The sequence below is a fragment of the Nuphar pumila genome, chromosome 1, assembly GCF_984573655.1.
Source record: "Nuphar pumila chromosome 1, dmNupPumi1.hap1.1, whole genome shotgun sequence".
Taxonomy (NCBI): Eukaryota; Viridiplantae; Streptophyta; class Magnoliopsida; order Nymphaeales; family Nymphaeaceae; genus Nuphar; species Nuphar pumila.
This window is the reverse complement of record NC_143249.1, coordinates 1,375,559-1,447,647: the sequence shown is the minus strand read 5'-3', so window position 1 is coordinate 1,447,647 and position 72,089 is coordinate 1,375,559. Positions and strand designations below refer to the sequence as shown.

The 72,089-nt window shown below is 38.7% G+C and overlaps 3 protein-coding genes across 11 annotated transcripts; 1 reads left to right on the top strand and 2 right to left on the bottom strand.

Annotated features, from left to right (window-relative positions):
• The first annotated feature begins 2,484 nt into the window (after window positions 1-2,484).
• On the top strand, window positions 2,485-17,524 carry LOC149847643 (serine/threonine-protein kinase STY13-like). Its single transcript, XM_089980962.1, has 6 exons — window positions 2,485-2,900; window positions 3,006-3,138; window positions 8,165-8,360; window positions 16,378-16,502; window positions 16,582-16,740; window positions 16,825-17,524. The coding sequence occupies exons 1-6, from the start codon at window positions 2,653-2,655 to the stop codon at window positions 17,131-17,133; spliced, it is 1,170 nt and encodes a 389-aa protein (XP_089837088.1). The 5' UTR covers window positions 2,485-2,652; the 3' UTR covers window positions 17,134-17,524.
• Window positions 17,525-30,141: 12,617 nt separating this feature from the next.
• LOC149847642 (arabinosyltransferase RRA3-like) lies at window positions 30,142-53,557 on the bottom strand. Of its 4 annotated transcripts, none has more exons than XR_016434563.1 (3): window positions 36,988-37,478; window positions 35,199-36,398; window positions 30,142-30,395 (listed from the first exon to the last, which is right to left on the bottom strand). XR_016434563.1 is itself a non-coding variant. In XM_090018621.1 (3 exons), the coding sequence occupies exons 2-3, from the start codon at window positions 53,345-53,347 to the stop codon at window positions 35,280-35,282; spliced, it is 1,131 nt and encodes a 376-aa protein (XP_089874747.1). In that variant the 5' UTR covers window positions 53,348-53,422; window positions 53,508-53,557; the 3' UTR covers window positions 35,070-35,279. The 4 variants fall into 4 exon arrangements, 2 of the variants coding, with proteins under 2 accessions (XP_089874747.1, XP_089873765.1); XR_016434643.1 differs by lacking the exon at window positions 30,142-30,395 and adding an exon at window positions 33,741-34,252; XM_090018621.1 differs by lacking the exons at window positions 30,142-30,395; window positions 36,988-37,478 and adding exons at window positions 53,336-53,422; window positions 53,508-53,557 and having other exon boundaries at window positions 35,070-36,398.
• LOC149847641 (HVA22-like protein k) lies at window positions 43,334-68,825 on the bottom strand. 6 transcript variants are annotated; one of them, XM_090020357.1, is made up of 10 exons: window positions 68,740-68,825; window positions 67,501-67,700; window positions 66,948-67,006; window positions 66,019-66,116; window positions 57,100-57,151; window positions 56,696-56,759; window positions 53,932-54,027; window positions 53,508-53,580; window positions 53,336-53,422; window positions 43,334-43,688 (listed from the first exon to the last, which is right to left on the bottom strand). In XM_090020357.1, the coding sequence occupies exons 2-9, from the start codon at window positions 67,531-67,533 to the stop codon at window positions 53,337-53,339; spliced, it is 561 nt and encodes a 186-aa protein (XP_089876483.1). In that variant the 5' UTR covers window positions 67,534-67,700; window positions 68,740-68,825; the 3' UTR covers window positions 43,334-43,688; window position 53,336. The 6 variants fall into 6 exon arrangements, 5 of the variants coding, with proteins under 5 accessions (XP_089876483.1, XP_089875822.1, XP_089876430.1 ...); XR_016425817.1 differs by having other exon boundaries at window positions 43,641-43,688; window positions 53,919-54,027; XM_090019696.1 differs by lacking the exon at window positions 43,334-43,688 and having other exon boundaries at window positions 53,121-53,422.
• Window positions 68,826-72,089: the final 3,264 nt, after the last annotated feature.

The window sequence follows — 72,089 nt, the reverse complement described above, 5'->3', positions numbered from 1 at the left end:
TAATATTTTTGCATCCAAACAACTTGATTGAAAATGTAATTCTTATTAAATAGATCATGTTGAACATTGGAGTTAAACCGAGCAAAAAAACCTAAAAATTATGAACGTTTACTAGATATAGCATTATGAGGAATAGTTGGCTTTTTCTCTCTCGTTCGTTTCTTTGTATATTTATAGCAAAAAAAAAATTCACTTTTACCTTGTTAAACTTAAATCACAAAAACCAATTTATTACATTTGAAAAAGTGCTTTTTTCAAAATAACCAATATACTCTACCTTGAAAGGTAGTTGAGATTTTTTTTTTCGTCTTCTTGAATCGTGCTTTAGTTATTTCAAGTTGAACACTGCTAACAATAATATAGCTAGTTCAAAGTTATATAAACCTATACACCTATGTGTGTGTTTACGCAGCGGCACTGCATGATAGCTATCCATCTTGGCGTTTCTCGTGATGGGTGTAGGGTCCATATCGAGAAATGTTGAGATGGATGGTCAGCATCAGTGGATCTGTTGCTGCTGCATAAAAAATTATATATACACACACACGAAAACCCGTATCATCGAATGGATTTTCGTCGAATGAGGCTCTGCCACACAGTTGCATGCCCAAAAAAAATCCCAAAAGGGTTTTTAGGTTCTCGACCTCCGGTAGAAACAAAAAAAAAACTTTAAAAAAATTTGCGTCTGAAGACTTAACTGTTATATATATATATATATATATATATATATCAGCGACAAACCAACAATCTCAACAGCCAAGCTTTAGAAGTGCATAAAGAATCTTGTTCTGCTTTGAGAAATTAGGTGAAAAAAAGAAAAAAAAAGGAGTTGAAGACTCACAAAAGGGAAGTATAGGTTCTTAGAACTCTTTCTGGACCCGCCGCTTACATCATCCTTTGATTCCCAACTTCACAAAGAGCAATGATATCCAACATCTTCAAACTTCATATTCCAAATGAAAATGACAATCACACCAAACATTGGACACATTAATTCCATTTTTTCTACTTCCTTGCTATTATTAATTTTGACAACCACTGAAATCAACAAACTAGATTCTAGAGCCTTTTTCTTCTTTTTTTCATTTCACTCTACATTTAGCACGGCCAGGATGTAGTTGACAACTCCACTATCATCACCCATTTTCAACTCCACTTCCATCATCCTTCTCTCTCACCTCTTCTCCAACCCTGACTTCCATACAACACTCTTATCATTTTCCAAACAAGAGAAAGGTGTCTACCAACCCAACCATTTTTTCCATCCGAGTTTAGGACCAACCCCAATACTTAGGGTGCTTTATGATGATGGGTTTGAAATTTGAGCCACATTGTAAGAATTTTATGGTAAGGACATGACGTTTACAGGTGGCCTTGAACGGTGCATTAGAGAGGAAAGAATCGTAACCATACGTTCTTCTAAAGAGATTGAGGATGAACGGTGGGCGAGAAGTCCCAGTGGCCCCCACAAATTGATTGGATGATTTGACATGTGAGTCACAACCACTCTGTCCGTTCTCTCTTCCCCCCTTTTTTTTTCTTCACGAGTCGACCGCACCGACAAGGCAACCCAAAGCTCGAAAGAAAAGGTCCGACCCTCAAGTCTCGCTCACTGAACCAAAAAGCCTCACCCATTTTTTCATCTACAACCCCAATCTCTCTCCCACAATTACCCAACACGCCATTCACCCTTGCAAGCCCAAGTGGGCTCCAGCTTCCAGGCGATGAAGTCGTAGTTCAGGACACAGTTCGACCATAGACCACTAGATCGGATAACGCTTAGCAGCAGGCTGTAATTATCTTTCTTTTGGTCGATCGAGCCGAGACGAGTTAGTCTCCAAGTTAACTTGTATGGACTCTTCTGTGCTCAATCATTCGTGCTTTGTGTTGATTTAATCGACTCTCACTTTTTCTTACAACCATTTGAGTGCTCTCAGTGGCCTGTTCGGGTTTTATTCTTTTTTTAATTTAGATGTCTCGCCAGGGGTTGAAAGGTGTCACGTTGATCGTGATCTTGCTTTTGTGCCTGCAGTTCATTGTTACTTCCTTGCCTAAATGGCAAGAGACTCGCACTCCGAGTATCAAACTACTCGCAACGTCTTTCAACTTGAAAAGACATAAACCGATCCACTCAACCAGGTGTAAGAAGCCTTTGTGAGTGCTTGTTTGGGTTTTCTTGAGCTAAGGAAATGCAATAAACTTGATCCAGTAGGTGCCTGGCTAGGCTTATATCAGTCAAAACAACCAAGTCTACGGAAGATGGGTTGAGCAAACTCAGGTTACTAATCTATAAAGACCGGGCCAACCATGGTTGAACTCACTCGGACCGAGCAGCGAAGGCCAGGTTTTAGTGGAGTAGTGGGTGCAAGGTCAGAGTAGTAATTTTGGTAGGTAGTCTCTCTCTCTCTCTCTTCTCTCTCTCTCTCTATATATATATATATATATAGAGAGAGAGAGAGAGAGAGAGAGAGAGAGAGAGAGAGAGAGAGAGAGTCAACCAATTGCGCGTCCCTGTTTCAAAAAAAAAAAGACTCCGTGCGGACTGTAGAGCACGCGCCGTCTCTCTCTCTGAAGCAGAAGAAGATGATGGGCAGAGTGTTGTTGTTGTTGGGCGTCTCTCTGCTTTACGGATGACGTGTGGTTGGGAGAGGGATGATGATGATGATGCACAGAGACGAGAGCCACCGGAGGGCCGCCGTAAAGGAGCCCGTCAACCTCTCTAGGGTCAACCCCGAGAGCAGCGGCGAGAGGGATGGCATCGCCGACGACGCGTCGGAGCACGGTCCGCAGCTCGCCTGGGACGACTGCAGGATCGACGACCAGTGGCTCATCGATCCCACCCTCCTCTACCTCGGCCCCAAGATCGGCGAGGGCGGCCACGCCAAGGTCTACGAGGGCCTGTGAGTCCCCTCTTCCTTCCCACTTTTATTATTGATTCTCGCATCTCTTTTTTCTGCTTCCCCCTTTCGTCTCCCTTTCTCTTATCTGTGGTTGTTTTCTTTTAGGTATAAGACGGCGAGCGTGGCTGTGAAGATCATACAGCCCGGTGGGGCGGCGGCCGAATCGGCCAGGCGGAGGGAGCGGTTTCTGAGAGAGGTTGCGATGCTTTCACGGGTTCAGCATGACAACTTGGTCACGGTATAAATCTGTTTGCTCTTTCATTTATTTCGCTGTACGAATTGCTCCGTTTGTTGCAGGAGGAGCATCGGTTTCGCTTTGTGGAAATCGGAATTGGAATCTCTGGTTGGTTTCTTGGTTTAATTGTAACACTTGAAGCTTTGATTATACACGGTTCTAGCTTAGAAGCTGCATACGTGTTCAAGAAAAAGTACGGGTTGTGATGCTTGTGTTTGTCAATTAAAGCTTGTTGCTACTTCCTTTTTTTCATATATACGAAACTAGAGCGGTTTTCTGTAGCGTTGTTGCTTTAATTATAGGGAACGGAACTCTAGTTGTACAGAATTTTAGTTTAGAGATTGCTTGCTTTCAACAATGATTATGGGTTTTGATGGCTGTGTTTGTCAATCAAAGATATCTGCTGGTCTGTTCATATATATGAAATGGACGCAGTTTCTTCCCTTTCGTATATGTCCTGCGTGATTGGAATTCCTGAGTCTTGGTGGTCTTGCTAAATTATGTAAAAGACTGACCTGCTTGTGCTTATTGGGAGGAAGAAAATGGTCACCAGGTTTGGCTATTCTAGTATAAAAATTGGTCGGATTTTTTGTATGTTTTAATTATTTTGTGTACAGAACAAATCCAAATTCTTGATGGTCCTGACTGTATCACAGGCTATATATTATAATCTTTTGACGGTGTTTTTGCAATCTTCCTGTTGATAATAGTTTTTATCAATCTTGTCTGTATCGTACCATATACGCATCAGTATCTCGATACGGGTGTGTATCGCATGCATCGTATGATACGATGTTGTGTCGTATGTATGATACGGTGCCTGCGAACTTAAAAATGGGCATAACCGTGCTTTTATTTTTTTGGGTTTTAAGGAGCTTTTGAATGGCCGAAACCCTCATTCGTATAGAACATACTGGAGAGCTTCTCACGTACCCTAGGAGCTGGCAGACCGTTTTAGAGGCCATTCTTTGCATCGGGGAGAGGGATTTCGTGATTTTTTTAAGAGTTCATCATTTTTTCACCCAAAAAAGTGGGTTAAGGTAAAAAAAAGTGCATTTTCACAATTTTTTCACTAAAGAAAAGGGGTCAAAAGCTACTCTCTAAAAAATTTAGTCTTAGGGCACTCAAGTAATGAGGCTCCGCACTCCTCCAACAAAGATGACATCACATGATCCGGCATGGCAATGGGACACTCAAGTAATGTATGGAAAGCGATTGAAAATCGAGTGCAGCTATTGCCATAATATTTGTGTTTATGTAATATGAAAGTACGAGTCTTGAGGCATGTTTTTAATTGCAAGATATTTAATATTTTGCATTGTTCTTGTGAGATAGTTGATGTTTGATGATGTCTTATGCAGCTCATAGAGACATAAATGCTTCATATGTGATTTTGTGGTTGTATTTTATGCATTTCATCATTGTTTTCTTTATTATGATTTTTTAGTTTTTTTCTATTTTTCTGATTTTTTAGATTTTTTTCAAAATTTATGATTTTTTTATAATACAATATGAACATATCTTATTTTGGGCCTGACCGATATGGGTTACGATATGATACTTACAACCTTGGTTTTTATTCATTCAAATGCATTTTTCAATCTTTCCCTTGTTTTCCCCTATGTTTTCATTCTTAATGCTATCCGGAATTCAGTTGAGCTCATGAAGGAAAAAACTGCCATCATATTCTGACACGATTAAGGTCTCTTTCAGGGCACCGGCTTCCACAGATTGGATTTTATGGTTCATGCATTCATGGTTCATGCATCACCTTTTGATAGGTCGAGTGTATGCAGTTCAGTGCATCTGGTATCTCATGCCAAGTCCATGTTCAAGTATGCTTTCAACATCCTTTCTGAATACCCAACCAACTAAGGCATCATCACATATTGGAAAGGGGTGTGCTAGATGAAGCCATGATTCCTAATTCATACTGTTAGTTTGCTGGAGGAGTTTCTTTCTTTTTTTTAAGGAGTAGACTGCTGGAAGAATTAGCTTTGCTAACTTAGGTTTGGATATTTTTTGAAAGAGAAAATTGGGATAGAAATACTGATTCTTCCTTGGCGGCAGTGAAGCCAAGAAGAGACAAAGACCCATGATACTGGGCAGGATGGATCTCCAGATCTGTGTGAATGCAGATAAATATTCGTAAACAACTTACTATCACACATGAATAAAGAATAACTGTGTTGTTTTTACTAACAGATGGGATATAGAGTACCACTTGTTACAATATACCCACTGTCAGGTAGAGCAACAAAAGAATGGCATGGAAAGGATATTACTCTCTATTGAGTACTATTGTACAACATGGAAATTCCATGTCAATATGTTCAGCAATATGGCAAAACTTTGCCAAGGGATGCTGGGTGATCACAATCCTAGGACATTAAACTCCACGCTGTATCACATGAATACGGCTGTGGATACATGGATATGACTATGTTTTGTGAAGTTTCTGATATGACTACGATATAAAATAATATAGGACAGGAGTCAAAATGGAATAGCCGTGTGACTTAGACTCCAGGTATATAGGGATTGCCTGGCTTGTTACAAATGCCCTTGCAAGGGTGCATGTCAGAAAGAAACCTTGGCAAAGTGGTGGAACTCTGTCCAGTCTGATCACTTTTCTAGCATTGCATGTGGTGCCAAAAGTCAGGGCTTAAAAAATGTAGATGTGCAGCGGGAAGAGAAAATGCTATTGTGTCAATAATTGTTATGTGATTGTGGTGTTTGACCAGTGGTTGAGCTATAGTTTCATCTCTTTGTATAAAATAATATAGGACAGGAGTCAAAATGGAATAGCCGTGTGACTCCAGGTATATAGGGATCGCCTGGCCCGTTAGAAATGCGCTTGCAAGGGTGCATGTCAGAAAGAAACCTTGGCAAAGTGGTGGAACTCTGTCCAGTATGATCACTTTTCTAGCATTTCATGTGGTGCCAGAAGTCGGGGCTTAAAAAATGTAGATGTGCAGCGGGAAGAGAAAATGCTATTGTGTCAATAATTGTTATGTGATTGTGGTGGTAGACCAGTGGTTGAGCTGTAGTTTCAATTCTTTGTTTTTTCTGTGCATCATTTAACAAGCTTTTGCATCTTACATTTCCAGCATACCAGAGAATGGAGAAAAAGGTGAAATCCAATTATGGTTCCAAAAGAGGCTCAGTCATCTAGGAAAATGTCAAAGCATAGCCTAAGCTTCAAGCAAGTAATGGAAGAGAAAGGCAAATATGTGGATGTCTATAGGCCACTATAATAGGCTGAATATATATATATATATATATATATATATATATATATATATATATATATATATATATATATATATATATATATATATATATATGACAAGGTTGCACCATTGTCCTATATGATGAAGATCAAGGTGAGAATGTCTAAAACAATCTCTTGCTTCAAGTGACCAAAATCAAGGTAAAAAAGACTTCAAAATCAGCAAGTAACATTAGAATGTAAGATTATATTGGGAGCATCATCACTCATTGCCCTTGCTATAGGCTCGTACACACGTTTACACAGACACATTGCCCCTATCGCTAACCAAACTCTGCATTCCAATCTTTTGACTGTAGCTAAACCAGCCCAAGCCCAGGAACTCTACTGTGATGTCCTTGTCTTTGGAGGAGGTATGTTGTGACAAAAATAGATCAATCTTGAAGTTCTGGATTAAGAGAATAGTTTTGGTTCCTTCTCTTGCCAATTTAGCAGGGGATAAACTTAAAATCAGAACTTGTGGTTTTATGGGACATAGTAGTTTTAATGCCCTCAAATTCTGGACAAAGAGAAACGATGAGTATGATGACCTAAAACAAGTATCAGGATCGTTCTACCATCTAGGCCACTGCGCTCTAGAACCAGACCAAGAGGGGTAATTTGAATATCTGACCTGTTTATTCAGATATTGAGATCTTGGATATGTATTCTTGCTGTAATGACCTAAGTTCCTTTTGGTGACTGGTGTTTTCTCCCTGTTAGTGTGATGATAGATTCCTCTTGAGTTCTCCTAAAGATAACATTTTCCACTTTAGGTTTTTTCATTAAGTTCTATCTAGCATGAACCAGTTTTAACATTCTGGGAGATCCAACATATTTTTGATGGGTATGAGATGACTGGCCTGCCTTGGTTAAATCAACAATTTAATGCTTGCTAGAAAGTAAGTTGCTCTCCTAAACCTTAGATTTGATGCTATGAGAGAGAATTTGAGATAAAAAAATATTGGTTGCCATTTGTTCACACTTCACAGCTAAGTGAACACATGAGCAAAGAAAACTAAGCTTCCTTATGTATAATAACAAACTGCATGGATGGCGACAGTAAGTTTTAAAATGTTGATACCAAAAAATTGTGACTAGAACACATGATTATCTTTTAAATGCTGGCTAAAATGATAATTTTCCTGATTTTTTTTCTTTTTGCATGTTAACCATTATTGATGTGTGAAAGGCAGAGAAAAAATATTTTAAGTATGATAGTTTGCCATGCCAATGTATTGTTATGATACCTTTGCTCTACGTGGTGCAAAATATTAACCTAAGCTTTACTATTCTGGATAATGTGCAATTATTACCACAACCTTAGCATATGTTCTTTCTTCTTTTACCCCATATTCAGCAGGGCTCCAGATTGTTCACATTACCGTGCTTTCCTGTGGTATTGCACTCCATATATTTTTGTGCATTTCTGCAATTTACGGTTGTCAATGAAGTGTATCCATGGTTTTAATCTTTGTGAAAAAAGATGTGTTATAATTGAACCCTTGAAATATTTATTAAGAATAAAGCTTCAATGGAGACAGAATTTTCTTTTGTAAGTCACTTATCAATAGAAATATATCTTGAACATGGAACTTTTTTTGGTTTTCTTGTAAACATTGATATGGTTGTTTGATGCTATAGTACTCTCTTGCTATCAGTTATTTTTTATTGAGTGAGTTTCCTAAAGAAGGCAAGTTAACAAAAGGTCAGATGTTGAATTTGGACTACTGATTTTGTTCACTGTCTTTGAAACAGTTTATCGGTGCTTGTTTTGAGACAAACATGGTGATCGTGACAGAGCTTTTACTTGGTGGTTCACTTCGAAAATACTTGAGATCCTTGCGTCCAGGGTACTTAGATTTACGTCTTTCAATCAGCTTTGCATTGGACATTGCTCGTGCAATGGAATGCTTGCACGCAAATGGGATCATCCACCGTGACCTGAAGCCTGGTACTAGATGTTAAGTGAATTTGCATGTGTTTCTGTGTTAGTCTTCCAATCCTTCTTATATTTGAAGATTTTTAACATGATATGCATCTGTGTGAGGTATTTGAACACGTGTGTGTGTGTGTGTGTGTGTGTGAAGATATCGTGGGTGAGTAGATGTTTGCACTGTCTGCAGCTGATGAACTTTGAGACGGAGAAGTCATCCTGTCATTGAGTCTAACCTATAGATTGTGGATGTGTAGTGCCTTTTTACACTCTCTGTAGTTGAAGCAGTTTGAGACAAAGAAGTGATCCTGTCACTGCTAGTTTAACATACAGGCATCCATAGGAAAATTCCTGTGTAGTTAAAAGCATGTCTAGACAACCTACATCTGGGTGCTAGCTGAGCACTTCTGAGAGGTGCTTTAAAAGAAAGTATTAACTTGTTTAGTTATGATGTTGGGAAAAAATTGAGTCATGATTTAGTAAGTTCTTGTGCACTTGTTTTTTATAATTGTAAAATAAAAATTAATTTAACTGTTGGGTTTCTAGGCTTGACACCTAATACTTTTGTCTAATGTTGCATAGTTTTTTTTTTGGGATTTGATACTCATTGCAAATGTAAAAAACAAACAATAGCCATGATAGTGACAGAAGTCAAGAGAATCCTTACTGTGAGACGAGCCATTTCTCATCATGATAGGTGTCAAGTGGAAGTGCAGTGATGTATGCAGCTGGAATCCTTGAAGAGTTTGTCAGCCTATGATGAGTTTGTAACATGATCTGATGACACAGTCTTTTCTTGCATGTTCTAGCTCCTACATGTATCCACTGGGAGATGTAAGATGGATGGGTGTCAGAAAAAACTGGGTATTTCGGTGGGATTGTGGGGAGCCAGCATGGAGGAACTGATAGTTATGCTATTTGTTCTTTGCTGTAGGTTCAGAGGTTAGGGTATCTCATGGGAGTACTATATGATGTTTAAATGAAGTTTGTGCTTTAGAAACTTTGTGATGATCATTTGCATCCCCATCAGTGGCGAGTACGTTCAACCTAAGAGAACACCCTTTGCCTCATGTTCTAACCTTTCCACAATAATGGATCAGGAAATAGTTAAAACTTTGTTTTGCACTTGTAATTAATTATGTGGGTTTATTTGGTGAACTAGGAGTTTCAAGTTCAAAATGAAGAAATTAAGACTTGAAATATATGAAAATCGAAAGTGTACTCATAAGAAGGTAACTACTCACTGTCTTACAAAATACATGTATGATGTTTGAGGAGATCCATCAGAGGGAAATATCTGTAATTGTTGGGAATTATGCTTGTAATGAAATGGTGGTCTTCAACAAATGCACGAATAACTCGCAAACAAGTGTCTATTGGAGACACTACAAGCATGACCCTTGAAAGGGTATAAAAGGAAGAACACTTGAAAAATAAATAATACTTTATTCATGAAGAAAATGCTTAAGAAGCATAGTAATTTACATTGAAGGGGTTCACCCCTATATACACAAAAAAGTGGAAGAGAGAGGAGAGCTCATTTTGAGCTCTCCAAAAGAGGCGTTGGACTGTAGTCCAACGTCTCTTATCATAGCTGTTGGACTACAGTCCAACAACATTTATTATAGCTGTTGGACTACAGTCCAACAACTATTTGCACAGTCAAGTTCCAACAGGAACTTGACTGGATCAAATATCTAGTTTCTATTTAACTAGATGCTAAAAAAGAAAATAAAGAAAAATAGAAAAAGAAAATAATAAAAGAAGATATAATAATATTAAATAATATATATATATATATATATATTACAGTTTACATTTTAACACTCCCCCTCAAACTTACGGTACAATGAGCGAAAGTTTGTCTAAGAGGAAGTGAAATCTGGGAGCAGCGAGATGCTTGGTGAAGAAGTCTGCTAATTGATATTCTGATGTAACATATGGCAGATCAATGGTTTCATGTAAGTATTCCTCTCTGACATAGTGACAGTCCATCTCAATGTGTTTAGTGCGCTCATGGAATGTCTGGTTGCTTGCAATGTAGATCGCACTTTTGTTGTCACAACACATCTTTGAAGCTTGCGTTGCTTTAGCTCTCATATCCGCTAGCAATCGTCTGAGCCAAACAACCTTCATAGTGGTGGTTGTTATGGCTCTGTATTCAGCTTCGGTGGAGGAAAGAGAAACTTTTTGTTGCTTTTTGCACTTCCACGAAATTAAGGCTTCACCTAGGAACACACAAAAACTAGTAGTTGAATGTCTATTATTGGGATCGCCTCCCCAGTCAGCATCAATATATGCAATTAAATTTAATGAAGATAAAGCAGACAAGAAAAGTCCTCGTGAAAGAAAGGATTTTAAGTATCTAATAATACGCAAAATTGCTCCCATATGCATGGAGGTGGGAGCATGCTGAAACTGACTGACTGTATGAACCGCATGAGTTATATCTGGCCTAGTAATGGAAAGATAAAAAAGAGCTCCAACAAGCTGTCTATAAGGAGTAGGATCATCAAGAAGTTCTCCATCATCAATTTTCATTTTAACATTGACAACTTCTGGAGTGTCTACTTTCTTATCATCTGTAATTTCAGACCTGGAAACGATATCAAGAGCAAATTTAGATTGAGATATCAAATACCCTCGAGGGGAATAAGCAACTTCAATGCCTAAAAAATATCTTAATAAACCTAAGTCAGTCATTTCAAAGTGAGTTTTAAGAAGAGATTTGATATTTGCAACTCCCTGTTTGTCGCCTCCGGTGATGATCATATCGTCCACATAGAGAAGAAGAATAATGATGCCTGCATCAGATTTCTTAACAAACAAAGCAGTGTCAGTTAAACAAGGTTGAAAACCAATATCAAGCATAACATGACTAAATCGGTCATACCAGGCTTTTGGAGCCTGTTTAAGACCATAAAGAGCTTTTTCTAGACGAAGAGCTTTACCCTTAGGGATACTAATACCAGGTGGGGCTTCCATGTATACTTTTTCAACGAGATTCTCATTCATGAAAGCATTTTTGACATCTAATTGAAAGATAGGTCATGTTCTAATGGAGGCCAAGGCTATTAAAGTTCTAACAGTGGTCATACGTGCCACAGGAGCAAATGTTTCTTCATAATCGATGCCATACTCTTGGGCATATCCTTTTGCTACTAAACGGGCCTTATATCTTTCCAGGGTCCCATCACTTTTGGTTTTGACTTTGTATACCCATCTACAGCCTATAGGTTTCTTATCTGGAAGGATATCTTGGATCGTCCAAGTATTGGCCTTTTCTAGTGCATCCAATTCTATTTTCATGGCTTCTATCCATTCTATATGATTTTTGGCTTGAGAATAGGATGATGGTTCAACATATGATTGTATTAATGTAATGGCGGCCCTATACGTGGGTGAAAAAGATTCATAAGACACAATTTTTTCTGGAGGTCTGGAGATTTTAGACATTCTTCTAGGTGAGACTTTAGAGTATTTTTGTAATGCACATGGAAGATTTTGCTCTCTACGTCTTGAATATTGTAGACTAACATCCCTATGGATTTGCTCTTCATTATCATCATTTTCAACAACAATAGGACTTTGATCATTGTCAAGGTCACATCCAACATCACATTCATTGGATTTTGAAGTTGGATCAATTAAAAACGAGTATTCAGTGGCATCCTTGGATTTTCAAATTCAAAGAAGCTTTCTTTTTCCAAAAAAGATACATTTCTTGACACATATAATTTGTTATTTTGAAAATCGAAACACCTGTAGCCTTTTTTATTATCAGCATATCCTAAAAAGGCACATGTGATTGCACGAGGAGAGAGTTTGTCATTTTTGTTGGTGAAAACAAAACATTTGCATCCAAAGACTCTTAATCTAGAATAATCTGGAGCTAAATTAACAAGCTTTTCTATTGGAGTTGTATTCTTTAATGAGGAAGATGGCATCCTATTAATGAGGTAGGTGGCGGTTAGGACCGCTTCAGCCCAAAAACTTTTTGGAACTTGATTTGCAATTAGCAATATCCTAGTAGTTTCCATAATGTGCCGATGTTTGCGTTCGGCTAGGCCATTCTGCTGTGGAGTGTGTGGACATGATCTTTGATGTGTAATACCATGTAAATTGAGATAGTCTTTAAATTCGTTGGACATAAACTCTCCCCCTGAATCAGTGCGAAAAACAAAAATATCATTTTGAAATTTATTTTTAACCATTTTATGAAATATTTGGAAGTTAGCAAAGATATCACATTTATGTTTAAGAAAATAAATCCAAGTATGTCTAGAAAAGTCATCAACAAAAATGATATAATATGTATAACCACCTTTGGAAATAACTGGTGCGGGGCCCCAAACATCCGAATATATTAACTCAAGTGGTCGTGAGGAAACAAAAGTTCTACTAAGAAATGGTAACCTTTTCATTTTGCCAAGAATGCAGTCTTTACAAGAAAAATTTTCAGAATTACAAAATTTTTTCAAACTTGGAAAATATTGAATTTTAGACATATGAGGATGGCCAAGTCTTTTGTGCCATAAATCCAATTTTAATTTCTGAATATTATAAGAAAATGCATTCTTGGGTAATTCCAAAAAGTCCATATAATAGAGTCCTCCTTCTCTATGGCCTTTCCCAATCAGCTTCCCTGACTGGCGATCCTGTACCCAACAAGCATGAGAAGAGAAGGATATATTACATCCATAATCAGATATTTGCGAGACAGATAAGAGATTCAAATTAAGTTTAGGGATATATTTAACTTCTGGGATAAATTTTTTTTTGGATTTTTGAAGATTTTCAAAACATCCTATTCCTTTTACTTCAAGAGATGTGCCATCGGTTGTAAAAACCTTTGACACACTTGAGTTATTTTTAAGACATTCGGATAGATTATTAACATTTGGGGTCATGTGAAAAGAAGCATCAGAATCTAAAAGCCAAGGAAAGTTACCTGGACTGGAGAAAGATGCAACTGCCGCTCCAGTTGAGGCTTCGGTTGAGGAGGATACCCCTTTGAGAAGAGGTTGAAGGATTTCCATCAGTTGAGCCATAGACACAGGTGCATCTTGATCTTTTGACTCGGATTCAACAGATGCAACTCTTTTTTCTTCTCTTCTTTTTAACTTTGGACATTGAGGCCTATAGTGCCCCGGTTCATGACAATGATGACAAATAACTTTTCTTTTATTAAAGTCGCCGTTTTGCCTTCCAAAATGAGGCGGCTTGTAAGTACGAGTATGATTCTTCGGTCTAGATACAGCTAAAACTGAGTCATCATCAACTTTTGGAGTACTTTTTCTAAGTCTATTTTCTTCCATAGTGAGCTCTTCTATAGTATCAACAATAGAAAGAATTTTTCCACGATGTAATAGGGCCGATTTGGTGGATTCAAACTCCGGCCTTAGACCATTCACAAATTGATAGAAATGTTTCATATCGAGTTGCTTTTGGCGAAGCTCGATATCTTCGACACAATGCCATTTGGGCTCAAGAAGAGTCAACTCTTCCCAAAGTTCGGACAACTCATTATAATATTCTCGAATAGTTTTATCTTTTTGAGTCATTGTTCGAACTTTGTCTTGTAAATTACATACATGTGCAATATCTTTAAGGGAATACATGTTTTTGAGGTATTCCCAAGCCTTATCGGCATGCTCAAACTTAGCTAGACTAGAGCATTTTTTAATGTCTATGCTATTGATGAGCCATGACATAATTTTTGCATGCCCTATCCTCCACTCTTTCCATTTCTTTTCATAAGTGGCTAACGCCTTACTCTTCTTTTCTTCCGTTAGAGGAACCTCTTTATCACCCTCTTTCTTGGTAAGAGATAGTTTAGGTTCCAAATCGGAACCATCCATTATACCCCATAAACCTTTTCCCCAAATGTAGTGCTTCATAATCGAAGCCCACATTACATAGTTAGTATCATTTAGCTTCATAGGAATGATGGTGATCTTATTATTGTCATCCATCTTTTACAAGGGTAAGAGAGGAATAAATAGGAGGAGAGAGATAGAGAAAAAAAAATACAAAGAAAAGAAAAAGAGTAGACAAGGGAATAAGAGAGGATACAAAACCAAAATTTTTTGTAGCACAAGTTCGCCTTTCTTCAAACAAATCTTCTTGAGCCAAGAACAAGGTGATGAAACACTTTTTGTAAATGTGGCACGGAAATCGAGGCGAAAGCACTTCAAGATCTAAGGATTTCGTAGCTTTGATACCATGTAATGAAATGGTGGCCTTCAACAAATGCACGAATAACTCACAAACAAGTGTCTATTGGAGACACTACAAGCATGACCCTTGAAAGAGTATAAAAGGAAGAACACTTGAAAAATAAATAATACTTTATTCATGAACAAAATGCTTAAGAAGCATAGTAATTTACATTGAAGGGGTTCACCCCTATATATACAAAAAAGTGGAAGAGAGAGGTTGAGCTCTCCAAAAGAGACGTTGGACTGTAGTCCGTCTCTTATTATAGCTGTTGGACTACAGTCCAACAGCTATTTGCACAGTCAAGTTCCAGATCAAATATCTAGTTTCTATTGAACTAGATGCTAAAAAAGAAAATAAAGAAAAATAGAAAAAGAAAATAATAAAAGAAAATATAATAATATAAAATTATATATATATATATATATTACAGTTTACATTTTAACAATGCTGCTTTTAAATGGGAGGTGACTGGTTCAAATCCCATTCTCTCTTGTGGAACCAGAAAATGTAGCACAGCTTCCCCATGATTTATTCTAGTTGCTCTCGATCTCTAAATAGAAGTATCCAAAAAGGTCCAAAATATAAACCTATCATGAATATTCTGCATTAACCACTTCAGAAAGCATCATGGGATGGTTATAAAAGTTAGGGCCTATGGAAAGCACTTAGCTGAGACAGGGGAAAGATCAAAGAACTGTTTCTCCAGACATCTCAGTCAAATAATAAACTGAATACCTTACACGCGGAAAGCAATGACTAACTGATAACACTATATTCCATTATGTAAGCTTTGTCAAAATGAAATTTGTCTAATGAGAAGGTTAGGGGCCTCACTTCTACACAAAAGGAAAAGCTTGATCAGGCATTTGTATGGTAGGCCTACAGTATGCTGGTGTATAATTTTGAAAGCTTTCCTCCAAGTTTTTTCCAATGAGACCATGACTCCAGCTCCAGCCTTTGACCTGGACAAAGTCACCACGTTTCATGGGACCTTGAAACCAAGGTAAAAGCTGGTAGCAGTTTTTTTTATTGCATTTCAGGTAAAATGAGTGCATCTTTATGGTTTGTGGGAGGGTGTGTTAGGGCGTGGATGATACTGACAAAAATTAAAGTTTGAATTGTCAAGGATGAGGCTGAGATTAAAAAATAAGAGAATTTGGATGAGGGAGAGAGGTCTACAATTGGGATAAGAGACTAATCAAGCTTTCATAAAATGGGCTATGTTGATGTGGGATTGATCAAAGACATACAGGGAAAGAGAGACGAAATGGTAGTGCAAGAGAATGCTTGTAGTGTCACATGATGTGGAGAAAGGACCATGTGGTGAAAGGGCAGTATAATTGGTCTATTGCATGGCTAATGTCAGGGTTCTATGTTGGGGGTAGTAGTAGACCTTGGTGGTGATCATTTGTCCACCTGGTAGAATGATGTCACTGAGGTGGGAAACATGGGCATCTTGCCTTTGAAACATTATCCTACATATTGCTATAAATCAGATATGATGCCACGGTTTGAGTCTGACCTAAAAGATTCTGTTGCATAAACCAAATATAGCAGGTGTTTGTGTTTGTCTCAAAGATCTCAAGTCATGTTGTTGGGGACCTGGGGTTGTAGTTCCCACTGTCACTTTGTTTAGTGTTCCAGATGTGAAGGATTTAAAAACCTTTGTAAGTTTCTGCTTGACAACTGGTATATTTACGTTCATTGGCTGCTTTATGTTCCTTTCCTTGTCTGTTGTGATTGTAGGACTGTTCTTGTTTCACCTTGTTTTTTTTCCACCTCCAACCTGACATCTGATTCCTGATTGCTTCAGATAATCTACTTCTGACCCAGGATCAGAAAAAGGTCAAGCTGGCTGACTTTGGATTGGCGAGAGAAGAGACACTGACTGAAATGATGACTGCTGAAACTGGTACATACCGATGGATGGCTCCTGAGGTACCTCTTGTTGTCTTGTTGGAGCATTTTGCTCTTTCATCATACACTATGCTTATTTGCCTTAGGTTTGACTTTGCAGCTGTACAGCACTGTCACACTTCGTCGAGGGGATAAGAAGCATTATGATCATAAGGTTGATGTATATAGTTTCTCTATAGTTTTGTGGGAATTGCTAACCAACCTCTCACCCTTTGAGGGCATGTCCAACCTTCAGGCTGCATATGCTGCAGCATTCAAGGTGCTATTCTCCCCAGTTCCTAGTCATTGTTTTGTTTGTTTGTTTGGCATCATTATTGATTTTCAACTCTTGATTCTTCTGTAGAAAGTCAGGCCCGATGTCGAAAACCTCCCAAAAGAACTTGTTGCCATCTTGGAGTGCTGTTGGGCAGAGGATCCAAACAGTCGCCCAGAGTTTCATCAGATCATTCAGATGCTATGTAACTTCTGCTCATCTCTCTCTCCTTTGGAGACCACGACTCCAATGCCTCCACCCGTCATGGAGCTTGGGCAGAGCAGTTATGTGCCTACAGACTCTCCTGGTACGCGCCATCTGATGGACAAATCACAAGAGAACAAGAGCATTCAGAGGCCCTCTCGGTTTTTTGGGTGCTTTAATGAGTGCTTTTCGTAGCTGGCAGGGGACTATGAAGGTTCCAATTTTTTTTGTTACAGCCAAATTTTGCCTGGATCAACTTTCAAAGGTATATGGTTTGAGTCGTTGAGGCAGATACTGGCTGTGGTTGCTACTGAACAAGATCCAGAGAAAGCTTTGGGCAGTCTTCAGTGAATATATCTGAATTACACTACATTGTACAGAGGGGAAAGTGAGACTGGAGATGATTCTTTTGTAAGTTGAGAAGAAGCTTGATCGAGGGATACAAGTCCAGTTGTCATGGTTGAAGCTTTAACCTGTCATGCTTTAGCCTCTCTGATTTTACTTTTCTACAGTTGTAATGACCAGACTTTGTCACCCATAAAAGAAAAGAGGGAAAGAAATCAGGTGAATTCACTAAAAGCAAAAATGTCATCTTATTGCTTGATACTCTCCCAAGCCTAGTCTCAGAGGCAACAATGTGCTGCCGAGGTTCGGCTGAGAATCAAAAGCTAGTCCTTTTGATTTTGGTTGTGCTTACTGATGTGCAGCTTGGCCATATGATAGACAAAGTTTCTTGAGCATGCGACAGGTAATGGTCTTGACTCTTGATAATGAGCTGGGATTTAACTTTAAGCTCCCTATTTTCATTGATATAACATTAGTTGCACTATTTACAAATAACATCTGACATATTCGGGTGCCGATGTGGAGGTTTGTCCTTCCTGGATATGATATCCGTATCCTATTCACAAAAGCAATAGTACTTCGCCTAGATGTCATCTGCGGGACTGATAATTTTGGAAGTGCGTGTTTCCCCTCTAAAGGCGATGAAATAACTTGTCCACAATTGTAGGGTAGAAACAGGATCTTTTAGTTTTCTGATCTTCAATCACCCTTCCTAATTCACAAAAGGGCATCATCCAAAGGAGGCCATAGGCCCATCTATCTTCCTTTCTAGTTGATTTGTGCCATGGATTGAAGCACTGTTGTTGCGTCTTGTGGGTTCTTTTGCCATTGTTTAAAATGTTGAGAATGTGATTGTAAAACTTCTTTCTGGCTCTTATTATATATATCATGACTCATCTTCATGTGATGTGGTGGGCCCAGCTATACACATGCTTCCAACTACTCAGGGTCAACTGGCCCGAGGATGGGGTCCATCCAAGCGACATGTGCATATGACTTTAAAAATAACAAGTGTTACGTAAGCCTGCCTGGTGGAAGTGGATTTAAATCAGTGCATATTTCATGTATCTTAAGCAGCAGTGGGTCGATAGCAAAGCGATACCAAAGTCTTTGGCATATGAGTGTCCAAGCCAACGAGAGTTAAGTGCGTCACCTTTTTGTGATGAGTGTATGAGCAATTGAAGGTCGTAAAACTAGTTATGCTTTAGAATAATCACGGATATTGGACTGAGCATCGAGTTTTTGAGATACATCAAACGAGAGGTATATTGTATTTTAAGACCTGGAAGCCTGCAAAACGTAGAGTTCGCCCTATAGAGAACCTTATGATAAAATAAAGAATGTCTTTTAACCCTCAATTGAAACTAGTATGACGTAGTGAAACTCTTTAGCCAAGAGAAATTATTGTCGTTCAACATATTGTGGTGTGTTGTGTTCCAATCAAACTGCCACGAATTGACTCTTAAGAGACGATATAGAGAACTTGAAACATTCGTACAAATGATATCAATAGATACCAAAATAGCAAAGAAACTGCGAACCAATACGATTGGTGTTTTGATAGCGATTTTTGATGATGTTTAAAACTAACAAGAAGACTTTGATAACAACTTGGGGCAGCTTTGAGACTAGTTTGATAAGCTCTAATACTAGTTATGGTATGCTTTAATACTAGTTATGATATACTTTGACACCAGTTGACACGACCTTATTTTTTGCACTTTCTATCTCACGCAAAGATGGAGTTTGATGAGTTGTTTAGATCATGCAATACACAACTTGCCTTAGAGGCAAGAAGTTACGTAAGCCTGACGAAAGCGGATTTGAGGTAGTGCATATCACATGCATGCTAAGCATGCAAAATTATCTTAAGCAACAGTGTCGAATAGGTCAGTAGTGGGGTGATACCAAAGTCTTTGTCGTATGAGCATCTAAGCCAACGTGGGACGGGTGTGTCATCTTTCTATGACGATTACATGAGCAATCGAGGGTTATAGATTCAACTACACATCCAAATAAGTATCATGAACATTGAAGTGAGTATCAAATTTCTAAGACACACCAAATGAGAAACATATTGTATTTTGAGACCTGCGGGCCCTGCAGAGCATAGAGCGTGCTTCACAGGGAACCCTCCGCTATGATGTAGAAGGTCTTTCGACCCTCATGCGAAGACAATTGCTAGTATGACGTAGTGAAACTCCCTAGCCAAGAGAAATCATCATCGCTCGACATGCACTCGTTGATCTCCTCGCATGGGTGCGAGGTTGGGTGATAAGAGCGAGCCTCGTGCATGCCTTAGATGCCCATGAAAAATTTTCATACTCGTGAGCACACCCCATGCACTCCAATGTGGTACTCACGAGATATAAAGATTGTGACGTTGATGCATCAATGCAAGTCAAGAGAAAGATCCCCTATATAGGTGTTATGGGCGTTGACCCCCCAGTAGGAGAAAACCCTAATACCATTTGAAAACTCGATGCCTTTGTCCTCAATGGTGTTCTTGAACGCAAACTTTGTATTTCACTGAAATGATCATACTATGGTCTTCACCATGTATGGATGTGTCAACGAGATTTCAATCTTGGCTCAAAGTTTTTCAATGTGCATGGAGATACGCAGTTTTTGAAGTTTAGGCGAGCCCGCATAGTCACCGATATGACACTTGCAGATGAAGTATCTTCGTTTTGACTTCATGAACGTGTTTTCCACATATGGTTATACAAGAGAATACTCGATCGTGACACATGAAATCCGCCTAAAAGGCCTATGTTTGCATACGTGAAGTTAAGATAGGTCGCAGGTCGCATAGCACCTCTGAAACATGTCACATGGTCGCGGGTGGCTGGAGAGACCTCTCGTGGCATGGAGCATGGAGTTGAGCCAATGCACGTGACATGTAATGCGCACACTAATGCTTGCTTGTAGAGTTGCTTAAGAGCAATGTTGTGTTGCCTCATATCGTCATCGCATGTCATAGGTAAGGCATGAGCTTTCCACTTAACAACACGCGTGTCACCATAAGCTCCACCACAATGCACACACATGCACCACTTTTGACCGGTGATGAATAAAGTTTGGCATAATATGCTACCCAGTTGTGCCTAACCTGTTGCTTCATAGCTTATTAAGGACAACAAAACACTCCTTGAAATGGAAACCAATGTCACCATCTTTGGTTGCATATCTCAAAGCTAGTGATATACATAGCTTGATTAACCGATTTCACTAGGAGTTTGGTTCTATTTTTTACTTTTCCAATGGCTATAATCTTCCAAAGTTTAATCAAAATCGAAAAAACAACGTGGAGGATATGCTCTCATGGAAGAAATGCTCGTAGGATTTTTCGCCCAAATGAATGTACAAAATGTCTATAATCAGTTCTAAATGTAAATGAATGTCTTGTAATTTCTTTAGAAATGTGCAGAAGGTTCTAGAGAAGTCCTGTAGGGCACACTTTGTGCAACTATTGGAGCTCCCAAGTTCCTAGGCAAGAAAGAATGAAAATGCATTGTTGCTTAGAAGGCCATAATTGCTTAATGGCTTGTGCTAGCTTTGCAAACATCAGTGTTCCCAAAATAGTCAAACTATTTAGAAATTCTCAAGATTGAATATCAACTAGTTTAAATGGCAGGAAAATAAAAAGTCACAGTTGATCAAATTAGTTCAATGAGCCTTCTCCTGGAGTAACAAAATCCTTTAAGGGTGCAATTGATTGCCCTAGAGATCCCTGGATCATCTCGTGACTCGATCTGGCATGGGGCTCACATCAGATCTGATCCTCAGGCAAACAAGTGATCTCAGATTCAAGGATCTGATATCCTTGAAACCTTGGTTTTCTGGTCCTGTTGTATTGCAGATCTAGTGATAGAGATCCAAGGGTCTTAGGTCCCTAGGATCGGTGACTACGTCGAGTATAGATCAAAGGCAATCAAATGCACCCTACCCTAATGGTATCTAAATAAAATAGCCAGGATGATAACACAAGTCTTTTGTTAAGAAGATCTTTTTTGAATCCAACTCTTCAAAAGCTTCTTTTAATATAGCTATATAAGATTAAAGTGTTGAGAAAAATTGTGTGGGCGTACATATGTTCAATCATATGTTATTGGTTGTCTAAGGTTAAGGCCCGTATTATGTGATCTCATATGGTTGGGTCATGTGATATCTCATATGGCATGATCTTATTATGTGAAGAGACCTCTTATGCCTTTATCTGTCAATTTCTAATTTTATGATGGGCTAAATTGAAAATAGACCCTAAGGTGGTTACAATTAAGTTATGGTCCCCAAACCATATATATTGGTTATTCTTTGAGGCTCCTCATCAACATAAAGGGAAAACTATCTCTCTCTCATTAGGTTTAGAGAAGAGCAAGACTACGTATAGAGGTTCTGAAAGATCATACCTATCACAAATCTACGAGAGCACCAATGGATTCAGGTACGCTTTCGCATCAAGATTTGGTTTCTGTTCTTTTCAATGATTTAGCGCGAACAAGATTAACGATTTATTTAGTTTTTTGATGGATTCAAAATCCAACAATTGGTATCAGAGCAACTTGTTCATGTTGAATCGTTGAAAAATTCAATTTTATTGAATGTATATTGTCTTTTTTTCATTGGTGGTGACGAACATTTATGATCAGTGTCAGGGCGCGGGCGAAAGAGGACCAATCGGCCCTTCTCACGTTGTTCGGATGTACCTGAATGCAGGGATGGTCGATCGACTCTCTCTCTCTCTCTTTAGGATACCAGATCATTGTCGACCGAAATAGGGGTTTGCCCCTATTTGATTTTGTCAGACAAGAAGGGCAGGCAAATCCTTCCCCTTTCGGTTAGCCAAACCCCTTTAGTGGACCAGACGGGAAGGGTTGACCTTTCTGTAGATAGGACGGGAGGGTCATTCGACCCTCCCCCCATTTTTCCTTTGCTTGCCAGACAACAGGAGGCATCGTCACCCGCTTGATTCATCGGGCGACAGACGATCACGACTATCCGGCGATGGAGGGTATTTGCTGGTCCAATCACCGGACGATGGGCAACAGTTCTCGCCTACTCAAAATGCCGGACGTGTGCTTGCATGCTTAGATTGTTGGACGACGGCAGGGCGAACACCCATTCAAACATGAGTTTATCGGCATCCGGGGTCAATTTTTACCATCGTCGGACACACTTGGCTCACCGACATTAAAGGGGCTGGTTTCGAACATAACTGAAGGCACTCGATTCACCATCCAAGGCCATATTCTAGTGTCATCGAGTTGTTTTTGGGCCCTCCACCGACGTTTTTCTTTGGGTTTGGTCGTTCATCGGCATCCGGGCCAGATTCCACCATTATCGGCATCTTTCGAGGGCCGACGGCAGTTGCGGTCGGGTTTAGCCCTCCGTCGACAAGTATCAACATCCAAATCGATCGTACGTTGACAGGATTTAGCGTCGGGCTCGACCTTCAAAAGCTTCAGTCAACCGGTGACCCAAGGTCGATTTGTGAGTCAGCCGATGTTTCATCCAAGGTCGATTCAGCCATTTGATGAGAGATGTCTCAGTTTACACCCGCTCACTCAGGTTGCATAGGTTGGTTCAACCACTATGCACAGGACCGGTTTAGTCCTGTGTTTCTCTAGGTACTAGCCTCACCAGTGACCTGAGCTAGGTTTTGCACCCAGTCGGAGGTCGAACTCGCTTGAGTCACATTCAGGGGTGGGGGCCTGCTGACCCAGTTCAGTCCCATTCGATTGTGGGGTTGAACCATGTCAGGAGGTGCTCTGTGCAGGTCGGGCCTGGTTAGACCTGACCCAATAGCACGGGCTCACACTCGGTTGTAGTATTGTTGGGTTTGACCCAAGCCAGGTCAGACCAATTCTGACCCGCAGATGGGTCCAACCCGATTCGATGGGCTAAACCCGTGCACAAGCCTTAATAAAGGAAAAAAATTTATGAGGACTTTATTATTCAGGGTTATTTGGTGTGCTTTATGTGTCTCTTTAGAGGGCCATCTTCTATTATTTTTTCAGCCCTATACAGATTATAATTGTGTTTTCTTTTTGTTCATATGCATGTATTGACGTATTTGAACATTGGTATTCTTTTCAGAATATGGGTCCAATATTCTAATCAAGTTAATTGAAATAATATGTTACCAAAGTAACATCTCTTGTGTAGATTGACTTGTTTAGAATATTGTGATTATTATATGTTTGAGGTTCATGCAAATAGTGATCCACCCAAAGGAATATTACTATTTGTCTAAACTCAAATATATATATTTTGGTAATAAATATGGGACAATTGTACGGTTTTTCATGTGAATAATGAGTCTATCCAAAGAAAGGCTCATTGTTTGACAAGATTAATTGTTCATGTTTGATTACTGTATTGAGAGTACCATTTACAGGTTGATATTTCTGTCCAAAGTCTAAATGTCAATGTTGTGCTGGGTATCTTCTGATGAGGTTAACCATAGTTTAAATATGTAATTTTATGTTAATACATATGAAAATGTATGTTAATCATGAGCTTGCTTTATTCTTGATTCAGTTAATACTTCTGCTTCTACGATATCTGCAGACATAAATTTGATCTCTGTTTTGAGTAGTTCTAATTTTAAAAACTGAAAAGAGAACATTATGATTGTTCTCAGATGCATAGATTTGGATCTTGCACTACGAGAAGATCAACCACCCGCTCTTACAGATAGGAGTTCTACTGAGGATAAAATAAACTTTGAGCGGTGTGATCGATCTAATCGCATGAGTCTTATGATCATGAAATATGCAATTCTCAAATCCTTAAGGGCCACTATGTTCGAAGAGGTTAATGCCAAAGAGTTCCTTGAGAAAATTGAAAAGCATTTTTCTAAAAATGAAAAGGTTGAGACAAACACTCTTCTTTCGAGCTTTGTTTTAATGAGGTATAAAGAAAAATAAAACATTAGGGAGTATATTATAGAAATGTCTCATCTTACTTCGAAACTAAAGGCACTAAAGTTAGAGTTCTCTGAGGACTTACTCATGAACTTAGTTTTGATATCTCTTCCTGCACAATACAACTAGTTTAAGGTCAGTTATAACTACCAGAAGGATAAATGAACTCTTAATGAACTTATTTCTTACTGTGTGCAAGAAGAAGAAAGGATGAAGAAAGAAAAGACAAAAAGTGCTTATTTGACAGTAGCCTCTAAGGACAAATTTAAGAAAAAAAATGAATAAGGAAGCTACAGTGGACCCTCATTTGGCAGTAGCCTCTAAGGTACAAAAAAAAAATTAACAAATAAGAATTCTGTTTTATTATGGTACAAGTGCTTAGGTCATATTTCTAAACAAAGAATTGAAAAGCTTGTGACAAGTGAAATTCTTGATTCCCTTGATTTCACTGACTTTCAGTTTTATGTTGAATGTATAAAAAGAAAATGAACAAACATAAAAAAATTAGGTGCCGAAAGAAAAATAGATGTCTTAGAACTAATTTATACAGATATTTGTGGGTCATTCCCTATGACTTCTTATAATGGTTAACAATATTTTATTATATTCATAGACGACTATTCTCGTTATGGGTACCTATATTTAATTCATAAAAATTCTCAGTCCCTGGATGTGTTCAAATCATTTAAAGTTGAAATTGAAAATCAACTTGGCAAAAGTATTAAGGTCGTCAGATCTAACCGTAGTGATGAGTATTATGGTAGATATGATGGATCAGGTGAACAACGTCCAGGGCCCTTTGTTAAATTTCTAGAGGAATGTGATATCATCCCTTAGTATATTATGTCAGGCACTTCTAGCATAAATGGCATTGTTGAGAGACAAAACAAGACCCTAAAGGATATGGTAAAGAGTATGATTTCTCATTCTACCTTACCACAGTCTCTCTTGGAAGAAGCATTAAAGACTGCAACTTATGTATTGAACATTGTACCATTTAAAACTGTAACCAAGACCCCATATGAAATGTGGATAGGAAAAAAGCCTAGTATGAAGCATTTTCATATTTGAGGATGTCCAGCTGAGGCTAGACCCTATAGGCCATATAAAAGAAAACTGAATTCAAAAATGGTTATATGCTATTTTGTTGGGTATTCTGAAAGATCCAGGGGCTATAAGTTTTATGACCTTATGAATAAGTTTTTTTTTAAACAGAAAATGCTTATTTCTTTGAGAATGTTGAGTTTAGGGAGAGTGATAAAGTAAAAGTCATTGCTTTTAAAGAGAAATTGATTTCTCTTCCTACAGTTATGGTTGACAATGATCAGATTTTTATTCCTGACATTGTGCCCATAAATCCAGAACAAGTCAATGTTTTAGATCTCCCTATTCAAAATCAAGCTTTTACTCTTAGAGTACAAACTCAACAACCTCAAGAAACACCTCAAGTAATTCAAAAACAAGTGTCATTAAGGAAATCCACTAGAGAAAGGAGAATGGTAATTTCAGATAATTATAGTCTTTCTATAAAAACATGAGGGTGATACAGGTTTAAGGGAAGATGATCCAATCAACTTTCATCAAGTTGTACAAAGTTCTAACTCTCAAAAGTGGATTGATGCAATGCATGAGGAGATTAAATCTATGAAGGACAATAACGTGTGGGATCTTATCCCATTACCTAAAAGTGTGAAACTCATTGGTTGCAAATGGATATTTAAAGCCAAGAGGGATTCAATGGGTAATGTGAAAAGATATAAGGTTCATCTTGTTATAAAAGGGTTTACTCAAAGGGAAGTCATTGACTACACATAGACTTTCTCTTCAGTTTCTATGAAAGACTCTTATAATTATGATGGCACTTGTGACTCATTATGATTTGAAGCTGCATCAGATGGATGTAAAGACTGCATTTCTTAATGGTGACATTGATGAGACAATATATGTGGTGCAACCATAATATTTTGTCTTAAGCGATGCAAATAAAATAGTTTGTAAATTAAAGAAATCTATCTATAGACTTAAGCAGGCTTTCCGTCAATGATATCATAAATTTCATCAAGTTATCCTCTCATTTGGTTTTGAGATGAATGTGGTTGATGAATGCATATACCATAAGTTCTGTGAGGGTAAATATGTTTTCTTGATTTTATATGTCGATGACATATTACTTACCAATAATGATATAGGCATATTATACTAAACTAAAAGATTTCTGACAAAGAAATTTGAAATAAAATATCTTGGTGGTGCCTCTTTTGTATTAGGGATCCAGATACATCGAGATTGTTCTCGAGGTTTTCTTGGATTATCATAAAAGAGCTATATCGAAAGGATTCTTGATAGATTTGGCATGAAAGATTATAAACCAAGTGACACCCTTTTACTAAGGGAGACAAGTTTAGTCTTGATCAGTGCTCTAAACACCAGTTTGAAGTTAAAGATATGAAAAATATTTTCTATGCATCTACTGTGGAGAGTCTTATGTATGCTCAGGTGTGTACGCGTTCGGATATAGCGTATATTGTTGGGATGTTAAGCATATATCTTAGTAACTCAGGTATGGATAATTAGATAGCAGCCACATGGGTTATATGATACTTGTAGAGAACAAAAGGTTACATGCTCACATACAAGAAGTCAGATCAGTTAAAGATCATTGAATATTTTGATTCTAACTTTGCTAGATGCCAAGACAGATGCAGATCTACGTCAGGTTATATTTTTTTATTGGCCGGATAAGCTATTTCCTGGAGGAGTGCCAAGCAGACACACATTGCTTCTTCCACTATGGCAGCAGAGTTCGTAGCCTGTTATGAGGCATCCAATCATGGAATATGGTTACATAATTTTGTCGCAGGGTTGCGGATTTTGGATAACATTGAAAGACTGCTAAAGTTATTTTGTGACAATAATTTGGCAGTACTATATTCCAATAACAATAGGAGCTCATCGAAGTCAAAGCATATTGATATTAAGTTTCTTGTTGTTAAAGAAATAGTGCAGAATGGTGATATATCAATAGAACATATTGGTACAAACTCCATGATTACGGATCCGCTTATCAAAGGTTTGCCACGCAAGGTCTTTCACAAGCATACTGCTCGAATGAGTGTTTTATCATTTTATGATATGCAGGTTTAGTGGGAGTTTGTATTTGGACGTTCTATGATATAATAAAGTTTTTTTTGCCACTTCAGTATAAAGTTAAAGTTTTTGTTTCATTCTGTACTCATATGTTGTAGGCATATTTGGATCACATTACATGTAATTTTCATGCTTCATATTCATACTTGATCCATGTCATTTGGTTATGTCAATATACGTGATCATTGATGGGTTCAATTATGATATTTGTAATAAAGACTGCTTTCGTTCTATATTGACATGATCAATGGACCTGATTGTTAGAGATATCAATTGATAAGACAGTGTTTTTTATCTCATAAGAATATAATGCGTGATTATAAAGTGACATGTGTGGCCCAAGTGAAAGATTGTTGGAAAAATTTTTGTGGGCCTACATATATATGTTCAATCACATGTTATTAGTTGTCTAAGGTTAAGGTCTGTATTATGTGATCTCATACGGTTGGGCCATGTGATATCTCATATGGTATGGTCTTATTACGTGAAGAGACCTCTTATGTCATTATCTATCAATTTTCAATTTTATAATGGGCTGAATTGAAAATAGACCTTAAAGTGGTTACAATTAAGTTATGGTCCTCAAAGCATATATAGTTGTTATTCTTTGAGGCTCCTCATCAATATCAAGAGAAAATTGTCCCTCTCTCATTAGGTTTAGAGAAAGACAATGACACATAGAGGTTCTGGAAGATCATACTCATCATAGATCTATCGGAGCACCAATGGATTCAAGTACGCTTCTGCATCAAGATTTGGTTTCTATCCTTTTCAATGATTTAGCACGAACAAGATTAACGATCTATTCAGTTTTTCAGTGGATTCAAAATCCAACATAAAGATCTCTCGTAGATCATAAGCAAAATAAACAAATAGGAGAATATTTTAAATCAACTTTTTCTATGCAAAAATTGTTTTAAAGCTCATGTTAGTGGTGCTATTTCCAAATGTTGTCCGAACTCAAGAGAACCAAGTAACACATACATGAGCTTAGGATTAGCCCAATAAAAATCCACTTGTATCTGATCTTTCAGCAGCATCTTTCCGTAAGTGTTCCCAATTGCAGAATGTCGATTGTACCTAAGAACCATTTTCCTTGAAATATTTAGAAGACAAATGGATTACCATTGAAGAATCGTTAATACCAAAAAGAAGAAAATTCTGTTTTGTTACCATGGAATGGAATCCTAGCCATCCCACTGATCAGCCGCCTTGAGGGGGAAGCTCTGTTGTCAACTATGATTAGCTAACACGAGGAAGACCACCGGTTCTTAATTCTTATTGTATTTCAGCATGAGTTTTATCTTACTGTGCTGGGTTGGTAGAATGAGAAAACAATGAAAATCCGGTTTTGATTCTGGTGGGTCTGCCATTTTGCTGTGTGTAAATCAATACTTATTGAGTTCAAAGTTCAAACCTACAGTTACTCAGGTAGAACAAACTAAACCAACATTCAACACCAAACAAGGAAAAGAATAAAACCAAAAGGCGAAGAAAACAAAGGTCATGGAACTCGGGCAGCACAAAATGCGATCATTTCATGAGAGAGAGAGAGAGAGAGACGTGCTAAAAAATTATTTCTGATAGAAGAATTAACATTTAACAGAATGTTAAACCACTGAAATTGATTCATTCGGGGCTATACTTGCGTACAGGAACAATACGAACTCTTTGAAATAGCAAAGAATTGATACTAATACAAACAATACCATAAGAAACTGATTCTTCTTTAAAATGAACCAGTGTTGTTAAAATTTGTCCATGCCTCCACAGAAAAAGAAATCAATTACAGTACCCAAAATTAGACTAAATCTTCAGGAAAAATCCGAGTATCAAATAGCAAAAGGAATATCATCATGAGATGACACTGCGTGAATCAAATAAAGGACAGACAATTTGGGATCAAGTGCATATTGATCTTCTATTGAATGCCAAATTACTAATCCTCCCAAAGATGGCTCACTATGCATTGTTTGCTTAGGGGTTGCTTTGTGCTCAAAGCCAATCTCAGCATTTGGAAACAGGTGGCCCATAACCCATGGCCCTGGTGACCATAGAAGGCCATCCTCATCATTCTAATTTCCAAATGCTCAACGAGTTTAAAATTAATTAAATATGCATAGATTTTTGAGACATTGGAAGGGTTGCTGAACTAGAAGCTTTTATCCCACTTGAATCCTCAAAATGTGATCTTTGTGCATGTTTATGTGCTTGTGCATATGCAAGAACTTATAGACCTTTTCGTATGTGCATATGATATGATCATATGATGTTTCACTACAAGTAATAAGCAAACAATGTTATTCCAACTCATGCACATCCTGTTGGAGACCTTTCCTGGACAGGTTTTTCCTTCCCCTTTTAAATGCTGAGTTTTCAATGGGTTTGTACCTTTGAGAGCTTGCCTGCAGTGCTTCTGACTTCTGGGCTCACCATATGATAATACTACTTCCATTAGAATCTGAGGAGATATCCCTGAAGTTCTTATGGTTTACATTTCATTTATCGTGATTTTTGCATGGAATGAGTAAAACAAATACCAGGGGCTTTTACTTTTGATTACATTATGATGGTAGATTTTCACTAGTTCAGAGTACTTGTTTCCTTTGCATATTGTACTAAGCCTTATTATAACAAAAACTTGTCCCCCTACAGAATTTATTTCTTCCGTTTTAATCTATCAAACAACTCGAAAAGTCTTAAAACAGTATAGTGTGATACAGTCAGTAAACCTTTAACTTCATGGTACTAAAATTGTTATCTGTAATTTCTCATTGTTTATAATTTTCCATACTTATATAGTATGTATGTATGTATGCGTGTTTGTTCTCGCGTGATCTCCTTTTAAAATTTCTTTTATCTGTAAGATGTCGAAGATTTCTCTGCTATGTACTTTTGATGGATAGTTCCACTTTTCTGTTGTAGCTTGTCAGGGTGCAGACACAATAAAGCCTTTTGATAAGCTCGCTTCACTGCAGCCCCCTCAATTATGTCAACAAAAGGCACTGGCTTGCAACCACTCTCGGGCCATAAAATCTGTACAGGATAAAAAAAACCAAGAATCAAATATAAGAATTCCTAGAACAACCTTACCAGAAATGTTTTAAAACAAGAATACAGAACAAATTCATAATGAAACAAACACCATCATGATCTCTTCTAGACAGATCTATTTAAAAAGAAAAACAGAAGAAAGAGGACCCTAACAGGGAGAAAGAAAAACACAAAGTACCTCAAATTTATGAAAGGGAACACATTTTGTTGTTAGTGATGAGATACTTGTATACATCACCATGTAAAATCATTGTAATTATGGATACTTTTAAGGCTTCCAAACATATAAAATTAGGATGAATTAGAAAAGTATCTCTGGAGGTATAATATTTCAAAATTTTCAAGTTTATCGTTTTTTAAATGGCATAAGGTCAACAACAGGTGATGGTTTTAAGAAAAGAAACAAGAATATGTGCAAAATGGAATTATATAGGAAACTGCAAAATAATTCCATTTTTCTTCCTTAAAAAAATATGGAAGTGTATCACATTTTATTTATAAATCTTCTTCATTGCCCAGGAGGACAGGTACTCCTAGGTTCAAACAGTCGAGGCTTGAGTTTCTTGCTTCAATAAAACATGCAAAAAATAGAGGATGTGCTAATGCAGGATGTGACATCAACAACAAAAAATCCCAGATAAAGCAACAAAGAATCATAGAAAAAAAAGGAGGACAATAAGACTGGAAAAGCTTATGCTGGCAAATTGCATTTAAGCATAATAAAGAAGAGAAGAAATATCAGTGCCTAGACAAAAGTTAAATTCTATTCTTTCAAAATTAGTTGCAAAAATGAACTCAAGTCCATGCAGGAATGGGCCTCAAGGTTGGAACTCTATGTTGGAGAAAAACATGAAGGGAGAGTGCCACTTATTGGAAGCGGTCATTATCGATCCGAAGGAAGTTTCGGTGGATATGGGTTGTCGGCATTTTTCTTATCCAATCGATGCCCTCGATGAGCTCAGGCCTCGAAGTTGAGAGGAGATCCCGACCCTTGAACCTCAGAGAGAGAGAGAAATCAATATTGCATGCTCTCATCATATGTCTAAATAGTTGAAAATGTGGGAGGTTACCATAACTACCATGCAATTCAAAATGGTAATCGATCCCACCATAATGAAAACGTTATGTTTTCTTGGATAGACCCATGTCAAACTGGGTCACATCAAGTTGGATCCAATCCATAATCCAACATTGTCTCATTTGACTCATTGAGACGGAAAAGCACTTTATCGAGGTTTTACTGTTATCTAAATTCAATTTTCATGTGGGTTCACATGCTATACTGACATGTCATGGAGATGAATGTCTCTTTATGAGATGTCATGTTTTCATGTACTATAATATCATTCATTTTAAGAATTTAGCATGTTGATAATATCTTTATGAATATGTTGGTCTCTAACCCATTCTTTTAGTCATTTTTAATATTGTTATTCTACTATTTTCTCTTTTCAAAATAAGAGACACTTTACACATATTCAACAATGCATAAAGCCATAGATAATCAATTTAGTTTCAGAAATGTGGTTGGCCACACATATTGGGGTTATAGGCATGGAGGACATGGGACCAAGGTTATCAAGTTCTAGACTTTTGTTTCCATTCTTGTTGGCTACTATTCACTAGTGAGAATTCAGTAGGTCCTGGATTGATCATGAAGACTGCGTTTCTGATATCTTTTGTTTTTGCTTGTGTGATTGCTGCAATACATTTTCTCGAACAGTGTTCAACTTCATCTGCAAAGCCTTCTCATAGGTTACTTGGTTCTGTACTTTGGGTAATGACGAGTTACTCATGACCTAGAAGAAATGCAGTCATGTACACACACATGCGTGCACAGGAGTCCTAGTATAGGAAATCAGCAAGCCTTCACCACAACCAAGAAATGGATCCATATTTTTCTTGAAACCCTGACAAATGAAAGTTTAATTAGGCGTTTTAGTGTGCTGCACTGTCGAGCTTAAGTAACTTTTCTGTTATGTAACTTTTTGTTGAGCTGTTTCCTATGCTTTACATGTGACAGGGTGGCAACTCGACTATTTTCTCGTATCACATTCTTTAGCCGATCAAGTTCATGATTCTTACATTCTTCCAGAGGTTCTTGGTATTGACCACTGCCCTATAGGTCTTATTCTTAAGCTGTAAGGCTCGTCATAATGAAGGATCTTGGGTTGCAAGAACATGCATCAATTTTAACATTCGTATTATGGTGGATTTTGTGTAAAAATTTTGTATGATATTTGTCTTTAGGATATCTTTCCTGTCTAATTTAAGCTTTAAATCATCTGTAGAACCTTCTGGTAGTTTTAAGTCCTGTATATTCTTGTGGACTACTCTATGCTTCAATTACAACAAAAGTTTATCTATTATTTCCAGTGATGCATGGAATTGTGAACTGTTAGAAACTCTTTTAATACATTGCTTCAGCTAGGCACTTTCTCTACATTGATGCATCTTTGGGATTTTATTTATTTTTTCCTTGTTCAGAACGGTTTCAATATTTAACCCCAAGAGCTGGCCGGCGTCAGTTTTCATGGTTTACTGGAAGCGATTTCTTCGTGAAACTGGTTTAATTTTATCTACTCGTAATGGACATTGGCCTCATCCTTATTTGTGTTAGTTTGAAAATCATCCTCCCTCTTAGGTGGAGCTCCTCATGATCCCACACCCACAGTGAATTCAGTGGGGGCTACAATGGGTGGACCTAAGTGACTAGGCATGTTTAAGTACACTTACCAGCTCCAGTTCTGGGCCTTACTGTCTCTTGGATGACTGATCCATAGGCAGATCTGGATATTGACACAACTCCGATCCTTTATCTCTATATAAGGATCTGTTTGGGAGCTGGTGTTGTGAGGGAAAATAGAGGAACTGGATTGGAGGGGATTTGTCAACTACATTCTCATGAGGATGTAGCTGAAATTGGAAGATGGGAGGCCAAGACACACATGATCTCCTTGCGTTAAAGAGAGTGGCTCCCATTTTTTTATTTTTTTAAATTGCACATTTTTCACAAGGACATTTCTCTGTCTATGACTATAGCAACATGATTCGATCATCAGTCTTATGGAAACAGAATTTTAGAGAAACCATACTCGTTCACATGCATGCTTCCACTGCTTTAATTTACTAATCTCAAGTGAAGGTGAGAAGAAGTATATAGAGTTTCCCAATTCTTTTTTCTGTTGCATGCCATGCTATGTGCATGGAGGTAACTGTTGTTTATACTATAATGGATTGGGAGGAGTCACCATGCGGGCCTCTAGCATTGTTTATTTATGTTCAAATTGAAAGCAGCATTATTCTTGAGCATTCATGTTAAAATTGAGAGGTTACAAGCAAAAGTCAGGTCATTGAGGATACATAAAAGGCTCCAATGTAACTGACAAGGCCCGTATTCTCAGAGCAGTCCCTACCACGAAAGATGGTCAGCAATAATTAAATGGTAAAATATTACATGAAGCGTCAGCTGTAGAACATTGAATACATTAAGATGAATTTTAATTGGCAACATCCACAAAATGCATCACAGCCATTCAAATGCGGGGACACTTTATCATATGCGTATATATAATCCTTGTAAAACACTAAGGGCATGTAAATTGTTGAGACAGTGTTGCCAACTTAGGAAATTTTTGTCTTTTCCTAGCATGACGCATTTGCATAAAGCATTATTTCCACAAGGAAATGACACAAATGTACGGAGGTGAGAAAAAGTTCCCACCAAAGCTTTGCCCAGCACCAACACCGTGATAAGGTTTCTCAGGACATAACGGTTCTTTGGAATCTTTCAGAAAACACTAGGATTTCCAAAATTTGAAAATCATGCCACTTTTCACCTGGCAATGGAAGAAATAACTGATCTTGAGAACCAAACTCTGCTAGGATTTCAAGAATTTAGGGATCCTAATGATTTGTGAACTGCAAGCTCTTTGAGTCTACCTATCAAAATTTTCCTGTGATCACGTTCATCAATGCCTAGAAACAGATATTATGATGTTTTAAAAGTTTCCACTGACATGGGCATAATCTTCAAGAACAAACAATTATTTATGTGCCACATCTAAAATATATGTCTAATGACCATAGATTCACTAAGATGATAAATATTTTGTGACTACAAAGTGAGTGAAAATGTTCATGAGGCTGAGGTCAAGGGTATCACCCAATACAAGGAAGGGGAGATATTTATCCTCGTATGCAACAGTATGCAGAATAACTAAGATCACGAGGAAAAGAGTGAAATACAGTGCCCACTTTCTGAATCAAGGTCCATCTTTTTACCAGCCTCCATCTAAAAGAGCATCCTATCTACAGCTTGGTTGAGGAGATAGATATTTTTAAAGGTTATCATATTCGAGTGTGCATCTTTCAATGCTTGCTTTAATCCTTTGAAACTTGGTGAGCCCATGTTGAACTTTCAACTCTATGTAAAACAATGTGTATCTTTTGGGTTGAAGGTGGTTGAAGTTACTAGGTTTTTGTTGTTTTTGAAGTTACTAGGTTTGAGAGAACGAGATCATTTAGGCCTCATGATCAAGGATGGTGAAATCACGAAGATAAAAGCCCAGTAAGTGAATTCCAAGTAATGCAAACCTGATCCAAGTGAACTGACACACAACAGTATAACCCCGTGAAGCAGATTTGCATGAAGAAACAGTGGAAAATGATGCATCCAGCACTAAAGTTATTTGGAAAAAATGCAACTAGTTATGAAACTCAATCATAAAACAGCACTCTAAAGTATACATTTCATGTAACCACGAAAAAGTATATCCAACGAACCTGCCATTCTCCACAATCTCTGTCTCAACCCAAGGACTCCAAGTGCGCTCACGTTTATAACGCCAACGCTGTGTAACGTTGTTACCAGTCAGAACCATCAGGAAAGTTCTTCAGAGCATCTTCCTTCCCATTCACATAATATTCAACAACTGCCTGCATCCTAGAAAGCTTATCAGGATGATAATTGATGTGAACAGTCACCGGTTTTACCTTGGACAAATTGGGGTCTTTTCTTACGCTTTTGAACAGAACTTTGCTATTCAAGAATTCATAGAAATCCATAGTTCTCTTCGATGCATGAAGACCATCATATCCAGGGTGGGAAGGAAAGAAGAGCTCCTCGTTAAAGACTGCTTGATCCCACAAATTACGATCATTCGCAAGTCTCTGTGCAACGCGATCCAACAACTCAATCGATGGAATAGTGGGTCTGATATAAAAGAAGCCAGAGTTGTAAACCCATATGCGCATCGTATGGGCATAGCGAGCCCAACCCATTGCAGGTTCATCGAAGACGTGATTATACCCGTAAGCTGTCATGTTGTCATGACCATCAGTCATGGACTCCACATCGCAGTCTCTGTACAGATGTTGAAAGGGGTTCTGCAAGTAGACAATATCGACATCGGAGAGAAGGACACTATACCCGATCTGCAAGAATTCCCTGAGAACACGGAACTTCAAGCCCGAAATAGCATGGTTGTCGCCGTGCTTCGCAACAGAATCCACACCTTCATCTGGGTTTCTTCTGTAAACTGGAACATCCGCTGCTTTGCAAAAGCTCTCTGTCTCATTGTCCAATGCTACAACTAGATAATTGGGTATGCCCACACGCTGGATGCTCTTAAACCAGACCTCCAGCATGTTCTTAACATTGATATTTGCCACAGCAACTATGAGCTCTTTGTTAACAGCCACCTTCTCAAGTATCTTCTGCAGTCTAAGATTGATGGTCGGATCAGGAATAACAGTTGGATTTGTCCTCAGACTCTTAACAGTACCAAAGGGCCCAGCTTTATGCTGTTTCCCCAACATAAGGAATTGCTTCTCTGCATGATCTTTTGCTCTTTCTGCCAACTGAATCTTCATGTTTAACTCCCTAATCTGCTTCTTCAACTCCTCGTTCTTCTCCGACAACGAATTCAGCTCAGACCTCAACATGTTGATCCGTTCACGAGATGCACAATTGGTTGAGTTGACCTAATAAACCAATCAAAGAAACCGGCCGTTTATCTCTGCTTCCATCTATGCAATCTTTTGGGTCAAAATCTCCAACAAATAGAAATTTCTTTTGGGAACACAGATCACCCAACTAACCAAACGTATAAAGGGTCGCAAAGGCATAACCTTTGCATACATCCCAGCATCCAAAGATACTAAAAAAATGATGGAATTTACCACAAATATTTGGAAAAATCCTCCACAGAAAAAAATCTGAGATAAATATATGGATTTGAAGTTCAAAAGGGAACCAAATTTGAAAAGCCAAAGATGGAAGGCACCACGATCGTTCGGGGTAGAACACCATATCCCATTTTTGCGCATCAGGGCTATTAAATCGACTAGAAACAACAACATTGGAAAAATGCCAATTGGAAGAAGAAATTCTTCTATATCCCTGGGGATCTCCGGGACACGGGAAGAGCAAATCAACCACTGAAACCTACTATACGAAGCATCAAATCGCATCAGAAACGTAAAGATTTTGAGCCCCATTCGTTTTTGGGCAGGCAGAAATTTTAAAGGGAGAAATTTCACCGCTTTTTCTCTAGGGTATGAAGATGGATACCTGGAAACGTTCTTCTGCTTGCGGGGAGCGAAGGAAGAACCCATTGGGGCAGAGGAAGGCAAAGACCGAGCCTAGGAGGATGCCGATCCCGATAGCTATGGCGATTCTCGACCCTCGGATCGGCTGGCCGTTGGCTCTCATCAAGGGCGTGTCCCGCCGCCCGCTCATGGCTTCGATTTCCCGATCTCGTAGACAGAGGGGATGAGGGAACTTCTCTTTCCTTCTTTCCCTTCCTCCTGAGTGGTCAGAAAAGAGTGAAAGGAAGGAAAAGAGAAGTTGGGTATTCAAAGTTTGGAGGGTTTAGGAGAGAGAGAAAGGGAGATCCCACGTTGGTTTAATGTTTGTGGCCTTGTGGGTTGGATTCAGAAACCCTAGAAATTTGGTCTTGACAAGGCAGGAGAAGAGAGCGAAAAAGAAGGAGAAGGAGATGGAAGGATTGAGAGAGATCAAGCATCAAAATCGAAAGTCGTCTGTCATGCAATTTTTAATCACTCCCCAGAGAGGGAGAGAGAGGCGTTTAAATAAAGAACGACGAAGGGCGAGTCTACTCGTCGCTAGTGCGCCGCTGAGTAGGTAACGGCCATCAGTTTAATGCAATGTCTCTCTCTCTTTCTCTCTCTCTCTCTAACCAGTTAATAACGGCTTTTACTAGATTTTCCGGTACTGTCCCACTAGCAAACAAAATATATATATATATATATATAGGATGACAGTCAATTGAATCTACGACGTAATTGGGATCTCATGATGCAAGTCATTTTGATTTAGCATGATTGATTTAGTCAGAATCAAGCGGACGATCGTGTTCTTTCCATGAAATGCATGCTCTTTTTATCTGCTTGCAACAAATGATTTTTCATCACCAGAAAAAAACTCCACGTACATTGAATTTCAATGATAGAAAAGCCAATTCCCACTAACAGAGAATGTAGATTATTTTTATGAGCTTAGATTTACCAAAAACTGGAAACATGGGTTTTGCTACCTCGATTGTAGGTGCAATAGTGTCGTAAACATTAACCCACATATTATATGTGATAAACATTTGATACTAATGAAAGCACGAAACTGTTGAGTAGGAATTACCATTAAGTTTTTAGACAAATTTTTTTTTTTAATACCTCAGACCTCATAGATGTGATCTATATTGGTTTGTTTGGTAAGAAACGAGCATTGAATCATTTGATCATGACATGTAATCAAGTTTTTCAAGATATTTGGGTGCATGTGTTTGGTTCGATTTGTGGATGTCAATGTTTATACTCACATGAGGACCAACATTAACAAATTTATCACAATTTTATGTCCTTATCAAATTTCAAAATGTCATGCTTGTTTTACGCATTAATCTTATTCACAGCCTGCATTTTAATGATTTAATAAAATCACATTATAAGATGTTTTGCACTTTCAAGATTCAGTTGGTAAATGTGTCATTTATAGCTAATAAATCAGTCATTCTATCTTAAAATTTTCTTAAACGCATTTATTCTGACAACTAATGCATAAAAACAACATAAGCTTTTTACAGGTGCAAGTTTGTGGTGAACATGACTGTTCGGCATAAATATGAAGTTATGCATGAAAATGCTTTTCTGTACACGACTTCATCACAACATGTTGGCATAAACTGTATTTGTGTGAATGGGCGTGCACGTGCTAAGAGTTGATTTCTTCAAGATGGTGTTGACTATAACAATAGACTGATACCGAGATGAGTTGCGTTATTTTATCTACACTGCTTGGTATATACCAACATAAAAAAATTTGTAGCATGAAAATTTAGCCCAAACCATGGGAGAATTCAGCGAAGAAGTTGCCACAAACAACGTTAGCCATGTGACAACTGATTGGAACAAGGCTTATGAATTACACCACTCCAGCCTATTTTCGGCATTGACCATGAGGGCTGCCTTAGATGGTTTAATATGTCAAAGGTTTAAAACTCTCTCTCTCTCTCCTTTGCGCTTGACGGGTCCGGTCTGCCTTCGGCGCAGTAAGCAGTGATGGTTAATCTGGAGGTCATGGTTGTTTACGACTTGGTGGTTCGTTTGGATGATGGTGCGCAACGATGCTGTTTTTCGGGAATCTCCGGTTCACATTAATCTTCTTGCACAAAAAAATCCTAATAGATGTTTACGCGATTCTGCGTATTCATCTTCCTAATCTTATGTTTCCTCCTGCTGGTGCTCTGCGGACATTATTGGTTTTGCGGCTCCTGCGTGAGCCACTTGTTTTTTGTTTGTTTTGCTTCTGTTTGTTTGCTTTAGTTCTCTTTGGGTTCAACTCTGTTGACCCTTTATGTGGTTACGTTGAAATCCTGTTTCGGCTCTCTCTCTCTCTCTCTCTCTCTCTCTCTCTCTCTCTCTCTCTCTATATATATATATATATATATATATATATATATATTGAATTGCCAAACCATTGTTGACAAGGTCCTGCAGATAGGGCTAGTAAACAAGCTGAACTTGATGTGTTCAAGCACAGCTTGTTTGTGGTAGGTCGAGCCATTGAGCTTGAGCTATACGAGCCGCGTACGAGCTGGCATGTTTACAATACATGCCTCGTTACTTTTGTTTGAAGTTGATTAAAAGTCACAGGGTAGGCTTGAAATCCCTCGGACCAACCACCAGCTGTAAGGGGTCCTAGCTTCGGAGTTTTATGCTGCCGGCACGAGGACTATAGGTGTGGAAGGGTGAGCCAGTGCAACCTGGTCTTTGTGCCGGATGGGGTTTCTTTGGGTTATAAAAAAAAAAAAACATCAGCTGTCTCAAAATGAAAAAAAATAAATGTGGAGAAATTACCACGTATAAGTACTTGTATATTTTTTTATAAGACTTGTGATCACAAGTGCCTGACGACCATGTGATAAGTTCTTGGTGCAAACGTTTCGGTAGTCCGGAGTCATAATCAGACGGTCTTGATTTGCCATCCGTGCCCATGTTGGCTCATATAACAAATTTTTTTAGTTCAACTTTTAGTTTGGACGGGTTCATGTTTGGACAAATACAAAAATTTCAAAAAATCAAACGCCTACTTTTTCCTTAAATTTTCAAAAATAATGTTCGTTCTTTTTACAAAAATATCCTTGAATTACAACTCTGCCCAAACGCATGTTGTTTCCAGAAATAACCAGTGGGACGCTTTTTGTCATTTCCTTAAAACTTCAGGCAACGTTTTTGGATTTAAGGATACATTTTCCTGAAGTTTCAGCTAAAAGACGGGTATATGAGTTGAAGTATTGGCCCTACTATTCTTAGAGAGAGAAGGTTGAGAGAGACATGTGAAAGCAAAAAGAACAAATTGAAAGTACTACACACTATTTATGTGGTTCCGTGTTTGTGATCACTTACATTCATGGGCCAAATACTCTACTCAACTCAATGACTTGAGTAGGTTTTATTATAGTCTTTATATAGTTTTTACAATTAAATATTTCAAGCATATCTGGACTCTCTCTTTATGATTATCGTGAACTCCTCTTAGCCTTAGTTGATTACCATTGATAATATCTGGATTCTCTCTCTTTATGTTTAACAAGAACTCCTCTTAGCCTGAGTTGGTTATTATCGATAACCTTCATTTGGTTATCAATGGACTCCATTTGCCTTAGCCTCTGATGATCACATATTCAATTAGTCACCTCATCATGCTCCTCATCATGGACTTCCTTATCACATGTTCGGTTGGCCACCTCATCATGCTCATTCTTATCATGCACTTCCTTATCACATATTTGGTTGGCCACCTTATCGTGCTCTAACTTATCATGAACTTCCTTATCACATATTGGGTTATGCCTCTTCATGTGCATCAGTCGATTGTGCCTCTTATCATCCTCCTTTGCTTTATCATTAATATTATCATTCTCCCTCAAACTCGAGCTAGGGTGAATCCACAGCCTCAGTTTGCTACAAATTTGATCAAAGGTAATCCGAGAGAGAGCCTTGGTCAAAATGTCATATACCTGTTGTGACGAAAGAACAAACATTGTGATAAGATTGTCACAAGCCACCTTTTTCCAAGCAAAGTGAAAATCAATATCAACATGCTTCATGCGAGAATGAAATGCCAGTTTAATAGTCACGTGAAGAGATGAAAGATTGTCACAAAATAGAATAGGCGGTTCAAATAAATAGATCCCAATGTTTCAAAGAATAAATGACAACCATGTAAGTTCTGCTACAGTGGACGTCATTGCCTTATATTCAGCTTCAGTGCTGGAATGAGCCACTAAGTGTTGTTTCTTAGCATTCCAGGATATGCAATTGGCTTCAAGGAAGGTGCAAAAGCCTATGGTGGGTCTTCTGGTAAGAAGACAGCCTGCCTAATTCGCATAAGAGAAAGCATATAGCTGAATTGGAGTATTAGCCAATAATTGGGTTTCATACTTAATGGTACCATGAATATATCGCAAAATTCTTTTCACCATTTGAAAGTAAAACTTAATGGGATTTTGTATGAATCGGCTAATATAATTTATGTTATATGAAATGGTTGGTCTAGTAAATGTCAAATAGTGTAACCCTCCAAGCAAACTTCTATACAGAGTGCAATCATAAAATAATTTTTTACTTTCTTTCGTAGGATGAAGATTAGATGCCATAGGAGTGGAGACAGGCTTGGCGCCAAGCATCTGGGCACGATCTAATAAAGTATAAGCATACCATTTTTGATTCAAGAATAGGCCTTGAGAGAAGCGGTGAACCTCGATTCCCATAAAGTAGTAAAGATAGCTCAAATCTTTCATGGCTAACTTTGACAACAAACTCATTTATCATAGTGAGATTGTTTTCTATAAGAATAATATCAACATAAAGTAGAAAAAGTATTGTCTCATGATGACTTTGATAAATAAACAGGGATGAGTCAGCAACAATGGAATAAAAACTCATAGATAACAAGAATGTACCAAACATGCCATACAAAGCTCATGAAACTTGGTTCAAGTTATACAAAGCTCTATTTAATTTACACACAAAATCTGGTTTATCTTTATCATGGTACCTAGGGGGGTGATCAATATAAACATCTTGAGTCAAAAACCCATGTAAAAATGCATTCTTAACATCTAAGTGTTTGATATTCCAGTTATAGGCAACAACAACTATTAGAATAATTCTAATTGATGAAGGTTTTATGACAGGAGAGAAGGTCTCAGCAAAATTGATTCCAGGTATTTGACTGAACCCTTAATCCACCAAACGAGCTTTAAGGTGTTCTATGATTCTATCACTTTTAATTTTTGTTTAAACACCCATATGTTCCCGATCACATTCATATTAGATGTGTGAGGAACTTAAACCCATGTGTCATTCTGTTCTAATGAAAGCAACCCTTCTTTCATAGCTTGACGTCGATATGGACTCTTCAAAGCTTCATTAACAGATTTTTGTTTCAGTGGTATAGTTAGAGCTAAGAAGTATTTAGGATTTTGTTTGATTATTCCTTATTTCGACCGAGTGACCATAGGATGAATGTTCTGAATATGTGTCCCAACAACATTAGAATCTGCAGGTTGAATGACACCTGCTTTCGAGTCTCATGGTTATCAAGATCTTGAAAATCATTTTGACTCTTAATGGGAAGGCTAGACGTGTTATCTTGGAGAGCACTAGTTTGGCGGTTATCATTAATACAACTCTTCTACATAAAGGTATCAGCTTGATGACAATAGTTTGAATCAATAAAACTTACTAGTTCTTCATTGTCAGATATAGACAAAAACAGTTTGTCAGGAGCTCTGTAAGAAAAAACATGTTCAGCAAACACATGTATGGATATAAAAACATTTGTATCCCTTATGAAACTTGCTATATCCCAAAAATACACATGATAGAGACTGTAGTTCAAACTTATTTTTGTTGTAGTCTCTAATATAGGGAAAGCATTTGCAGCCAAACGATCTAAGGCATGAAAAATCTAATTGTTTTCTTTTTAGCAACTCAAATGGCGACTTCATATGAAGATTTGGAGATGGAAGTCTATTAATCAACCACACAACCGTGAAAAAAGCTTCTACCCAAAAATGTGTTGAAATATTACTATGAAAAATCAAAGTTAATCCCAGTTTAGTAATAGTGAGATGTTTACACTCTGCCATTCGATTTTGTTCCGACATTTTGGGCAGGCTTTAATATGTTTGATGCATTTTTCTTTCAAAAAAATTTCTAGCACATGGCTATGGAACTCACCTCCTTCATCGGTTTGAAAAACTTTGATTTTTTTCTCAAACTGAGTAATCACCAAATTGTGAAATTCAATAAATTTTTATGTGAGTTAAGATTTGGCCTTTAACAGATAAAACTATTGAATCTAGAATATTCATCAACAAATATAGCATAAAACTTGAATTATTGAAAAGAAGATATGGGTGTTGGTCCCCACAAATCACAATAAACCTTATCAAATGATTGAGAACAATGTTCATCTACTTGAAGGAATGGTAACCTACATATTTTGCCTATTTGGCAATTCGAGTATACTGAAGAAAATTTATTTTGTGCGGTTACCTCAATAAAATTGTTTTTAACTAAAAAATCAACTAGCTGCATATTAGGATGGTCGAGTCTCGCGTGCCAGACATCCTTGCTAACAGATCGAAATCATGTAGAATAGTAGACTTGCTTATTCTCCGACGTGACTCCATACAGGCCATCGATTGTGTTGCCCGTCACTGCCACCTTGTTATTAGCTTGATCCTTCACCAAAAAACCGTTAGACGAGAATTCAAAGGAATAAGGCATGTCAGATGTTAACTGGCTAACAGAAATCAGATTCTTCTCAATTTTAGGAACAACAAGAACATTTTCAAGAATCATTTTTTTGCTTCCAACCTTTAAGTCTGTCGTTCCAGTGTGAGTAATAACAAGTTTAAAGTCATCACCAATCATAATTTTTTCTGAACCATAATACTTATTAAGATTGCCAAGTTTACCTACATCTGAAGTAACATGGGTAGTTGCTCCTGTATCTGAAAACCATGCATTATCTTGTACATCAGAGAGTTTTAAGGTTGCGAGCGCGTGAGGGACATCTTCTGCCTGAAATGCCTGATTGAATCGATGCCAACAATTGATAGCACTATGATTTGGCTTGAAACAAATTTGACAGGTCACACCCTTTTCTTTATTTTTCGATTGAATTTGATTTCCTACTTGACCATTGAAAGGTTTCTTTTAGGTTGAATTATTTTCACGATTTATGGTTTGACCTGCTTGAGTGAACTCATGACCTTTTGAAGAAAACTGTTGTTTTTTGTTGAAATATCGATATTTTTGATTTCAAGTTCTTTGACTAAAAAATGTTGAGTGGTTGTTCACTCCTTCATAAAGATCGTATATGGTTTGATGACTTTGCAACAACCTGATGGCTTGTTCATATGACGGGGTTGGTGGCTTTAGGATGGTTATAACGAACGATTCGTAACCAGCTCCAAGCTCGTTCAATAACCAAAACACTTTGGTGTCATCATCAATAGGCTTGCCTATGGCCTCAAGCTCATCATATATATTTTTGAAACTATTTATATAATCGACTATAGGCATTTCATTCTTCCGATGTAGTTGTAATTTTTAAACAAGCAAGAACTCATGTGCTTTAAATACATGAGCAAAGGAGGTTATCAGAGCATTTCATACCTCTCGAGAGGTTTGAAGTCCAACAACAATTCCAAGGACTTCTTCTGCAAGAGTATCAATTATCCATCATTGCAACAAACGGTGTAATTTTCTCCATACCATGTATTCAGGATTCATAGCAGCATCAGTTGGAGTCTGTATATACTGATGCGGCGTGGGATATTTCTCATCAAGAAATCCTGTCATGTCTTAGCTTTCAACAAGACCAAGAAACTGAGTTTGCCATAACAGAAAGTTGTTATGGTTGAGTTTAATTGTCACGAAATTAGTGACATTAAGGTTAAACAGGTATGAGTATTTCACCGATAAAGTCGACTTGGTTGAGATAGCAGCCATAATAATGACAAAAGCAATATGAATGTAAAAAACACCCTCACCAGGCAAAGAGTTTTGATACCATGAAAACAAAAAGAACAAATTGAAAGAACAACTTATTACACACAATTTACGTGGTTTGGTGTTTGTTATCACCTACGTCCATGGGCCAAATACTCTACTCAACTCAATGACTTGAGTAGGTTCTATTACTGAGGGCCTTTATATAGTTTTTACAATTAGATATTTCAAGCATATCTAGACTCTCTCTCTCTATGATTATTGTGAACTCCGCTTAGCCTTATTTGATTATTATTTATAATATCTGGACTCTCTCTCTCTCTTTATGTTTAACGTGAACTCCTCTTAGCCTGAGTTGGTTATTATCGATAACCTTCGTTTGGTTATCAACAGACTCCATTTGCCTTAGCCTATGATGGTCACATATTGGGTTAGTCACCTCATCGTGCTCTTCATCATGGACTTCCTTATCATATATTCGGTTGGCCACCTCACCGTGCTCCTCCTTATCATGGACTTCCTTATCACATATTCGGTTGTGCTCCTCCTTATCATGAACTTCTTTATCCCATATTTGGTTATGCCTCTTCATATGCAACAGTTGATTGTGCCTCTTATCAACCTTCTTTGCTTTATCATTAACATTATCAACATGAACGTAGACTCTGGTGGTAACTTGCATCCTTGGCCGAAGGGTGACGAAAAGCATGATCTCTGATAGCCCTGGCCAACGTTCTCCATCATTCCCACAACACTCATGGGCTAATGTTGTGGAAGGTATGACACCCTCCAGTTCTTCGGCCAAAGCCATGATGTCGAATGGTGACCAACTGCATCTAGAGATATCATCGGAGAGGCACGATGAAATGCTAGCACCCTTTCGATGGACCCTTTTGGCCGGATGGTCGAGGGGTAACCCTCCTAAACGAGAGGGTGGTGTATGTTCGCCCCCGATGATTCACTGAATCCCACGTCTGTGTTCGGGGGTCCCAAAAAGCACCACATACATAAGCACATGGGGCTCGTATTCCCATATATGTTGACATCACTCAGCATTGGAGTTTGGTGCGGTTGCAAAGACTTAAGTACCCTTTCTTGCTATTCTTGCCATAAAATGATGGTTTGAGAAATTGACAAAAATGTCTTTTATTCAAAAAAAGAAAACAAACGGTTCAAAAAAAGGACAAACATGTCCTTCATCCAGAAAGTCAAGGATGATGTTGACTCTTCAAAGTCTACACAGTGAAATGAACCTTAGTCGACGATTCGATGGTGATCCGACGAAACGATGGTGAGCCGACGATCCGATGGTGAGTCGGCGATCCGATGGTCATCCAACGAAACGAACCTGAGCCATCAAAAATGTCTGTTTGAACATTTCATCGTCATCTTCTTCTTCTGCCTTCTCCGTAAAACATTGTAAAACCCTCTCTCTCTCTCTCTCTCTCTCTCTCTCTCTAGAGAAGAAATCAAGGGAGGCAAAGAGTTCCCCCTGTAGAAGGCCATGAACATCAACCCTCTCACTCTCTCTCCCTTCTCTTTCTACTTCTGCGCACATCCAGCAGACGATCCTATATTACTCCATCAAACACCGATTGACCTGCGCACTGACTGTAGAATCATTCAACTTGATGAGTTGTAGAGCCTGATTCATAGTTTTTGCCCTTACAGGAGGGGGTTTGGGGGCTCCTCCCAGCATGGGTAGCATCATTCAACTTGATGAGTTGTGGAGCTTGATTTAGAGTTTTTGCCCTTATAGGAGGGGGGTCCGGGGGCTCCCCCCCGGCGCGGGTCCAGCTGCGCAGTCAGCAGGCGGGGTCCAGGGGGGCGCCCCTGGCGGAGGGCAGCGCCCCCCGGACCAATTTTTTTTGGGGCCTTGTATAATTTTTTTATTTTTCCCCTCTTTTAACTATCGAAAAAGAGCAATAAAGCATTTTGTTTAATCGTGGGGCTCATGTTTCCTTCGGTTGTTTCTTGCTCGAGGTTTTCGTAACACCCCTTCCCACGATTTTTCTATTTTTCTTTTTCTGTTTCTTTTCCATGGTTTTTTTAATGACTGCCCTACAACGATTTTTAGTGTTGTCGGGTCTCCAACGAGCCCCACATCGATTTATAGTGTTGTTTGGTCTTCCAACAGCGATTTATAGTATTATCGAGCTTTCCTACAATGATTTGTAGTATTTTTGGGTCTCCAACGAACCCCACAACGATTTATAGTGTTATTCGGCCTTCTAACAATGGTTTATAGTATTGTTGGGCTTTCCTACAGCGATTTGTAGTGTTTTCGGGACTCTAACGAGCCTCACAGCGATTTATTGTGTTATTCGGCCTTTCAGCAATGATTTGTAGTGTCTTCCGCAAATCACTATAGCGATTTGTAGTGTTATTGGGTCTCCAACAAGCCCCACAACGATTTATAATGTTGTTCGGTCTTTTAACAATGATTTGTAGTATTATCGGGCCTTCCTACAACGATTTGTAGTATTTTCATGTCTCCAACGAGCCTCACAGCGATTTATAGTGTTATTCGGTCTTCCAACAACGATTTGTAGTGTCTTCCATAAATCACTATAGCGATTTACAGTGTTTTTGGGTCTCCATAGAGCCCAGAGCGATTTATAGTGTTGTTGGATCTCACTATAGCGATTTGTAGTGTCTTACGAAAATCACTATAGCGATTTGTAGTGTTATTCAGTAAGCAAATCGTTGTAAATCGCTACCTGAATTAGGACCAAATTGTCAGGGCCATATCTCCCTAACCAAAGGTCATATTCTAAATCCGTAAAAAATGGTGTCTTCGTTATTGAGTCTAGTTTATTCCTGTCAAATTTTAGTGATTTCTATGATCATTTCATTCTCCAGTTCATTCCCCATTTCTATGGCTTAGTTTTTAGTTAAAATGGAGAATGAAATGACCATAAAAATCGCTAAAATTTAACAGAAATAAACTAGACTCAATAATGAAGACACCACTTTTTACGAATTTAGAATATGACCTTTGGTTAGGGAGATATGGCCCTAACAAGTTGGTCCTAATTCGGATAGCGATTTACAGTGATTTGCTTACTGAATAACACTACAAATCGCTATAATGATTTGCGCAAGATACTACAAATCGCTATAGTGAGATCCAACAACACTATAAATCGTTGTGTGGCTCGATAGAGACCCAAAAACACTGCAAATCGCTATAGTGATTTGCGAAAGATACTACAAATCGCTGTGAGGCTCGTTGGAGACCCGAAAACACTACAAATCACTATAAGAAGGCCCGATAATACTACAAATCGTTGTTAAAAGACCGGACAACACTATAAATCGATATGGGGCTCGTTGGATACTCAATAACACTACAAATCGCTATAGTGATTTGCGGAAGACACTACAAATCGTTGTTGAAAGGTCGAATAACACTATAAATCGCTGTAGGGCTCGTTGAAGACCCAAAAACACTACAAATCATTGTAGAAAAGCCTAACAATACTACAAATCATTGTTGAAAGGCCGGATAACACTATAAATCGTTATGAGGCTCGTTGGAGACTCAAAAACACTACAAATCATTGTAGGAAGGCCCGACAATACTATAAATCGTTGTTGGAAGACCAGACAACACTATAAATCGCTGTGGGGCTCGTTGGAGACCCGACAACACTATAAATCGTTGTAGGGAAGTCATTAAAAAAATCATGGGAAAGAAACATAAAAAGAAAAATAGAAAATTCGTGGGAAGAGGTGTTACGAAAACCTCGAACAAGAAACAATTGAAGGAAACATGAGCCCCACGATTAAACAAAACGCTTTATTGTTGTTTTTCGATAGTTAAAAGAGGAAAAGAAAATAAAAAAATTATACAAGGCCCCAAAAATTTTTAGTCCGGGGGGCGGTGCCCACCGAGCCCCCCCGCCAAGGGCGGGCCCCCCTGGACCCCCGCGCAGCGTGACCCACGCCGGGGGGCGCCCCCGGACCCCCCTTTTGTAAGGGCAAAAACTCTAAATCAGGCTTCACAACTCATCAAGTTGAATTATGCTACCCACGGTGGGAGGAGCCCCCAAACCCCCTCCTGTAAGGGCAAAAACTATGAATCAGGCTCCACAACTCATCAAGTTGAATAATGCTACCCACGCTGGGAGGAGCCCCCAAACCCCCTCCTGTAAGGGCAAAAACTCTGAATCAAGCTCCACAACTTATCAAGTTGAACGATTCTACCCACGCTGGAAGGAGCCCCCAAACCCCCCTCTTGTAAGGGCAAAAACTCTGAATCTGACTCCACAACTCATCAAGTTAAATGATGCTATCCACGCTCGGAGGAGCCCCCAAACCCTCCTCCTGTAAGGGCAAAAACTTTGAATCAAGCTCCACAACTCATTAAGTTGAATGATGCTACCCACGCTGGGAGGAGCTCTCGGACCCTCCTTCTATAAGGGTAAAAACTCTGAATCAGACTCCACAACTGTTCAAGTTGAATGATACTATCCACGCTGGGAGGAGCCCCCAAACCCCTCTCCTGTAAGGGTAAAAACTCTGAATCAGGATCCACAACTCATTTAGTTGAATGATGCTACCCACGCTGGGAGGAGCCCCCAAACCCTCCTCCTGTAAGGGTACAAACTTTGAATAAGGCTCCACAACAGTCAATGTGCAGGTCAGTCGGTGTTTGATGGAGCAATGTAGGATCTTCTGCTGGATGTACACAGAAGCAAAAAGAGAAGGGAGAGAGAAAGTGAGAGGCTTGATGTTCATGGCCTCCTTCAGAGAAAATTTCTTTCTCAGATAATCCTGCAGTGCAGAGACTGGGTCTTAAATAATCATCTTCGGGGCACTTAAGTCTTTACAACCACTTCTTTTCTAGAATTGTCATTTTTTTGCACCAATGGAGGAGAGGGTACTTAAGTCTTTGCAATCGCATCAAACTTCAACGCTAATTAATGCTAACAAACATCGGGATACAAGACGCACATGCTTAAATACATGGTGCTCATTGGGACCCCCGAACACAAGATGTAGCTAACTGCCCTCTTCGGGGAGAGAACATATAACCTGCTTCGCTCGTAAACATACTGATTATATGCTTTTCAAGCATTGCGATTGCTATGGAAGTATTCTGTCGTTCAGTCAGGGTTTACATACTGAGGCTCCTATCAAATTCACATCGTTCAGTCAGGGTTTATTCATGATTCGATTAAATAGTTTGGAGGAGATGAATCGTATTCTGCATGGTGGGCGAGCTCACCAATGGCTTCCTGATATGGAACTCAAACTCCAAGCCTCGAACCGGGTTCCTTAATGGATACGTCTTTCGGGGTTGTCGGCGGAATGGTGGACTATGGATATTTTTGAGGGAGTTGTGTCCTGCCTTCACAGCAGTCTTATGGAAATAGATCACCATACTCGCTCATTGGAGCGTGCGACGTTTGCAAGAATATGTGTTTCTGTGCCATTGGATTTTTCTCCTAAAACGCATATCGAAATTGCAATCTTAAATTGCAGAACCTTCCAACGATAAATCATTTATGAAAATAGGATTCACTATTGCTCTTGCTATGGGTCTACAAATCACTCAACGGTTACTTGCCCTGCTCGTCCTATGCCGCCTGCGGGAGAAGTTCATGATCGTGCTAAGGACAATTGGCAACAGGTGAAGATTCACCGGCGTCGTAAGGCCCCAGTTGCTCGTGCTGCTTAGATTTGCTGCCCTTTCTAAGAATAGAAATCTGACAATCGTCAGATCAAGAATTACTCTCTTCATCACCATCAGTTGTGAAGGACATCTCTGGCATGGCTATGGAAATCGAACAGCAGCCTCCTTTGAATGGATCGTCTACTGGGTTGCCAAGATCCAATGTCATCGATTTGGAGGCTCAGTAAGAAAAGTTGTCGGACGTTTCTGTGGGTATGGCGATTCAGTTGGAAGTATCTGCCCGTATGGTGAATCCGTCAGAACAGTAGTCCAGTTGTAGACTTTGGGGGTAGAGGGGTGGCCACGTTAGATTCAGTTGGTTGCCATGTAAGGAAGTTTCTGCCTAAAGTGCCGCCTACTACAGACACATCCCCTGCTGATGTGGGCATGCTGATGCCTACTGTGGACAAATCACCTACCGGTGTAGCTAGGTTTGATACCATCTAAGGAGGAACCCTTCAAGTTCACTACACTTACCGACCCTGTTATTTCCAAGGATAACGTCCCTCCTTCACCGGAGGACGTTTCTTCTTCAGTGCAGCATGGGGACTCTACCAAACAGCACCGACACTACAAAACTGGGGCTTTTGATCCTTCTAGACCCACCCCGCCAGAAGTGGGTTGTCGAAGCAATACCAATCGCTCTGTTAGGTTGCAGCCACATCGACAATCTCAGAATTGCTTGAAGGAAAGTGGATCAGCTTCTATCAATAGCCATGTTTCTGAGGTGATTCTAGAAAACTTGGATCAAGGTCCTTTGCAGGAGGTTGCTGTGTCGACTTGTATCACATCGCGCGTCCAAGATTCTCATGAGAGTCCTTAGCTGGAACGTCCGGGGTTTGGGTCGGAGATGGGCAAGGCTGCAAATTGCGGACATGTTGCGCCTTCACCAACCTGAGATTAGATCTTAACGGAAGGTCTTGCTTCTAAACTGGTCCGCTCTGAATGACTTCAAAAACGTCGTTCAGTAACTGCTGCTTCTTCACCCAGACCTGCGGATTCAGATAATAAGGAGGTCGCTGCTGTTTGAGAGAGGGAACAGTGTTTTTCAGAAACCAACAGGCAATTGTCTGATATGAGTCAAGTTTGGACTCCCTCTTGTAAACGTTAATGTAGTTAGTTTTCTTTCAGGTAGGGGTCCGCCCAACCCCAGCTTTCTCTGTCGAAAAATAAAGGCCATGAGTTCACCCGTATTCGATGTGACGCAATTCTTTTTGCGTAATCTTCATAGTGACGGCTAGGTTGTACTAAATTTTCATTTTGACCACCTAACATTTCAAAACACATAAGCTTTCATGGCTTGAGTAGGTTCTTCCCTTGGTCTCTGGCATTGTTTAACCATCTTTAGTTAAACGAAAGGAAAAAGGCAAATTTACCCATTCCTTTCTTCAATCAAAATCATTACGGTATCCAAACCCTACGGTCCTCTTCTAGCAGTGACCGGCTCTCTCTCTCTCTCTCTCTCTCTCTCTCTCTCTCTCTCTCTCTCTCTCTCTCTCTCATGTCTGGGTTATCCTCCCCCCCTCCCCCCTTGATATTAGCCCATACTGGCTACCAGAAAAGGAGAACCAAATCGTGGTAATTTTGGGAAACTTTGAGCATTTTTTAGGTGACAAGTGTGAAGAGGAAGAAAGCCTAAATTGGAAACGATTGTGATTTCAAAGTAATAATATAATTTATTGATCTGTCAAAAAGGCTTGATATTTGAAAAATCAGAACTTTATGATCCCACAAGTTCTTTGGTTTGGTGTTGGACCTTGGAAAAGGAGGAGGGCTGCCCTGTTTGAAGGAGAATGGCTTCCTGTTCTAGTGGCGGTCTCAACTTTCCAACAGATGATGGTCTGGTTAGATAGAGGCAGGTCCAAGAGAACATTACAGCAGCAGAGTTCGCAAGAAACTTTAATGGAGAGAGTGATACTGATAGCTTCAGAAATTCGGGTTCTGGAGTAGATCAGCAGCAATAGCGTGCAGTCAATGCTTCACACAGCACTACATCCTCATAGCTATGGAGAGTGATATCATATCCTTGTTTTCTGCATTGCCTCGTGATCTAAGCAATGACATATGGAGTAATGGCTACCCATAAAAGATGACTATGTGAGGATTCATCTAGGGAGTCCCTGTCTTCGTTTTCTCTTACACTAAGGTTCGTCCAACATTGCAACTAACTCGAACAATACCAAAGCATAAGCTGTTACTGTAAACCCATTCAACCAAACATGCAATGAACCAGAAAATGCAATGGAGAATTTAATTTCACCTTTCACCAAATAGTTTCCGTTCAAGATTTGGCCGAACACTAACTCAGGCACATACCTAAGGTATTTAATCAAAGGTAAGGTCTCTATTTCAAATCACTCGAATGTAAATTGATTACGGTATGCATCTACATGTAAAATATTCTTTCCTTCTTTCTTTTGGCAGAAGATGAATGTTTTGAAATTCAAGCCTTCCGATGCCATGTTATCTTGTGTAGGGGTGTGGTAGTAAACGTGTGATCACAGCACCATTTTCCACTATTGAAACCACTTTGTCAAGCAATTGTGTGAACACCAAATGAAAACACAAAATATAAAACTGCTAAGAAAAGATGGAAGCCGACCTAGGCATTCATTAATCTATTAAGCGTATATACACGGAGAACTATGTAAGATCGAGTTTATCTATTTCCCGCTATCGACAAAAAACACACCTTAATCATCATCCGAACCTTCACCCTCAGTCGCAGCAGGGAGACATGGGGGCACCGGCTGAAAAATACCCTTAACAGTCTGGTACACTGTCCAAGAAATAACCATAAAATTCATTTTTAAGATGGAAGCTACTAAGAAAGGTCACCCAGAACATGGAAACGCAATTGGTACCTGAAAATATAGACCTCTGCAACATGACCCTCAGAAATTGGATTTCTTTTTGGTGGGAGGTGAAAAATTTGTTCTGGAAACAATATTGCATTAGGTTTAACTTCATCAATCAATAAATACACAGATTAATCGCAACTAGCCAGATCCTAACTGAAGAGAATAGGGCAACTGGAAAAGAATGAATGTGAACCCCTATAGGTGAAGATATGCACATACACATGCAAAATGAGATTACCTAAAAGAACTAAATTCCCAAGTGGATCAACTGTAATTGATGGACAAAATGCATTATTTCGCACTAATAATTAGTGATTTCATGTAAAGATTTGGTACAAGAGTAGAAGTAGAACAGTATGGAGCGCATATAGAAAAGAATAATTTGTGAACGAAAACCCATGCACAAAATATTACTCATGAAGCCTACCATTTCACCATAAATCAAACCCAATGCTTGGTCGAGTTTAGCTTGATGCTTCAGTAGAAATGGACGCAGATACATCATATACAAATGGCTTGCACCCTGCTCATCAAACATTTTAAATGAGTGTGGACGAAAAAATTAAAAAGGAAAAGTAGATCATCTGCTGGCACTGTATGTGGCACCCAGATTAACTTTCTATCCCAGAATATGAAAATATTCCATAAGCCTAAAAGTGCAACCTCAAAAGTTGCATCAGTAACACAAATAGCAGTGTTGTGAAAAGCGTTGAGGCGTAGCGAGGCGCTCCACCAAAAACCAAGGCGAGGCGTAAGCCTCTAGGCGTAAAGCGTAAGCCTCAAAAAAAAATGAAAACTTAAAAAATATTATAAAAAATATCTAAAAGTACAAATAAATAAAGAAATACTTTATTGATTAAATAACAATCACTAAGAAATAGAAAATCTCAAATAAGTACTAAAAAATATGAGATTAACATACAAAAGTAACTAAAAACTGATTACATAACTGGAAAATATATGAGAATAACCAAAAAAAAGTTAAAATATACTAATAAACTGATTACATAACTGAAATAACTGAAAAATATATGAGATTAACCAACAAAAGTTAAAATATATGAGATTATTCTAAAAAATATGAGATTAACATATAAAAGTAACTAAAAAACTGATTACATAACTGGAAAATATATGAGATTAATCAACAAAAGTTAAAATATAATAAGAAACTGATGAGTTGTGGAGCCTAATTCAGAGTTTTTGCCCTTATAGAAGGGAGGGTCCAGGGGCTCCCCCGCGAAGAATTTTTTTTCTTGGGTTTATCTTTGAGACCCGGTTTCTTATGGATCAGACCCGATTTGTTTAGGTTTAGGGTTGTCGCCCTTGCCTAACAAAAACTAACTGAAATAACTGAAAAATATACGAGATTAACCAACAAAAGTTAAAATATACTTAAAAACTGATACTCGTTTACAATAGAACAACATAGAAAGACAAACTCTTCTCTATTAATTATTTTATTTGGCAATGACAGGAAAATGAGAAACTATCTTCAATGGTAAGATGAAGAGCACTCATGCAGCTTTATACTGCAGACAATGACTCAGGTCAAAGCTATAGCAGCAGCTTCTCCATGGCTAATTAAGAAAAAAAAGAGATTTAAAAGGACAAAAACTGGTTTGGTTTGGAGCTCTTGTGTAAATGCCCCAACAAGGTCCACTTCAGGCTCAAAACTTAATTCAAGAACTTTACCTTTCAAGTTCAATCAATCAAGTTGATTCAGGCAAGCACCTTTCACCTAGGGGTGTCAATGGTTTGGGTTTGATGATAAATAAAAAGGTTAAAAAAGAATCCGGGTCAGACACGAAGGGCCCAATTAATATATGATATGGTTTGTGAACTTTCATACCATACATGGGCCAGACCGGAGTTCCAATTGAGATCCTCAAATTTCAATGTAAAATGGATGAAAAATATAAATTTACCAAAACAAGGTGAGGCGCGTACGCCTCACCTTGAGGCGCGCCTCGCCCTGAGGCGTTTGCATCAAGGCGTGCGCCTCAGGGCTTTTGCGCCTTATGCTTGCGCCTCAAGGCACAAAGCCCCCTGCCTTTAGGCGAGGCACGCTTTTTGAGCCTTGAGGTGCGCTTTTAATAACACTGTATGGGAGAGAGAGAGAGAGAGAGGTCAACAGATGGCAGTTGAAGCCAAACAGGAAACGCAAACTTCATGTGATAGTATTTTTTTTACTTTATTCTGTTGTATATTTTTTGCATTATATAGCTTCATTCATAATTGCCATTATGTATTTTTTCAAATTTTTAAATGTTTAACATTATGTCATGCAAATTTGTGATACCAATTTATTGCAATTATGACACGAGTTACAATATGTATTTTACAACATTGATAAATGCTGCAAAATATACTTTTAACTTTCTCCTTTTCGATGTTTTTAATAAGATTTTCCCTGTTCAAGTTTTCTTGGTCTAGATGCTCATGCCTTTAACCCAATTGTACACATCACCTCCTTCACTCAATGCTTTCCATATTGATTCTATGTAAGAAACTGTAATGAGATATGCGGAAAAACAAAGAGTGCGATAAGCACTTACAACAACCACCAATGGACAAACAAAAGGGATAACACCCAAATCCACAAAGAGACAACACAACATAAAAATATAAATGTCTCTTATTGAAAAGAGAGAGCTCTCAAGAGTGAAGAATACAAGAGGGGGGCACCCCTATATATACAAAAAGAAAGGGAGAGAGGGGTGGCCTTATGGCCTAAAAAGAAGTGCCACAAAAGGGGGCTCCCCATGGAGTCGTTGGGAGCCCCCAACAGTCACAAATGTGACCGTTGGGGGCCCCATCGACTCAATGGTGGGGCCCCTTATGTGGGTAAAAAACAAAAATAAAAAAAGAAAAAAGAATGTGCAAAATAAATACAAAAAAAGGGGAAAATAACAAGTACCCCTATCGGGTACTTGTGAAATGACTAAAATACCCCTATTGGGTATATTAGACAATATATATATAGATTACATGTATTTTAACAGAAACAACTCCACTGTTTAGAATATATGACTTAGATTAGTACAAAACATGAGCTGGGAAATTAATACCCTAAAATATGTGCAAGAACATGGTGGCTTGGAAATAAAGTGAAATAGAAGGATATATAACACATATATTACATGTATGTATGTATATACACACACACACAGAGAAAGAGAGAGACATACTTCAATGGATGGTAGTTGAAGCCAAACAAGAAATGCAAACTTCATGTGATAGTACAATGGAAACCTGCCAGAGTGCAGCACATTCAATAAGAAACTATTAAGAAATCAGCATCAGACCAGTGAAAAAACTACACTTGTTTTTGTGAGGCAGCTGGTGGATATCCTCGCAAAGAGGTGAGATATCAACTTAGATAGTGTGACTCTAGAAAGCCAGCTGTTACATTTAATCCCAGGAAAACAACACATTTTGCCAGATCCAACAAACAATTTTCCAATTTAATAGATGAGTCATTATGTAGGTAGATTTCTTTATTCACTAAACAATTAGTTTGATAAGAAACTTGACAAAAGGAAAAATGGAAAACACAAGCATAACAAACACCATACAGTAAAACAACACATACCAGGAGATTATTCTGTCTGTAAATATTTCTGCAAGGCTGAATGATCCATATACTGAAAATATCAAAAGGATTTTAAGGTAATGACAATCAAATACAAGTGCATAGACTTCAAGTCAATTATTCAAAGCACTCCACATATACTGAGACGTCCAAAGAGAAAATAAAGTAGCCATGTCCAACAATAAAAAAAACAGAAATTACGATGGAGTCGGATGATCACTTGTCCAATGTTTTGCCAATACTCCAAGTTCACTATACTCTTTTATCTCTGATTAATTGAGTATTATGAAAGTATAATATGTGTGTTTCAGTTCCTATTGTACACGTGTGCATATATGTAGAGTATGGTTATATTCATCATTTTTATTATTTAGGAGGGTATTTCTATCTTTTGTCAGTCCTGTTTTCTGTCAATTAGTGCCTTGAATAAGGCCATTTTTGCCCATTGTAAGGTTCCTTTATAATGAGGCAAACTTAATAACCCTAATAATGAATGAATGCATTCTGAGTCCTCCATTGAAACACCCTCTATTGCAGCCCAAGAGGGTTTAGGGCCAAAACTACCAAGGAGGGATTGAAATCAACATTTGAGGCTAGGAAGAGGTAAGAGAACATAATTTTAACCCCTTTTCTGGGACTATTTTTTTATTCAAGGTGTTACTGCTTCTACAAATAATGGCATTCAATATGATTTAGAAGCAAACAGCAAGGTTTCCATAGCAGTATTGAGTTAGACAAAAAAATTCTAATATTTTCTGGTTTTGTTTGAGTAGAGATTTTCTGGTCTGGCTCAAAGTTCAAAGGATAATGACTTGATCTGAGTGGAAGTGCCAGACTTTAGTTCCTTGAGGGTCATCTTTTACTAAAGTAACCTAGACAATCAGGTACAGTGGCTGTTAGACTGATATTTTACATATGAACAGGTGATAGAGAGAGCTAAGCAAAGGTTGCCAAGCTATTTGAAATGAACTTAGGAGGAAAATTTCTTGGGATTGAAGGTCACAAACTCTAAAAGAGGATATTTACTGTCTCAGCACAAGTATGCTACTAATTTGGTGGCTTGAGCACGACTAGCTGATAACATGAAGTATGTTGATACACCCATTGAAACAAATTCCAAGATTCGATTAATTGACGGAAAACCACTCAATGATTTTACAGTATATCGCCAATTAGCAAGGAGCTTGATTTATTTGACTATCACTAGGCCTGAGATCACCTATGTTGTTCACTAGTGAGACATTTTATGATTGCACCATGATTAGTTCATATGACAGTGGTAGTAAGCATTATTTGCTATGTTTGAGATACTATGCACTATGTCTTACTCTTCATGATTTACATTTTGGAGGATTTACAAAAGTTAAAAATTCAATCACAGGTTTCTATCTTGTTCATGCATTACTATAGGAAAATCCAAACCGGACCATCTGTACACCAGAAATTTTTCCTCTTATTGCTCAATTTAATGCTGCTACTAAATATTTTTTACCCCTATCACATTAGCAAGTCACATTTGTCTAAACAAAGCTGACCATGTTTATCACACTATTTCTATGCATTTGGAGAGTCAAAACACCCTAGTCTGCATGCAATAGAAAATTTATCTGACCACCCCTAATATGAAGTAACAAACCCTAATCTAAGCATCACATTCAAAAGCCACTAGGTGATTGTACCCACAGGTCAAACTTAGCATATGTCACTCTATGTCATAGGGACTCGCCAAAGAGCCCACTGCACCTGTTAAAATATGTATATATATATATAAGTACATATATATATACATATATGTATATATATACTGTTTCTTTTTTAGTGAAATACCCGATAGGGGTATTCTTGTAAAACCACAATGTATTTTTCCTTTTTTACTTTTTTCCTTTTTTCTTTTTCTTTTTTACTTTTTTCTTTTTTATTTTTTTACTTTTTGTAAGACCACAAGGGCCCCACTCTTGTAGTCGTTGGGGCCCCAACGGTCAGATTTCTGACCGTTGGGGCTCCCAACGACTACAAGGGAGCCCCCTTGTGGTCCCTTCTTTGAGTCTCCCTCCTCTATAAATAGAGGAGGTATTCTCCTCTTGTATGCATGGGGTTTTCACCCTTATCTTCCTTTCTTCAATAAATCCAACTTATGACTTTAAGTCATTTTCCACCTTTGAGAGTTTTGTGGGTGCACTTATAGTGTTTGTGTTCTTGGTTCTTAAGGTCACTCTTAAAGAGTGTTTTTTACTCCATTGGAGCTTCCGCCTCTTTTCATTACATGGTATCAGAGCTCGGTTGGTGATTGGGCTTCTCTTTATTATCTTGGAACGCGTGCCTCTCAAATTTTGAGAAAAAAGGAAGGATTTGGTGCCGATGGAACGTGATTCTAAAGTGGAGCTTTCTTTTAAGCTAAATGGGTCCAACTATCTCATGTGGGCCTCTGCGATGGAAAATCATCTAAGAGGTAAGAAACTTTGGGGTTATGTTATGGGAACTACTCCCGAACCCTCTCTTGTTCTCACTAAAATCGAAAATGAGATTGAAAAAGCTTTAGATGGCGATGAGCGCATCAAAGCTATCAATGACCATCAATCCAAAGTTGAGGATTGGGAAAGTAACCATGCCAAAATTTTGGCATGGTTTATGAACAATGTTGACCTTAAAAATTATGCTAATATTGCCAAATTTAGAATGTCCAATGAGGCATAGTTTTTTCTTAAGGGTATGTATACCCAAAAGGATCTTGCTCGACAATTTTTTTGTCAAGAAAAAATCTGTTCCACCAAACAAATGGATATGAGTGTTTGGGACTACTTTAGCTCTCTAACCCCTATTTGGGATGAACTTGCTCTTCTTGAGCCTAAATGGGTGGCTCCGGAAGATATTGAATTAAGAAGGAAACAAATTGAAAAGGAGCACTTCTTTCAATTTCTTCATGGTCTTCGCCCGGAATTTGAACAAGTTAGGGCATCTCTTCTCCATAGAAGCAAAGCCTTACCTATTGAAGATGCCCTCGCCGAAATATGCCAAGAAGAAACTCGACTTGGCTTAAGTATTAAGAATGATGAAGTTTTGGTCGTTACTAGGCCCGGATCAAATGTTAAAGTCTATAGACCTCCTCACTTCAACAAAAATAGTAACGGGCCTAGAAAGGGAATAATATGCCATTATTGTAATGAACCGGGACACATTAGACCGGTTTGTCCCAAACTTAAAGGAAAAGTAGCCACGGTTGGAGAAAATTCTCCAAAGAAGGAAGAAGAAAATGCCAAAGAGGGAGATATCAAAGAGACTCTTAATCACATCTCCGAAGTTCTCTAACATCTTCTCAAGACTTCTTCCTCAACATCCGGAGCCGCCATCGCCTATTCTTCATCACCTCCAGGTATGTGGATACTAGACTCTGGTGCTTCTTTTCATATGGCATCTCATAAAAACTCTCTTTCAAATGTGTTTTTCGAACCCATATCCTCTTATGTTTCAACGGCCGATGGAACATCATTGAAAATTGAAAGTATTGGAACGCTTGATTTTAAAAATTCTCAAAAAAATTTAGTTCCTAAAGTAAGAATCGTTCCAAAAATTAATTTAAATCTTTTTTCAGTTTCTCAAATCACTGATCATGGATGTCAAGTCTCTTTCTCACCTAAAGATTGCACCGTGCAGGATCTCCAGTCAGGGAAGCTGATTGGGCAAGGCCATAGAAGGGGTGATCTCTATTTTATGGACTTTTTGACTCTTCCATCTAAATCTTCTTGCAATCTTGTAAAAGACAAAAGTATTGGAATTTGGCATGAGAGACTTGGTCATCCGAATTTTGTAAAAATGTCTCTTTTTCCGTTTTTGAACAATACTTGTAAAGACAATCACATGACTTGTAAAGATTGCATTTTTGGGAAATCTAAAGCTACTCCATTTCCTCGAAGAAGTTACTTTACCACTCGGCCATTTGAACTTGTTCATTCCGATGTGTGGGGACCTTCCCCTATTTTGTCTAAAGGAGGATTTTCGTATTATGTGGTCTTTATTGATGACTTCACTCGATTCACGTGGATTAAATTCCTAAGTCGCAAATCCGAAGTTTTCTCCTTTTTTAAAGAATTTCATGCAATGGTTAAAAATCAATTTTTGGGAAATCTATCTATTCTTAGGTCCAATTCGGGAGGCGAATATTTGTCCAATGATTTTCAAAGTTATTTAAAAGAAAATAGAATTTGTCATCAACGTTCTTGTCCCAACACTCCGCAACAAAATGGTCTTGCGAAAAGAAAGCATAGACACATAATAGAAACTACAAGAACGTTATTAATTTCAAAAAATATCCCAAAATCTTTTTGGGCCGAAGCGGTTCTAACCTCAACGTATCTTATCAATAGAACCCCTTCATCCTCTTTGAAAAATCTTTCTTCATTCGAAAAACTTTACAATATGACTCCCGATTATAAAAGACTAAGGATTTTTGGATGTAAATGTTTTGTTCTAACTCACAAAAATGATAAACTTTCGCCTAGGGCTATTGAATGTATTTTCTTGGGATATGGCGAAAAACAAAAAGGATATCGATGTTTTGACATACTTAAGAACAAACTTTATATCTCAAAAGATGTCACATTCCAAGAAGAAGAAAATGTTTTTCGCACCAACCAAATGAAAATATTGATTATTCTTTTTTATTTGACTTATTGCCTCAAGAAAACATCATAGATGATCATATTGATCCTAGTGAACCCCTTGGTGAACATCATTTTGAACATCCAAATGATGATCAAAACTTAGAAGAAAATGTTTCAAGACAAATACAAGTCTACTCTAGAAGGAATGAAAGAAATCCACCTTGTGCCCTTGAAAAAAAATTTCAAAGTGAGTCAATCGAAGAGACCTCTCAAAGAAAATCAAATCGGATTTCCAAAATACCCAATAGATTTGTTTCTTATGATTCTTTTTCTCCTAACTATCGAGCATGCCTACTTGCTCTTCACTCCTTTCATGAACCATCTCATTACAATGATGCTAAACAATATGCTCATTGGAATGAAGCTATGAAACTAGAACTTAATGCTCTTAAAAGGGCGCAAACTTGGGAAATCATTGATCCTCCCATTGGCAAGAAACCCATTGGATGTAGATGGGTTTTTAAAGTAAAAACTAAGAGTGATGGTTCATTGGAAAGATATAAGGCTAGGTTGGTAGCCAAGGGATATGCCCAAGAGTATGGGGTAGATTATGATGAAACTTTTGCCCCAGTTGCTCGAATGACTAGTGTTCGAGCTCTTATTGCTATAGCCTCTGTTAAAAAATGACCAATATTTCAACTTGATGTCAAAAATGCTTTTTTAAATGGTAATTTAAATGAAGAAGTTTATATGGAACCGCCTCCAGGTATGAATTTAAATGGAAAAATTTTGAAATTAAAAAAGGCTTTATATGGACTTAAGCAAGCTCCTAAAGCTTGGTATGATAGGTTTAGTAATGTATTAATCAATTTAGGATTTTCTTCTTGCTATACTGACACTACTCTTTTTGTTAAAAGGACAGGTGACTCCATTATTATGCTTCTACTGTATGTTGATGACATGATCATCACTGGGAATGACAAAAAGGGAGTAAATGATGTAAAGTCTATGTTAAAAGAAACTTTTGATATGTCTGACCTTGGATATTTGAGATATTTTTTAAGGATTGAAGTGGTTTATTCCCCGCGAGGATACATCCTATCTCAAATGAAATTAGCTGTAGAAATTTGTACCAAATCAGGAATATCTGATGAAAAGAAAGTTAAGACTCCTGAAGTTATTAATGCAAAACTGAGACTTGGAGATTGTGTTCTTCTTGAGGATCCAACCCCCTACCGTCAATTAATCGGATCTCTCACCTATCTATCCATCACACGTCCAGATATAGCTCATGTAGTTCATGTAGCAAGTCAGTTTCAGCATGCACCTACTTCGGTTCATATGGCGGCCGTAATGAGAATAGTGCGATATATCAAAAATACTATATCCAAGGGACTCTTCTTATCCTCTTCCTCATCTCTTGTCTTAACTGCTTTTACTGATGCTGACTGGGGAGGAAATCCCAATGATCGTATCTCAATAACGGGTCTTTGTATTTTTTTAGGTGAATCCCTCATTTCGTGGAGATGCAAGAAGCAGCAGAAGGTTTCACTATCATCCACTGAAGTCGAATATCGGGCCATGGAAATGACAACTATGGAGATCGTATGGCTCAGGAGTCTCCTTGGTGACATGGGCGTCCTCATTTTCACTCCCATCAAGCTCTGCTGTGATAACAAAAGTGCGATATACATTGCCAGCAATCACACCTTTCATGAGCGGACCAAGCATATCGAAATGGATTGCCATTATGTTCGAGATGAATATCTCAGAGGGACTATCTCATTACCATATGTTACTTTAGAGTATCAACTAGCTGACTTCTTCACCAAGGCGCTCCCAACTCCACGATTTATGTTTCTTCTTAGCAAACTTTCGGTCTTCTCCCCGTAAAGTTTGAGGGGGCATGTTAAAATATTTATATATATATATATACTTATATATATATATATATATACTTATATATATATATATATATACTTATATATATATATATATATATTGTTTCCTTTTTAGTGAAATACCTGATAGGGGTATTCTTGTAAAACAGCAATGTATTTTTACTTTTTTCCTTCAGCATTGACACGATGCGGGTGCAGCACCCGGTGTGGTCAATAAACCCTAGGTACGGTTAACCCGCACCTAGGGTTATATGTGTCCAAAATGGACTCGGTCAACTTTGGCTGAGTCCATTTTGGTCACTTTATATATATATATATGGGGGGTATTTAGTGTCACGACTCCTCCCCTCCCCGCCAACCCCTCCTCCTCACCCTCCCCGACTCATCCCTTCCTCCTCTTCCGACGGCAGCGGCGGGAGCAGCGATGGTAAGTCTCTCTCTCTCTCTCTCTCTCTCTCTCTCTCTCTCTCTCTCTCTCTCTCTCTCTCTCTCTCTCTTCTTCTTCCTTCTCCTCCTCCTCTTGTCTTTCTTCTTCTTCCTTCGACATCTCCCTTTGTTGCTGCCTCCTCTCTTTCTTCTTCATTCTCCTCCTCCTCTCATTCTTCTTCCTTATCCTCCCTCCTCCTCCCCTCGTTGGCGGAGTTCTAAGTTCTGCTAATTTTTTCTAGGAATTTTATTTTAATAAAAAAAAAATTATCTTTTTTGTTTTAAGGACAAAAATGATGAATTTATGCATGATGAATTGATGCTATGATAATTGTTTTTATTTCATTAGTGTTAACTTAAAACTGTTAATATATATATATATATATATATATATACACATATATATACCCTCCCCGCACCCAAGTTTTTTTTAAGTGCCGCATTGTCACACCCGCACCCGTATCTGCACCCGCACCTATGTGACATAGATGTCACTTCACTTATGCATGTTTAATCAATCGGTGTCTCCCACACCCAAACTCAATTGCTTGAATATTGTAGGTGATTTTCCAATGAGATGTAGGCCAAGCGGGGGTAGGACTCTGTGGTAGAGATACAGGAAGAAGAGGGTAGGGTAAAGATCTTCATTTGTGGTCATAAGGAAACAAGTTGCTTTGCACCGATGTAATTTTGAATATATATTTTGTGGTCCTTCATAATGTTTTTCCATCCAATATATGGAAAGAAATTGAATCAAGCCGCTATATGATGTTAGTAAGGAAAAGCAAGGCACATAAAAGTATGGAAAATGTAGGCAGTTATTTGTAACTAGTACAAACTTCAAGCAATTATCTGTAAAATATGATCCTTTTTTCTGGAGTAAAAAAGTAAAAGTAAAACAACCTTCAAATGACTTTTTTTACAAAAAAAAAAGTAAAAAAATCTCAAAAATGCCACCATCTTAAGGACAATTTGGCAATTTTATGCTAGTTGAACACAAACATCCATGCTCTCACACCTGCACATATTACCCCATGTTACATGCAAAATCAATTACGGGGAAAAGATAGACATGCCACTTGAGAGATGAAGGAAATAAAAAATTATGTATTTATTAAAACATTCCAAAAAATCTATTAGTGATTATGTGTTACTAATAAATAAATACTGTGAGGTTAACGTGTCAGAACCAGAGTTACCGAAAGCGCCTAGGTAAGTGGGGAAGCGCGCTTCGGAAGCGCAAAACGTTGCACTTCCGAAACGCGCGGGGAAGCGCCATTTTTTAATGGGAATGGGAAGCCCGCTTCCAATCACGCTTCTCCCGCGCTTCCCCCATTTTTTCAATTTTTTTTTTTTTATTTTTGCTTCCCCCTCGCTTCCTAGGTCGCTTCCGAGACGATTCCCGATTCGCTCCTAAGTGGTCCCACGCTTCCCGCTTCCTAAAATTTTGAAAGTGCCTCGCTTCCCGCTCTCGCTTCCCGCTTCCTCAACTGGCAACCATGGTCAGAACATATAATCATCCAGTATATTGTAACGTGTTACAGTAAAAAACAAATTGCACAAGATGTTAACATGTATGAAGGCTCTGCATCTTATTGTCAAAAGTTTCATTTTGAGAATTTTCTCAAGGAAAATCTTGTGATATTTCAAAAACTCTTTGGGAAAATATTGACGGAATTCTAGAAAATAAAAAGGAAAATACTTAAAAACTTAAAGAGAACAAAAATAAAAGAATAACAATAAAAAGAGATGATAAACTGAATTTATCACAAATTTATCAGCAATTTCAAGTTAAATTCATATCCTCAATGATATTTGTGACTATGTAGCATCAAGTAGATATTCTTGAACAACCACATCATCTATAAGATTAGAATGTATTTCTCCATTAGGTAAAAGTAAAGTGAATGTCAATGAAACAATTTGTATCTCAAAGACAAGAAGATTGGATGATAAAATGGAAAAGAACAAAATATTAGGAAATCATGACAAACCTGCCCAATAAGACAACCACTTCTCTTGTTCCTTACGATCATTCTTTTCTATGGCCTTGAATGTGGAGTATACAGGCAAAGCAACTCCAACTGAACAGCTACATTTAAAAAGTCGAAAGATGGGTATAAAAAAAAAGTTAAGCTTCAGATAAATTCCACACTAAACCTACCACTAGGCACCAAGTCTGAGTGAAATAAGTTTTGGGGTACATAGTCTAACACTATAAATATTGATATAGCCATGAAATGACTCACAGACCATGACAAAAGAAGAAGATCAATGTCAAGTGTCAACCCTTGTGAATCCAACCATATACTTACTGCAGATCAAATCATGTAGCAATTTGTTTACATGCATAGATAACAAAAAGGAAAAAATTTTGCTCACCAAGAAGGGGATTTTTTTTTTGGAAGGGAACCAAGAAGGAGAATATGACCACGTAAGCAACATTATAAGTCAAAAGAACAGTAACTGTCAATGGATTGGACCAGGCAGAACTAATAGTGCCCCAAGTCAAGAAAGTTTGGCTCTAAATCAACAAGGTACAAGAATTTTAGACCCATAATTGAGCAGTGTCTTGGTCATTTTGCCAGCCCTGCCACGGTTGACATAGAAGCAATTGACAAGAAATGATATCCCTGCCATAGACAGATCATGCAAAGTGGAAACCTGACGAATGGGAACAGGCATGAAAGAAATGTTAATGAATTTGGCAAAAGGCACCTGAGAATTCCATGAAAAGCTTGATCATTTCTGTGCTACTTCCTATGAAAAGCGTTATGATTTCTGTGTTGCTAAAAGCAGGGTATCTTTTAGGCGCTAAAAGGTGGCAGCTGAAAATATTGCATTACAATAAGGAGATTTTCGATTGAATAAAGTTAAAACCACAACATCCTACTTTCTGGTCCAAAGAGAAATGAAATCTCACCAAGCTGTTCGAATGACAATGTTAGAACCAAGTGGGCACAGCAGTAACCGCAACCCAACCTGCAACAAATTAGCCTTTATATTACAAATTTGAACTTGCAATAAGCACAACAAAGAACCAACAAGAAAAAGGGGAAAGCAAAACAGAAGCTAAAAGTAGGAGACACAAATTCTCCAAACATAGAAACATAGTTATTAAGCAGACCATCATTCTTGTAACATATGTTTAAGATGTGCTTTTCACACACACACACACACACACACACACACACACACACACACACACACACACACACACACACACTGGTTGCCCAAGATATAATGCCGATTAAAAAATCCTACCCTGTGAAATGGTCAGAGAGATGGTCAACGTGATAGAACGCAAACTAAAAAGTTTTACCCCCAGAAATTGTTAGAGAGATAGGTGCTTCACGCTCCAAAATAAAATCACGTTCAGTATGGCAGAGACCATCCATTTATAAGCTCATACCATACAACAGATTTGGAGAAAGAAAAAAAATGCAAAAGAGAAAACAAAAAGATGACTTACGCACCCCGCTAGAAACTGCAGATCCCAGAAGAGCCATTTGACATGGATTAGTGATACTTCGCAAGTCAGATTGAAAGTTTACATCAGCATACAAATTCAATTTAAGCCGTCCACTTCATTTTCCTTTCTCTTCTGATACTATGCCCTTCCGAAGAAAGTTTCAACTTCTGAGTATAAGAGCCACGATGAAGAAACAACTGCGAACTTCAGCATAGGAGAGAAATGATCCAAACAGGACTTTTAATTGGTTCTACCAAGCAAGAGAGATCCAGCAATCCAAGGCAACAGCACTCATGAACAATAAGAGGTAAAGGAAAGAGATCCTACAGTAAAAATATGAAGTTTGGAGTTTCGACACATCCATGCAAACACAAGCATCCCCATGGCCACACAAAAATGTCATATTCTGAATTTTCAGGGTTCCAAACACAGAATCATGCACATATGTTATTTGGCACCAAAACAGTAAAGGATGTGTGAACTAAATAGGGCTCACATTAAGCATGTATGTGTGTGTGCGCTCGCATGCGTGTTGGTGTGAACGCCAATGGTTAATCCTTAAAAGAAGTGTGCGTGTATCCGTGTGCACGCCCACATGTGTGTGTGTGTGTGTGTGTGTGCGCGCGCGCCATTAATTGGTTTTTCTGGGACAGAAAGGCAACGACGATCGAAACCTAAATATGGCACAACATTTTTTCGTCGATTAGACTTGAATACAAATAATCGAAAAATAACGCAAAAACGTAAAGCAGGAAAGAAAAACCAGCATCCGAAGCATCAATTAGGCCCCAACTAGCGGCGCCAAGCAAGACCATCACAATCCCCGATCAGAAGAGAAGGCGAAAATCCCATAACCAGAAACAAATTCCTATAGGCCAAACACGATCTTCATCATCTTACGCACTCGGCCGACTAACTCCAAAAGAAGATCCCAGAAATCGCAGGAACATGAAATACAACGACGAGGGAACCTGACTTCAACAAGAAAACGACTGAGCGGAATAAAACGAGAGAAAGAACAACCGAATAAACAAAACCATAAACCGAGTTCAACGAAAGAAATAACCCTAATTCGATTCCGAGGCCGCTCCAAAAATCGGATGGTTCAGCGAGTTTCAGATTCAAATTTCAGCAGTAAAAGGGGGAAAAGGATCGAAAAATAGAAAACCCTAGATCGTTATCCCAATAGTAAATTGAATCAAAACGGAAGATGAGAGGTGTGAAAGAGATAGAGAGAGCGTACCTAAGCAGAATCGATCACCTTCTGAAGAGCTTCGCCTTCGAAACGAAAAAATATTCTTCTGTTCGCCGAGTCGTAAGTCGTAACCACCAACGGCCCTTACGGCCATATGTATCTACCTGAACCCGATAAACGAGATACGGACCTTCCCAGTACCTAATGGGTCCAATTACCAATAAGCTTTGCCCCATCAAGGGTGGCACACGGTCCGGTATACCCGACCGAAACCTGATCCGACTCACAGTTGATAGACACACGAAACGGGTTCGGATCGGGTCTGCAATTTAGATCCTTCGGTTCTTGGGTAAGCAAAATATACATCAGAACACGTTTATATGACGTATGTTTTTACGTGTAACCCAAACAGCTCTATGCAATTTGTGCAGGAACTGAGCTGAACTAGAACCCAGTTTGTATCTAAACTCTTTTTCTGTCCAGACCCAAACTCAAACAACCCATCACTGAATCCAACCCAAACAAAAACCCGTTTTGTACAGAAATCCGTTTCAAGTAGTGTTCACGGATGGGCCAATAAAAATAGAAAAAAGAAAAAAACCAAATTCAAATCAGGAATGTGATCGCAGGATCACTTACCTATAATAATAGCAAACTCTCCTTCCATGGCTATCTTGAAATCCATAATAATAGTAAATCCCACATTCTCCATCATGGGTATGACCCATAGGATGAAGGAACCTAGTGAATCTCATGCTTAATGGGTTTTGGAATTTGATAACTTTTAAAATTATTTATAATTTCAATAATTTGGTTAATTTTTAAATATTTAATACTTTCTCTTCCTGTTTTGGTTACTTATTTATATGTAATTTTAGGTAATTGCTTTTTTTTAAGGCAAACTGAGGTTAGGCAGACCCTGCCAAGAGGCCCAGAGGGCCGGGGGTTCCTGTGGTAGCCGGAGGCCACCCAGTATCAGGCGTCCACCGGCTGTTCATCTCTCCCTCTGTTTCCGGCTCAATCAAGACTCCTCTAGGGTAAGAAGGAACAAGGCCTAGTTGTTTACAAACTCTAAAGTAAATATAGTTTTTTTTTATATTTACACGGAGAAACCACCCCCAGGAACGTAGACTTAGCCACGATGGTTTTGCCATGCTTCGGTTTGATCAAGAGGTGATGCTCATGCGATTTGAACCTGCCTAGCGGCCTAAGTCTCATCCCACTGCGCCAAACCCCTTTGGGGCTGAAGTAAATATAGTTCCTAATTTTATTTTTAAAATTTTGGCATGATTTACCTACTCTCTTGTTCGAGAATTCGGCATATTGTTTGCCTCTTCGGCGAGACTTGTATGCCGGAACCTTCACCACAGGCCAGGCACTAGGTCCCTGCTCCTTGTCGACCTGTTGTATCTTTCTGTGATGTGGCGCGGGTATGTACCTTGAAGGCATGTACCTCTCCATTTTCGGCGGTAAAGATAGGATCGCTCTGGGTACCGTTGAAGATATTCGGTGCCGTATGTTCGTCCCGTGAAGTTGGTCGTTCGTTGGAGTTCTATCACTCGTATCCCGGAGCGGCCATCGGGAAGCGTCCTTCTAAGCTAGCAAGTTGTCACATTCACCTCGACGAGTTAATGAGTATGATTGTTCTCGAGATAGAGTGTGGGTCCACTTGTGTTGAGAATTCTTCGGGCTCTATACATTCATTTGGTTTGCCTCTTCGACTATTGGGCCGCCAGCATGATCTTGCTTCTGGGAGTTGTGTTGAATTTATCGCCCATGATGGATCTTGGGCCCGTTCATTTTTTGATGATCGTGGGATCTTTTGTTCTGTCGATTCTACACTTCATATTCTGACGATATTCCTACCGTGCAAAGGTGTCCTGGTGTGTATGGTGTTCACCCCGACGTGTTTTTTGGGTTTTACCTGCATGGTCTCGTTTTCACCTTACATGCCGCAACAAACCCACTTTTTGTATTCGACGAACTGCCTGTCCGATCAAGACGGAGGATGTTCCATGGAGGTTCTCGGAGCATCTGTTCAGGGGGGCTCGAGGGGCTCCTGCTTGCAACTCGTGCATCCACAACCATGCCCAAATTCATTAGGTTCGGGGGGTGGGTCGCAGGGAGTCGATGACATGTTCGACATATGGGGTATGTCCTTCGTCGAGGTTGCGCGGGCACTAGGAGTGCAGATTTCATCTGAGCAGCTTTCTTCGATCCAGCAACAGATTGTTCCTCGGGCACAATCGGCTACCAGGGTCACAAATAGTCTTCGTCGAGCTAAATCATTGGCATGTTCGCAAGCCCAGCTTCAAGAATATGGCTTCAGCTCAGTTCGACGCTCAGTCGGGCAAAGGCGTACTAGGGTGTTGCCTGATTATTTATCATGAAGATGTGTATTTGGAATATTAGGGGCATGAATTTCCCCCATAAACGTTTGTTTTTAGCTAATTGGATTAGGTATGAAAGTTCGGACATCGTTGCAATTTGTGAAACCAAAATAAAGGATATTCCATTATCAGTGGTATCTTACTTATGAAGAGGTGCGGCATATGCTTTTAAACCGGCCGTTGGGTTTGTTGGGGGCATCCTGGTTCTTTGGAAAGCTTCTCTTAAGGTGATGATAGTGGATATTGGTCATTATTTCATCTCCCTTTCTGCAAACTTGCTGCTATCGCTACAACATGTCGTCTTCACCTTTGTGTATGGCTCTGTCATGTTTGCCTCGCGATCAACTTTCTGAGGTGATTTAGACCGAGTTTTGGTTACATCTAGAGTTCTTCAGTGTTTAGGAGGGGATTTCAGTTGTCTGTTGTCTACGCAGGATTCTAGTCTACCGGTTTTTCTCAACTTCTCCATTAAGGGGTTTCAGGAGTTTGTTCAGCGAAATCAACTTTACTTGGTACCTCATGTGAGGGAGCAATTTTCATGGTCAAATATGAGGTCTCGCCCTTACTTGCGGATACTTGATCGTGTTTTTCTCTCCCTAGAATTATTTCACACGGTCTCGGATGTCATTGCATTCCTGCTTCCGCGGACCCTGTTTGATCATGGACAACTGACTGTTTCTTGGGGCGTAGGTTTCAAAGTGTGTCGTAGGTTCTTCTTTGAGGAGTGGTGGCTTCGTGTGCTAGACTTTTAATTGTTGGTCGGACAATCATGGGCTCAACCTGATACAGGATCTTTGGTGGTCATCCGCATCCATGCAAAGCTTCTTCGTCTTCTGCAACGTAATAAGGAATGACTTAGCTTTAATAACTTGAACAAGTTTAGGTTCATCGACCAGTGGGAAGCTGAGCTATCCTATCTGGCCCAACGTCAGGTCGATATTGTTGGTGTGTCGAAGGGTCAAGTGCTTCAGTTGCAAGAGCATATCATTGTCATCTCTGCCCTCGTTG

Coding starts and splice junctions, on each gene's coding strand:
- LOC149847642 (XM_090017639.1), bottom strand. CDS start 37,155: ATGAGCGGGCGGCGGGACACGCCCTTGATGAGAGCCAACGGCCAGCCG. Junction 36,399..36,987: donor AAGCAGAAGAACGTTTCCAG/GTATCCATCTTC, acceptor TTGGTTTATTAG/GTCAACTCAACCAATTGTGC.
- LOC149847643 (XM_089980962.1), top strand. CDS start 2,653: ATGATGATGATGATGCACAGAGACGAGAGCCACCGGAGGGCCGCCGTA. Junction 8,361..16,377: donor CCACCGTGACCTGAAGCCTG/GTACTAGATGTT, acceptor TGATTGCTTCAG/ATAATCTACTTCTGACCCAG. Junction 16,741..16,824: donor CATATGCTGCAGCATTCAAG/GTGCTATTCTCC, acceptor ATTCTTCTGTAG/AAAGTCAGGCCCGATGTCGA.
- LOC149847641 (XM_090020357.1), bottom strand. CDS start 67,533: ATGGCTCTTCTGGGATCTGCAGTTTCTAGCGGG. Junction 56,760..57,099: donor ACAGACAGAATAATCTCCTG/GTATGTGTTGTT, acceptor GCACTCTGGCAG/GTTTCCATTGTACTATCACA. Junction 53,423..53,507: donor GCAGAGGTCTATATTTTCAG/GTACCAATTGCG, acceptor TTTCTTGGACAG/TGTACCAGACTGTTAAGGGT.